Source organism: Camellia sinensis, unplaced genomic scaffold, assembly GCF_055761805.1.
Source record: "Camellia sinensis isolate YWXY unplaced genomic scaffold, ASM5576180v1 Unanchor4, whole genome shotgun sequence".
NCBI classification, from domain to species: Eukaryota; Viridiplantae; Streptophyta; class Magnoliopsida; order Ericales; family Theaceae; genus Camellia; species Camellia sinensis.
The window spans coordinates 15,720,577-15,792,665 of NW_028129277.1; the positions used below are offsets into that span (position 1 = coordinate 15,720,577).

The 72,089-nt window shown below is 41.2% G+C and overlaps 1 long non-coding RNA gene and 1 pseudogene across 2 annotated transcripts in view; both read right to left on the bottom strand.

Moving 5' to 3' along the window:
• Nucleotides 1–18,136: 18,136 nt before the first annotated feature.
• LOC145816729 (uncharacterized) lies at nt 18,137–45,703 on the bottom strand. The gene is made up of 4 exons (XR_014358813.1): nt 45,468–45,703; nt 45,318–45,360; nt 44,689–44,765; nt 18,137–18,816 (listed from the first exon to the last, which is right to left on the bottom strand). It is a non-coding gene; the product is annotated as an uncharacterized LOC145816729 (long non-coding RNA).
• A 24,166-nt stretch (nt 45,704–69,869) lies between these two features.
• Nucleotides 69,870–72,089, bottom strand: part of LOC145816705 (conserved oligomeric Golgi complex subunit 1-like) — a 7,997-nt pseudogene continuing 5,777 nt past the window's right edge. The window contains exon 8 of the transcript XR_014358796.1: nt 69,870–70,449. The product of XR_014358796.1 is annotated as a conserved oligomeric Golgi complex subunit 1-like (transcript). The remainder of the gene's footprint in view (nt 70,450–72,089) is intronic.

Below are 72,089 nucleotides of genomic sequence, written 5' to 3' on the forward strand. Positions count from 1 at the left end.
GGGTCAGGCGAATTTGGCGAGTCGGTGGATCTGCTGCGCAGCCCTAGTGAGGACTATTGATTGTGATAATCTAATATTTTAGTGTGTTGGCATCCTCCAAAAAATCTAAAAAGTCAAAAAGTCACTATCCTATTTAAGTCACATCATCTTATTTAAGTTACATCACCTCTCTAACACATCACTTCAAATCCAACCCAAATCCAACCCATATTTCATAAAAAGTCAAAAAGTACACTTATTTAGTCTTCCCAAACTTGGCCTATAATTGCAAGCATTTGTAAGGAATGTTAATTGTGGCAATCAAATATTTTAGTGATTGGTAGTAATGCTTAATTGCATTTTTGAAATTGCAATTTCAGTTAAAATTGTATTTTCAACTCTTTTTTTTTAACTATCAAGGCATTGCATTAAGACTCAAAGGAACTTACATTAGAAACAATTAAGGAACTAAAAGAAACATAAGGGTATACATTCCAAAGAGGAGGGGGAGACTTGGAGGCTAGGGACTTAGCAACCCAATGAGCCACCTTGTTGGTATCACGGCGAGTCTAAGAGAAGGAGAGCTGGAGTTGAGAGGCCAAACTTCTGACATCGCAAATCACAGCATTTAGCTCCCACGAAGGGACATTTTCAGAAACACTAAGCTAAATGACTTGTTGATTGTCGCTCTCAATGGCCATACACATGAGACTATGGGTTTGAGCAAAAAGGCAGGCCATACGGACTGCACAAGCCTCAGGAGGTTAACGATGCCACAATGGTCCTAGCAAGGCCGTCAATAAAATGGCCTGAAGAATTCCGAAAAATAGCAGTAATATCAACTTCAGCAGTCCTTGGGCAGTAAGCAGCATCACAATTGATTTTCAGAAGGTCATGGGGAGCTGGGGACCAACCCTCGATTACCGCCGACTTATGAGGGTTTGGAGATTGATTCGACAGTACAGAGGTTAAGCTTAAATTATTGTGATCCATCTAGAACTGGGATATTCGGTAAAGAGTAGCAGCAAGGTCAACAGGGCTGTGATTGAAAACTAAGTTGTTTCTGGACTTCCAAATAAACCAACCAACAATAACCACATACATCATGAAATTTTGAGCCTCAATCTTAGAATGATGTAGGAGAAATTGGTCACTTGTCTATTTGGTGACATTTGGGATAGAACCTGTATTAATTCGGAGATTTAAAGCGCTGCCAAACCAAACTGGTTGTGTCCATGGATATTGGGGGTGTTTGTTTCAGCTTTTCAGAGCCAACTTATGGCTTTTAGCTTTGAAAAAGTTATTTTAGACTGTTTGGTTAAACTTATTTCAAACAGCTTCTGATTCTAACAGCTTATTTTAACTCAAAAAAGCTAATTCTGAGAAGCTGCTCACCCCTTGCTTCTGATTATCAGCTTCTGCTGTGGACATGTTAATTTATGGTTATACTCTTAAATTTTTTTATTTTTTATTTTTTATTTTTTTAAAAATAGAAAAAGACTCAAATGGACTATAGATTATTATTATTATTTTTTATGAGAAATGTAGACAAACAAAAAATAAAAATTAATTGAAAAAACTATTTCACAGCTTATTTAACAAACACTACTCAGCAACTTAAATCTATAATCCAACAGTTATACCAAACAGATTAACAACTTCTGATTAAAATCATAATCTATAATCTGTTAAGGTATAATCAATAAGTTGTTTTAATAGCTACACCAAACGGGGCCATTCAAACATGAGCTGCTCCACTGTTTCTGCATCTGAAGGACAAATGGAACAAATAGGAGAAGACCCGCATTCTCTCTTGTAAAGGCTGTAACAACCCTCATACTGTTTACCGATTACTGACTGATTGATTACCGATAAACACCGATTACCGTTAAACTGAATTGATTATGACTGATAATTGGACTGATTAAAGTACTGAACTGACTGATTGAAATTGGAAACCGAATTGATTGAGTATATGTTAGTTAAATTGCATTTTATCTGTTTGACCGTATGATTATCTGTTCATGCTTATATGTTTAAACTGCTAATTGAAGGCCATATCGGCGGCCGAATTAGAAATTGATTGATGTTTTATGATCCACATAATTAATGTGATTTTATGGTATATTTATCTGAAAACTGATTAGGTATGATTAAATTAGATAAAATAAGCTAATTAAAGAGTTTGGTTTATTTACCATATTGCCACCCTTAGTGGCCCACTCAACATACATGTTTGAGCCTCATTACACCTTGTATCAAAACACATTTCCATCAGCCATTTCTCCTGAGCTTAGCTGACCATGAGAGGAGAGTTAGAGAGAGAGAGAATTGTTCTTGTTGATTTGGCTTGAATTGCTTGGAATTGAAGTGTAGATTGCTATATTGAACCTCTAGACTTGCATTCGAGGAACCTAGGTATGAATTTCATCTTTTGATTTTGTCTTTAAGTTGATTCATGCATGGTTCATGTTAATTTGTAGAGCTAAGTCATGATTTGGTTCATTAATGGTAGATTGAAGCTCATCTCTTGCATGCATGTTAGTATTGTTGCATTTTGAGGTTGATTACATGGACATTAGTACATGCATGCTCATATTGTTGTTACAGACCATGTTTTCATCTGGTTTTGAAAAGAAATGAGCTCATTTGAGCAAGCTTTAGAGCTTTAATTTGGTTTAAAACTCATCCATGCATGTTTGAATGTTGTTCTTGAAAATGGGTTTGATTATGGTTTTAATTGACTCACCTTGGGCTTTGATTTCTTAAAATTGAGCTTTGAAACATGATACTCTATGTGTTTATAAGAGTTTTCCAGAAAATGAACCCAAGGGGATCGGTTTTGAGTTGTTAACAACTTGGTTTTGAACTTGGAGGTGCAATCTGGGTTTTCCAGATTTTGCACTTCCGCTCGAGCGGAGGAAGTGCCGCTCGAGCGTAGAATTCGAGCATCCAGTGTCTCTGCACTGTTTTACCTTACGCTCGAGCGGAGGATTGGGCGCTCGAGCGGAGTCAGGTCTCACGCTCGAGCGGGCATCGAGCGGAGATTTCACCCATCCAGTACTTTTACAGTACGCTCGAGCGGGAAAGTTTACGCTCGAGCGTGTACCTTTGTTGCATGACCGCTCGAGCGGGGAAACGTGCGCTCGAGCGGGACTCTGTTTTTCTGAAAATGCTTTTAAATGTGCATCTTTGCATCCTCATCCCGTTCTAGGCATTCTTAGGCCTAGTTTAAGGCACCTTGTTGAGGATATAGATGTAGAACACACCGAGGCATTAGGGATTAAGTTATGAGTTTTCCCAACTGTGTAGCTTAGTGTGTTCAACCTGTTAACTGTGTAGGGTTGGCAACTGGGGAGACGCGCTCTAGCATACTGTAGCCCAGAACTCTGTGAGTAACAATTGTGTAAAGATATGTTCAACTGATTATCTTTTGAACACTGAACTGAACTGTTTACTGAACTGGTATTATTTACTGAATGAATGTATGTCCTCTATTTCTGAACTGTACTGTGGCATCCTTAGTACCTACTGTTTACTGTTACTGTTACTGCGACAGAATTCTCTGTCGGTTCCCTCGTGGAACCACTACTGTTTACTGACTGATGGCCATCATTACTGTTCGGTCTTTTAAGACCTACTGTTACTGTTATACTAATGGATGTACCACATATGACTGTTTACTGTACTGAACAACTGAAATACTGATTGAATTGAACTGTTTTCATTACTGTAAGGACATTCATCCTAAACCCCTTTACGCTTTATGTTATTCACTGGGCTTTAGCTCACTGCTCATATATATATGTAGGTGTACAGGCACCAGATCGGAGCTAGGAGCGTCAGGGTTAGACTCCAGTTTTGTCAAGCCAGCCTTTGTGCCTCACTGCGAGGTTCCGAGTTGCCATGCTATGGCTTGGGGGTGTTTTGTTTGTTTTCCCCCTTCTGTACTGTTTTACTGTTCTGTACAGACCGGGTGTTACTGTACTGTTACCAAGGGATTAGGTCCCTGTACTGTGTGACTGTAAATTTTGTACAGACGGAATGTTTTCTGTACTGTTATGTAGGGTTGAGTCCCTAGTTTGAATGGATGTAAGTATTGTACATACTGTTCTGTACTGTTTATGTATGAATGCATGGAAAAATCTTTTGCATACAGACTGTCACAGCTCATTGGACATTGTTTAATTACTGTATTGGCTTCCGCCAGGCCCTGTACTCTGTTTTACTGTATTACTGTATCTGCAGGCCTTCGGTAATCTCGGATTACTGGCCGGTTACGGTGCTAAACCCATAGGGCCGGGTTTGGGTCGTGACAGAGTGGTATCAGAGCGATACTTACCACGAGTTATACCGCACACACGTGTCCAAATGAGCTATAGGGTGTCCTAGAAAAGTTATTTGGGCATCTCATGAGCATGATAAGTGTGTGGTTATGTTATGACTGAATACATGCTAATGTGGTAAACTGTTAAACCAATGACTGCTTATGTTTAAAACTGTTATAACTGCTTATAGTGAAATGGACAATGCAAATGAACCTGAATCCTCGTCTACCGAGGCAAGAATGGAAAGAATGGAAAGAATGATAGAACTGATAACTGCTAGACTTGAACAACAGAACCAACCGCCCCCACCTCCTCCTCCTCCGGTACAGCCGGAACTTAATGCGAATGTGAATGATGGGGATATTATTGCTCTGACCCAGAAGTTCAGCAAAATGAAACCGCCATCCTTTCAGGGAGGATTGGAACCGCTAAAGGCTGAAGCTTGGGTGCTTGAGACAGAAAAATTATTTGAAGTGTTTCCGTGCTCGGAAGCGAATAAAGTATTGCTAGCTACCTTCACCCTACAAGAAGAAGCTAGAAGGTGGTGGATGTTAATCCGTAATACAAATACCGTTATGACTTGGGCTCAGTTCAAGGAGTCCTTCTTTGAAAAGTATTTCCCTCAATGTGTTAGGGATAGAAAAGTGACTGAATTTGAACAGCTGAAGCAGGGCACAATGTCCGTTGCAGAATATGAGGCGAAATTTACTGAACTTGCCCGATATGCACCGCATATGGTGGATACTGAATATAAGAAGGCCAGGAAATTTGAAGGTGGCCTTAATGTGGCAATACTTGACCGGATAAATGTTTTGAAATTACCGACCTTTGTGGGTGTTCTCGACCGGGCATTGATGGCCGAGTCGAACATTGCAGCAGTGAAACAATCTGAAACACCAACAACTGAATGGCATGGAAAAAGGCAAGGTTTCAAATTCAAGAAAGGCAAGCATAACCCAGCCAATAAGAAACAGAACACGGGATCAATGACTAGCCCCAGCCAAGGGAGTGGGTTCATTCCACCCTGCTCTGTATGTGGCAACAGGCACAAAGGGGTTTGTCACAAATTATCTGGAGCCTGTTACAGATGTGGCAAGGTGGGCCACATGGTTAAAGATTGCCCTTCTGCTCCTCAAGGCAATAGCAAAGCTGCAGCCAGCGGCGCAGCATCAAATGCTCCACCAAAACCGAACCCTAAAGCTACCGGAAAAGAGCCTATGAGGCAAGGCCGAGTGTTCGCACTAGTACCGGGAGATGTGCAGAATACCGAGACCGTTGTGTCAGGTATTCTCTCTATCTGTACTCAAAATGCATATGTACTGATTGATTCGGGGTCTACACATTCTTATGTATCGCATGCTTTCTCACGGAAATTGAATAGACCCTTAGAACCCATGAACTATCTGCTAGCCGTATCATCACCCGTAGGGGGATCCATGACATGTGCTTATATGTACCCCGCATGTGAAATTATTGTTGGGGATATGCATCTGTTTATTGATTTACTGCCATTGAACATTGATCATTTTGACGTAATATTGGGGATGGATTGGTTACAAAAATATCATGCCACTATTGACTGTGTGACCAAGCAAGTTGTTTTCCGTCCACCTGGTCTGCCTGAATTTGTGTTTAATGGGAGTGGAGTAGTACCTCCTCCGTATTTGATTTCGTCAGTGAAAGCTGTTAAATTAATTAGAAAGGGGTGTAAAGGATATCTGTGTTCTGTACTGACTGTGTTTACTGATGATAGCATTAAAACTGATGTGAATTGTATTCCTATAGTCAGAGAATTTCCAGATGTTTTTCCAGATAATCTTCCAGGAGATTTGACTGACAGGGAGATTGAATTTACCGTTGATGTGATTCCCGGAACACAACCAGTTTCTAAAGCTCCATACCGAATGGCTCCAACTGAACTGAAAGAATTGAAAGTACAACTGCAGGAACTGCTGGATAAGAAGTTTATCAGACCTAGCACTTCGCCATGGGGTGCTCCTGTTTTGTTCGTCAAGAAGAAAGATGGCTCACTGAGACTGTGCATTGACTACCGTGAACTGAATAAGGTAACTGTAAAGAACAAATACCCATTGCCACGTATTGATGACTTATTTGATCAGTTACAGGGTGCACAAGTGTTTTCCAAGATTGATCTCAGATCAGGATACCATCAACTGAAGGTTAAACCGGAAGACATTGATAAAACTGCTTTTAGAACAAGGTATGGACACTACGAATTTTTGGTTATGCCTTTTGGGGTCACGAATGCCCCTGCTGCCTTTATGGACCTTATGAACAGAATTTTTAAACCATACCTTGATGACTTTATTGTTGTATTTATTGATGACATATTGATTTACTCCAAGAGTATAGAAGAACATGAACATCATCTGAGACTTGCCTTGCAAACCTTAAGAGAACAGAAACTGTATGCTAAACTGTCTAAATGTGAATTTTGGCTTGACCATGTTATGTTTTTGGGGCATGTTGTTAGCAAAAATGGGATTTCTGTTGATCCGCAGAAAATTGAAGCGGTAGTGAACTGGCCTAGACCAACAAATGTGACGGAAGTCCGAAGCTTTTTGGGATTGGCTGGATATTACAGAAGATTTGTCAAAGATTTCTCCAAAATTGCCCTACCACTGACGCAGTTAACACAAAAGGGGACATCATTTGACTGGACTGACCAAAGGGAATCTGCCTTCCAGGAGTTGAAAACTCGATTAGTGACTGCACCGGTTCTTACCTTACCTTCAGGTACGGATGGTTACACTGTATTTAGTGATGCTTCTCATAAGGGTTTGGGATGTGTTTTAATGCAGAATGGGAAAGTTATTGCTTATGCTTCCCGTCAACTGAGACCACATGAAAAGAACTACCCGACCCATGACCTGGAACTTGCTGCAGTGGTGTTTGCACTGAAAATCTGGCGTCACTATCTGTATGGGGTGACATGTGAAGTTTACACCGACCACAAGAGTTTAAAGTATTTCTTCACACAGAAAGAACTGAATATGAGACAGCGGAGATGGCTGGAACTGATTAAAGACTATGACCTACAGATATTGTACCATCCGGGAAAAGCCAATACCGTTGCCGATGCATTGAGCCGGAAATCGATTGGAAATCTAGCATGTTTGCTCACCGGACAGAAAGAGTTGCTTTGTGACCTTGAAAAATCTGAAATTGAAATTGTTTTACGAGAACAAGGTGGAACCTTAGCTGCTATTTCTGTTCAACCGGCACTGATTGAAGAGATTAAAGAGAAACAGCAACTGGATGATTTCTTGAAGAAGATCATCGAGGAAAGAGAATCTAAACCGAGACCGGGATTCAAATTTGAGAATAATGTACTGAAATTTCAAGAAAGACTGTGTGTACCGAATGATACTGAACTGAAAAGAAGAGTTCTGCAAGAAGGCCACAATTCGAAATTGTCTATCCATCCGGGGAATACGAAAATGTACCAAGATCTGAAACAGAATTTCTGGTGGCCGGGAATGAAGAAAGAAATTGCTGATTTTGTATCCAAATGTCTTCATTGCCAACAGGTCAAAGCTGAACGTCAACGACCTGCCGGACTATTGCAACCCCTACCCATACCAGAGTGGAAATGGGAGCATATCACGATGGATTTTATCGTTGGATTACCTCGCTCCAGAAAAGGTATGGATTCAATTTGGGTTATTGTTGATAGACTAACCAAATCTGCTCACTTCTTACCTGTCAAGACAATCTATAATGCGGACAAATTGGCCGTTATCTATATTGATGGGATTGTAAGACTGCATGGAGTGCCTGTGTCTATTGTTTCTGACAGGGATTCGAAGTTTACATCGAGGTTTTGGCAAAGCCTACAAACTGCACTGGGTACTGAACTGAGACTGAGTAGTGCCTATCATCCTCAGACAGATGGCCAATCAGAAAGGACCATCCAAACTCTGGAGGATTTACTGAGAATGTGTGTCCTTGATTTTCAGGGAGACTGGGAAAGTCATCTGCCATTAGTTGAATTCGCCTACAACAATAGCTACCATTCGAGTATTGGTATGGCGCCTTTCGAGGCATTGTATGGCAGAAAATGTAGATCTCCAATTTGCTGGGCAGAAGTCGGAGATGGGCCTTTGCTTGGGCCCGAGATTGTGTATGAAACAACTGAAAAAGTGAAACTGATACAGCAAAGACTGAAAACTGCACAGAGTAGACAGAAAAGTTATGCAGATGTCAGAAGACGGGACAGAGAGTATGAAGTGGGTGATCACGTTTTTGTGAAAGTGACACCAATGAAAGGCCAGACTCGTTTTGGAGTCAAAGGCAAGTTAGCACCGAGATACGTCGGACCATATGAGATCATTGAGAAAATCAATCCGGTGGCGTATCAAGTTGCGCTTCCTCCTGAAATGGAGCACATGCATAACGTCTTTCACATTTCGATGTTAAGAGATTATCTCCGGGATCCCTTCCATATAATAGAGCCTACTCATGTAGTGCTGAGTGATGACTACACTTATGAGGAACGGCCTATACAGATTGTAAACCGACGGATCAAGAAACTGAGGAACAAAGAGATCCCGTTAGTGAAAGTTGACTGGCAAAACCACGGTGGCGTGTATGCCACTTGGGAAAGGGAAGATGACATGGCCAAACGATATCCTGAACTGTTTCCACTGAACCCTGTTTTCTTCCAGAATGAAGGTAACTCGAGTTTAGAGGACTAAACTCTTTATAAGGAGGGGAGACTGTAACAACCCTCATACTGTTTACCGATTACTGACTGATTGATTACCGATAAACACCGATTACCGTTAAACTGAATTGATTATGACTGATAATTGGACTGATTAAAGTACTGAACTGACTGATTGAAATTGGAAACCGAATTGATTGAGTATATGTTAGTTAAATTGCATTTTATCTGTTTGACCGTATGATTATCTGTTCATGCTTATATGTTTAAACTGCTAATTGAAGGCCATATCGACGGCCGAATTAGAAATTGATTGATGTTTTATGATCCACATAATTAATGTGATTTTATGGTATATTTATCTGAAAACTGATTAGGTATGATTAAATTAGATAAAATAAGCTAATTAAAGAGTTTGGTTTATTTACCATATTGCCACCCTTAGTGGCCCACTCAACATACATGTTTGAGCCTCATTACACCTTGTATCAAAACACATTTCCATCAGCCATTTCTCCTGAGCTTAGCCGACCATGAGAGGAGAGTTAGAGAGAGAGAGAATTGTTCTTGTTGATTTGGCTTGAATTGCTTGGAATTGAAGTGTAGATTGCTATATTGAACCTCTAGACTTGCATTCGAGGAACCTAGGTATGAATTTCATCTTTTGATTTTGTCTTTAAGTTGATTCATGCATGGTTCATGTTAATTTGTAGAGCTAAGTCATGATTTGGTTCATTAATGGTAGATTGAAGCTCATCTCTTGCATGCATGTTAGTATTGTTGCATTTTGAGGTTGATTACATGGACATTAGTACATGCATGCTCATATTGTTGTTACAGACCATGTTTTCATCTGGTTTTGAAAAGAAATGAGCTCATTTGAGCAAGCTTTAGAGCTTTAATTTGGTTTAAAACTCATCCATGCATGTTTGAATGTTGTTCTTGAAAATGGGTTTGATTATGGTTTTAATTGACTCACCTTGGGCTTTGATTTCTTAAAATTGAGCTTTGAAACATGATACTCTATGTGTTTATAAGAGTTTTCCAGAAAATGAACCCAAGGGGATCGGTTTTGAGTTGTTAACAACTTGGTTTTGAACTTGGAGGTGCAATCTGGGTTTTCCAGATTTTGCACTTCCGCTCGAGCGGAGGAAGTGCCGCTCGAGCGTAGAATTCGAGCATCCAGTGTCTCTGCACTGTTTTACCTTACGCTCGAGCGGAGGATTGGGCGCTCGAGCGGAGTCAGGTCTCACGCTCGAGCGGGCATCGAGCGGAGATTTCACCCATCCAGTACTTTTACAGTACGCTCGAGCGGGAAAGTTTACGCTCGAGCGTGTACCTTTGTTGCATGACCGCTCGAGCGGGGAAACGTGCGCTCGAGCGGGACTCTGTTTTTCTGAAAATGCTTTTAAATGTGCATCTTTGCATCCTCATCCCGTTCTAGGCATTCTTAGGCCTAGTTTAAGGCATCTTGTTGAGGATATAGATGTAGAACACACCGAGGCATTAGGGATTAAGTTATGAGTTTTCCCAACTGTGTAGCTTAGTGTGTTCAACCTGTTAACTGTGTAGGGTTGGCAACTGGGGAGACGCGCTCTAGCATACTGTAGCCCAGAACTCTGTGAGTAACAATTGTGTAAAGATATGTTCAACTGATTATCTTTTGAACACTGAACTGAACTGTTTACTGAACTGGTATTATTTACTGAATGAATGTATGTCCTCTATTTCTGAACTGTACTGTGGCATCCTTAGTACCTACTGTTTACTGTTACTGTTACTGCGACAGAATTCCCTGTCGGTTCCCTCGTGGAACCACTACTGTTTACTGACTGATGGCCATCATTACTGTTCGGTCTTTTAAGACCTACTGTTACTGTTATACTAATGGATGTACCACATATGACTGTTTACTGTACTGAACAACTGAAATACTGATTGAATTGAACTGTTTTCATTACTGTAAGGACATTCATCCTAAACCCCTTTACGCTTTATGTTATTCACTGGGCTTTAGCTCACTGCTCATATATATATGTAGGTGTACAGGCACCAGATCGGAGCTAGGAGCGTCAGGGTTAGACTCCAGTTTTGTCAAGCCAGCCTTTGTGCCTCACTGCGAGGTTCCGAGTTGCCATGCTATGGCTTGGGGGTGTTTTGTTTGTTTTCCCCCTTCTGTACTGTTTTACTGTTCTGTACAGACCGGGTGTTACTGTACTGTTACCAAGGGATTAGGTTCCTGTACTGTGTGACTGTAAATTTTGTACAGACGGAATGTTTTCTGTACTGTTATGTAGGGTTGAGTCCCTAGTTTGAATGGATGTAAGTATTGTACATACTGTTCTGTACTGTTTATGTATGAATGCATGGAAAAATCTTTTGCATACAGACTGTCACAGCTCATTGGACATTGTTTAATTACTGTATTGGCTTCCGCCAGGCCCTGTACTCTGTTTTACTGTATTACTGTATCTGCAGGCCTTCGGTAATCTCGGATTACTGGCCGGTTACGGTGCTAAACCCATAGGGCCGGGTTTGGGTCGTGACAAAGGCCCACCTTGGTTGCAAAGAGATGATGACACACTCTCCACAAAAAATGCCTGAGTTTTGAGGGAATGTTAAGCTTCCAAAGAGACTTCCACATATTCTCATCTAGTGTAGTAAAGGATGATGCCCTGACCGCAAATTCTTTCTCAAGAATAGATCTAGCAACCACATAACCAAATTTAACAGAGTAAAGGCCTGATTTGTTATGATGCCAAACTAAAAGGTCGCCACGCCGTTCTACTGCAATAAGTATCTTCAAAATAGCATTAACTTCTGTTTTTGTTAGGATTTGCTGAAGAGAGCCCAACTTCCACTTCCGTAAAGTAGGATGTCAGCCACCAAGCAAACAAGACTGTCAATGGGCTTGGAGGTTGTGAGTTGAAAACCTTTGAGAAATGGAATCCAACGATATTCCCAAATCTAAATTTGGTACCCAAACTGAACTTGCCACCTTAAGCCTGCTTGGAGAATGTCTATGCTTTTAAGTAAACTTGACCATGCCCAATAAGCATTTGAGCCCTTTGTCGCGTTTAAGAACGACGAATGAAGAAAGTATAGACCTCTAAGCATCCTAGCCCAATAAAAATGAGGATTGGCTAAAAGTCTCCATCCCTGTTTAGCTAGCAAAGCTTGATTGAAAACCTTGAGATCTCTAAAACCCATACCCCCACCAAATTTTGGAGATGTCATAGTATCCCAATTAGCCCAATTTATACCTCGACTTTCTGGGTCGCCTTTCCACTCGAAGTTCTTAATCATGGAGTTGAGCTTGTCACAAAAACCTTGGGGAAGTTCAAAACAAGACATCGCGTATGACGGAATGGATTGGACAATAGCCTTAATGAGAATTTCTTTACCAACTTAGGACAGTAACTTAGATTTCCACCCCTGCATTTTAGCTAAGGCCCTCTCAATTAGCAAATTGTAAGCTTCGCCTTTGGATTTACCCCAGGACGTAGGGAGACTAAGGTACTTGGCCTTAGGATCTGCTTGAGATACACCTAGAATGTTACAAACAGCCTAGCGGCAATAAGGAGGAGTGTTAGCCAAGAACAAAGCGCCGGATTTGTCAAAGTTAAGAATTTGGCCAGAAGCCATATTCTACACTTAAAAAAGCCTCAAAATACCTTGGCAGTCCGACCTTTTTTGCTGTGAAAAATAAAATAGCATCATCCTCAAAAAATAGATGTGACAACTAAGGACAAGTCCTTTTCATTTTCAACCCAAATATGGAGTTGTTGGTGATGTGTTGTGTGATGAGTTTAGAGAGAACATCCGTTACAATGAGGAAGAGGTAAGGCGAAAGAGGGTCGCCTTCTCAGAGTCAACAAGCTGGTGTAAACGATATACGTCGATCTCCATTAGCAAACACTGAAAAACTAACCGTCGATACACATTCCATGATCAAATGCACCCACCTAGCATGAAAGCCCATTTTTAACAAAAGAGCTTGCAAGAAGTCCCACTGGATTCGGTCATAAGCTTTATTGAAATCAAGTTTCAACGCAACATAACCTTTGCGTCCTTTTTTCTTGTGCTTAAGGAAATGAAAGGCCTAATAAGGATACTATCTTGAATGAGTCGGCCAGGCACAAATACAGCTTGCTGAGGAGAAATAAGCTTCTTAAGACACCCTTTTAATCTATTTGGCAATACCTTAGTGATAATATTCATAAAAAAAATTGCACAGGCTTATGGAACGATACTGACTAAACTGCTCAGGGGCTATTACTTTAGGGATGATAATAAGATTGGTGTGGTTCAAGTCTTTAAGAAAAACCCCACTGTTAAAAAAGCACTTCACGGCCTTACACATATCGGGGCCTACGACATCCCAATGTTTATGATAAAAGAGTCCAAGAAAGCCATCAGGCCCAGGGACCTTTAGAGATCCAAGCTGAAAGGTAGCTTTTTTAATTTTCCCATCCACTAGAGGCTGGAGGAGATCCTCATTCATCCGATCTATAATAGAAAGTGAACCACCGATAAAGCTTCTTCAAAATCCCTCGGGTCCCATGCTTTGAAAATGGTGGTGAAAAAAGATGCAAGATGGTTGTTAATGGTTGAATCTGAAACTAACCACCTTCCATCGTTCCCTTTAATCTTAACCAATTGGTTTCTTTGATGCCGCTATGTAACTGCAGCATGGAAAAAAGAGGTATTTTTGTCGCCACAATTAAGCCAATTAATTTGAGAGCGTTGGTGTTGATACATCTCCTCACGAAGAAGGACCATCTCAAACTCCTCCTTAAGGCTCCGTAGCTGAGAGTCAGTGGCCTCGGAGTAAGGAAGTTGCTAAAGAGTAATAATGACAGTTTTCAGTTAAGTTATTCTTCTCCTGTTATCACCAAATTCAATCTTGCTCCACTTAGACAACTCGTGTTTACAGCTTTGTAACTTCCGAGACACTTGAAGCATGGGAGAACCCACAAAGAGTTGGCTCCAATTTGTACGTATGATTTCAACACACATAGGGCTAGTAGTCTACATGGATTCAAACTTAAACTGGTGGGGTACCCTCTTAGGTGGGACATGACAATGCAGAAGGAGGGGACAATGGTCAGATCCTAAAAAAGCTTCATGATGCACCTGAGCATAATGAAAGAGTTGCCTCAAGGTGATGGTTGCCAAAGCTTTATCCAATCTCTCCCGAAGATGTTGGGGCTTCGTTGATTGTTGGTCCAAGTGTAGGGGCTACCTTTAAATTGCAGGTCCAAGAATTCACAGTCCGACAAAAGATGTTGAAATTGAGCCATTCAAGCGAGATTACAGGGAGTCGAACCTTGTTTTTCCCATGACATTCCCATCTTATTGAAATCCCCAATGCATAGCCATACGTAATGATTTCCATGTGCAATTTTCTGTAAACAAGATTAGAACAATCTCCTATCCACCCATCTTGGAGGTGCGTAAACAAAAGTAGCAAGTTAATTAGTCGGTTGAAAATTATCGGAAATATTAATGCACTGAAACAGATTTTGTGACTTGCATCTAACTTGCAAATTTACCTCATTTGTCCACCATAAGGCAAGACCACCCGAAAGACCCACTAGATCCACATAGCACTGATTTGAAAAGGACAAATGGCGTCTAAAACATTGAAGCTTAGACTGCTTATTTTTGGTCTCCATTAAGAAGATTATTATGGGGCGATGGGTTCTACATAACCCTTGGAGGATTTGGAATGTCAGGGGTTGCCCCATCCCCTGACAATTCTAGCTTAGAATTAACATGGTTGTGGTGGCTGAGTAAGGCCAGCCACCACCGCCACCTCAGACAAATAGGATTCAAAAATTGACATGGTTGATAGGGATAAATGACCATCTAACCCCGAAGAAATGGGACTAACAGCAACCAGAAGGGGATTTGAACAAACATTACCTTCTACCACCTCTTGAATTTTGATGTCTACCAACCTAGACTAACATCGAGACTTTGATGTTCTGCCACGAAAAGGAGTCTTAGCCAATCTCATGTTTTGATTACTGGCAGGAGCCCTCGAAATTGATATTTTGGAGAAAGATGGAGGAGAGGGAACACAATCCGATTTGTCATTTTAATGAGAGGTCACCCATTTTAGAAGCTTTGTAGGATGCATAGGGGGTGGACTCTCATCTGAGCCCTTGCGTTTTAGAGAAAGTGTGTTGATAGCTTTAGAGAGGCATAAGTCCAAGGTATTGGAGGGGCCAAATAGAGGGGAAAATGGGCCTGGGTTAAGGCCTATGCCTAAAGGTTGAGGGATTGTATTATCATTACGTGGGCTATCAGGGGGTTCAGTAACAAAATAGTTAGATCCAATAGAAGGTGAAGGAGGCTCAGAAGGCTGCCCAATATAATAAGTGGGCCTAAAACTCTTTTGGACAATCGCATCAGAGGAAACAACAGGGTTGGCAATCAAGTTAGGTGGAGATTGTTGAACTATCAAAAGGAAAAGAAGGTCTACCTCAATGTTACCCATTTGTGGCTGCGATAAAATAGTTTAGAGGGTAGTACTGCCACCTGCCTCTGAGGCCACAATGAAACGTATGCATGATTCACCACCGATAGCAGGGGAGCACTGATTTTGGACGTTGTCTTGAGGTTGGTGGCGGGTCCCATTCTCATGCGCCGCCATTATATTTGGTGCCAAGAATGGAGAATTCCCTCGGTGATTCAATGGAGGTTTGTTCTCAGTGTGGCCCTTCATCCGCGAACTGCGTTGGTTATAAAATTTGGACCCAAAGCTGCCCTGGTTCTCAACTCTGGGCCATAACCAGACACTTGCCCCTGTTCTCTAGTGACAAACTTGTAGACTTTATTGTCACGACCTAGCCTTCCACTGTCATAGCAGAAATCAGACAGCTTCTTGTATTTAAATGATATCCAGATCTCCTTACCTTTACTAGTTCGTTGAATCCAAAGTCCCCGAGGAAGGGGGGTTCTGGGTGTTTACCTCTACACGGATTCTCAGAAAACTCCGGTTAAGAAGAAGTCCCTCTTGGTAAGCTTCAACATGAAGTAGCAAGCTAATACGTTTGCCTAAAATCTCACCAGTTCGTTTAGTCATGTTGTTGAAAGGGAGCCATGAGCTTGCACCCAAAAAGGGCGCCATTGAAAGTCCACTTTGACAGTCGTTTGCCTTTGGGTAAGGGGATGAAGAACCAACAAAGAGCCTATGAGGGACCAAGGGCCGTCACAGAGGATTCGATTTTGATCATCTTCCTCCGAAAATTGAAAGAGAAAAACATTATTAGACCAATGGGAGATATTCAAAGTCCTGGGAACCTTCCAAGCTCCAGTAATAATGGAGGGGACAACATTCTTATTAAGGGTCTTAGGAGCTAAAACTTTCCTGATGAGGCTAGAAGGAAAGACAGCATCAAACCCGAGATCTTTATCCTCCAGTACGAATCCATTTTGCTCATCAAGCGACACACTAAATGAGGCCATACGTAGAAAGAGAAAACGGAGAGAGAGAAATAGAGGTGAAAGAGAGAGAGAGAAGGAGCAAAGAGGGTTAAGGGAAGATGAGTAGAGAAAAATATGTAAGATAGACACCAGGGTAAAACCTAGCATAGGTTGGGATAAACCTAGGGAAGACCGCACAGAGACGGTGATGCTCTTATTCTAGAGAAAGAAAACAAAAACGGAGACTAATGGGTAATTTGTTACCATATAATTCTGCGTCTACAACTTGTGATGTCTATAAAAGCTATATTTTGCCAAATAATTTTAAAGTGATGTATTTTTATAAAATATATTATTAAAAATACAACTTATTGGCTAAAACACTCTAGTAATGCTACTGCAAATAAGTGTTACAACTTGCAAACACATGTTGCTTCCTAGTGTTTTGCTTGATTTGGCTCATTTTGCACGTCTGAAGCTCATGCTTTTTTAGTGTCTTTTTCTACTCAATGATAAGATTAGGGATGCCAATGGGGTTTAATAGGGTATATATTAATTTTCCATCCCCATTCTCCTATAATTATTTTTCTCCATTCTCCATTTCCCATGGGTATTACCCATCCTATCTCCTAATGGGTTTGGATTTGGATTTTCTCCAACCCAACTTGACCATTTTTTCTTTTTTCTTTTATATATATATATATATTTTAAGATTTACAACCAAAGCTAAATATACATTCAAGCTTATTTTATTGGGTAAATTACAATTACACCCCTGAGATTTGATTAAAATACGAATCACTACCTGTAATTTTAGAAATTACATTCCACCCCCTGAGGTTTCTAATTTTAGAACAAATCGCCTCTTTTATTAATAAATCATCAAGTCAATTAATAGTTTTTAATTTTGTTATAAATATGTTTCAATTTATAATTTAGGTAATTTTATTATTGTATAGGAGAGTAATTATAAATTTTATTTTTTTAGTTAATTCTGTTAAATAAAAAATACTAATAAGGAGGTATTTATAATTTTTCAAATCATAGGGAGCAATTTGTACTTTAAGCAAATCTCAAAGGGTATATTTGTAATTTACCCAATTTTATGTTATTTGGCTAAACAACAAAATCAAATACGCATTAATTAACATTGTCACATTATTATTGTCAAATTTTATGTATACTTAGAATTTTTTAAATTTATTTAGAAAAATTATATTCCTACAAAAAAAAATCCATCTTCCTATTCAATTTTTTAATTTTATGTATCTCCTTCTTATCTCTATTAATTGATCTTCGATAATCTAGAGGTGAGTTGTTACTCTCGTTTCCATTTTCTTCTTTTTTTCAAAACAAATTTATTTGTATTTATAAAATGAATTTTCTTGTTTCAATATCTCCTGCATTTGTTTTATTGGATTTTTCTCTGATTTGATTGTAACCTTAGATTGAATTTCCCAATTTTCATCTTAACTAGCGATCGCCTTAATTGAAATTTTTTACATTTTTGTCTTCAATTTCTATGTTTTGATTATGATTAATTGCGTATTTTTTTTATCAATAATCACAATCTTGTCGCCGCTAGATTGTCACCATCGCAAATTGTTGTTGTTGTAGTGAGAGGATGAGAGAGAGTGAGAATTAGAACTCTAATTGTAAACAGAGTGGTAAAAACATAAAGAAAAATTATTTTCCGATGTACCTTAAAAAAACATTAAAAAAAATAATATGAGAAAATTAGTGAATACCCATCCGCGACCCATCATCGGTGGAGATTTAAAAAAATATCATTTATCCTACCCCGACAGACAAGAAAAAAGGAAAAAAACCCATTTATTTGGATTAGGTCTCCATAAATACTGGTAGAAATAAGATAGGTGTTACTCATCCCAGAAATATGTCTTCTACCAAACAATTACTACTAAAACATGCTCTGGTTTAATACCGCCGGTGGTAGGGGTAAGGATCCAACTCTTCGTCTTCAAAGCTGAAGTTCAATTCCTGCTGCAATCCTCTCTAGTGAATGATCTACGAGTCCATTGTAAGTCAGTAAACCTACGGCTTGCAGTGGACTAAGATAGCCTCCCCTCAAATAAATTCTCTAACCAAATATATATATATATATATATTATTCCTCATTTCATGATAGAGCCTGGTTATTTCCTGTCCTTCCTACTACCCAATCCGGCTGTTGATTTTGATTATAAAAAGTTGAGTTCACGCTCAAACAGAGTTTAAATCCGTCACAGCCAGAAAAAATCATCTGGCCCTATGTATTTGACCGAATGTCGACATGGCAGCCACTGACTTGTCTTTGAACCTCCCAACTTGCCCATTAGTTAGCATGGATCCCAACCTTAGTGTGCTCTCTCCAAATCTGCTACCCACCTGGCCATTGTACAAGGAGATCATTTCATCAAATGCTGAAAAGAAAAAACTAATGAAATCAAATAATAAATGCCTGCATCATAAAGCTGCCTTTCTCAAACTCCAGAGATGGAGAGGTGGAAATCCAGACCTTCTTCGTTATTTAGGGGAAATACGAGAATAGATAAAATAAGGGAATTTTGGAGAGAAAAAAACATATATATATATATATATTATAGATTGGCATATCCTGATAAATAATACCATATCCATCTTCCTAACCTTTTTTTTTTCTTTCTTTTGACATGTATTTCTCTTCCTAGTTATTTTCTTCAGGCAATTTGATCCATACTAGCATACAGATATTCCTTAAAAGAATCCCAATATTCTAAATTATGATCAAAATTAAAAATGTCACTGGAACCAAATTCAAAGTAGATTATTTAAAAATCAAAATTTATGGAAAGCGTCCACAATGTTTCTAAACCATGCTTCACATTAATAGCTTTAATCGATCTCCATGTTCTGCAATCCATCAAAGATGAAGATAGATACCCTTGTCCCATTCACAAGTTTCATAATTCATAAATAAAAACTAAACGCTCCACTAGGCCATTAGAAAACATGCAATGACTAAAGTTGCTTCAAAAGTCGCTCTCAATTTTCCCTTGTCAACATGATGATTGACTGAAACACCAGTCACAGCACCAAAGAAAATATTGTTGCATCATGCCAATTCAAAGATTATAAGCAACATATTAAATTATTGACATGTTTTGGTGAATTTTTGCTTTCTTACAAGCTTTCCCATGTGTTTTCCATCATAGGAATGTCTAGCTAATGTAGTTTACCATGTATTAAACAGAATTTTTCGTCTCATACATTTCTAAATAACGGACTAGAGGTCTATCAACAACTGCTTATTATTTGATCAAGTCATTACAAGAGAAAACAACAAAATAAATTAGAGCCATTTTCAGCTTTTTCTAAACCAGTGACTTATGATATGCAATAAAGTTTTGAGATGATAGTTTTCTGCAAGGAATCTGATGTAATATATTAGATTGTCTCAATTAGAGCCCTTATTCAAAGAATTACTACGCCAACAACACAACCGTTTCCTATTGTATGAGAGGATTCAAGAATACGGTCTAGAAAATTCGAAGATCTTTGAAGAGCCTTGAAGAAAACTCGAATTATCTAGAAAAGATAAGAGGCTTAAATTATTCAACAATCACAACTAAGAACACAATAGCAAAGAAATGATGGAGATAAGAAATTGGGTGAAGAAGAAGACAAAGTAGTTACAGAGAAAATAATGGCAAGGCTCTCCCATGGATCTCCCATTTTCACTCTCAAGGTAGATAATGGAGAAAGGAAATTAGTTCTTTCCCAAGAAATGTCTCTCCAAAATCCAACCCTTATAAAGCTATGGGTGGGTGCTATTTATAGGGGCACCTCATGATGTAGGATGGAACTCATGTGTAAGGCACATAGGGAATATTCTCTCTAACCACCTTATCCGAGGAGGTGACCTCTCTGAGGATGAGGAAAACCCTTGAAGAGGAGATCAATGTCACGATCCAAACCCGCCCCTAAGGGTTTAGCACTGTAACCGGTCAGTAATCCGTGATTACCGAAGGCCTGCTTAATAGTAATAACAGTAATACAGAGTATAGGGGCTGGCGGAAGCCAAAACAGTAAATGAAAGATGTCCAATGAGCTGTGATAGTCTGTATGCAAAAAGACTTTTTATAACCTATTCACATTTGAAACAAAAGCAGTATGTACATACATCAAATATAGGCATTTAGGTTAGGGACCAAATCCCTAACATAATAGTACAGTACAAGTCTATACAGTATTACAAAACAAAGACAGAATGGTGAACTGAGACACCCAAAAAAGCCTAAGCTTGATCACCCTTGGAACCTCGCAGTGAGGCACGTTGGTTGGCTTGACAAAAAGGGAGTTTAACCCAACGCTCCTAGCTCCGATCCGGTGCCTGGACACCTACATATATATATATATATATATATAAACAGTGAGCTAAAGCCCAGTGAATAACAGTTGTGTAAAGAGGTTAGGAATGAATGTCCTTTCAGTCAGTAAACAGTCATATAAACGGTCATATTGGTCATTTAGAAACCATAGCAGTTTAACGTGGTACATCCAATAGCAAAATAGTACAGTAGGTCTTGAAAGACCGAATAGTCAGTTGATAGCCATCATAACAGTAAACAATAATGGTTCCAAACATGGGAATCGACAGAGATCTCTGTGACAGTAGCAGTAATAGTAAACTAACAGTAAATTGCTATGGATACCACGGATACAGTTCATAATTAGGACAAACATTCATTCAGTAAGAAATATCATTTCAGAAAGCGGTACAGTAGTTCATTCAGAAAACATTTATGATTGAACATATCTTTACAACATTGTTACTCACAGAGTTCTGGGCTACAGATAGGCTAGTGCGCGTCCTCGGATGCCAACCCTACACAGTTACAGGATGAACACACACTAAGTTGCACGTTTGGGAAACAACTTAATCCCTAACTTGACTTGGCGTGGTTCTATAGCATTATCATCATTAAGATGTCTTAAACTAGGCCTAGGAATGCCTAGGATGGAATGAGGATGCAAAGATGCACTTTAAAACACTTTTCAAAATTTTCAGAAAACAGGGGTCTCGCTCGAGCGTGGATTTCTACGCTCGAGCGGACATGCAGACAAAGGAGCTCCGCTCGAGCGTGACTTTCCCTGCTCAAGCGGACTACAAAAGTACTGGATGCATGAAATTCACGCTCGATGGGTGCTCGTCCTCTGCTCGAGCGTGCATTCCCTCGCTCGATCGGACTGTAAGCACATGCAAAGTACTGGATGCACGCATTTCACGCTCGAGTGGTACTCTCCCCACTCGAGCGGACTGCATGACCTCTGAGTGTACGCTCGAGCGTGGGGTTCCCCGCTCGAGCGTGGATCCATAATGTGGAATTTCTAAATTTGTCTCCAAGCATGAAACTCAACAATTAAAGCATCGAATTCGATCCTTTTGGGCTAATTTTTTGGAAAACACTTTAAAACTCATAATATGACATGTTTCAAAGATCAATTTGAGCAATCAAAGCCCAAAGGTAGTTCAATTGAACACAAATTTCAAGGAGCTTTTATGAACAAGACTTAAATGTAACATGCATGAGCTTAAATGAATTTAAAGCTTCAAACACACGATCAAATGAGCCAATCCTTTCAAAAACATGCTAAATTCATGGACCAAAGCTAGAATATGGACATGCATGTGAGGATTTCCATGAAATCAACCTCAAAACTCAACAATGTGAACATGCATGCATGATTCATTACTCAATTCAACATATTAAGCTAATTCTTGACTCTACTCTTCAATATATCATGAACCATGCAAGAACTAACTTAAATACAAGTTCAAGAAGATGGTTCCTCTCCCTTATGCCTTGAATTCAAGATGTGGAAGCTCAATTATGCAAATTTCCTTCAACTCTCTTAATCTCCAAGCCAAAACAAGATGACATCAAGCTTTCCTCCTATCTCTCTCTCTCTCCAGTCTATTAGGCTCAAGAAATGGCTAAACAAAGTGCTAGAAATAAAGCTCAAATGTGTTTTATGAAGTGGGCCACTAAGTGGCAAAATGGTGATTAAGGCCAACTATTGTAACTTAGCTTATTTAATCCAATTTAGTCATTCCAAATCAAATTCCAATTAAATTTATCATAAAATCACATAAATTCCAATTAGCATAAAACACTAATCAATTTTAGATTCGGCCGCCGATAAGGCCTTCAATTTACAGTTCGAAACTTAAAACATGAACAAATAAATCAATGACAAACAGAGAGAAATGCATTTAAACTAATACACTCAATCAATCAGTTCAGAATGTCAGTCAAATCAGTTACTTAATCATGTTCAGTCACAGTTTAGCAGTAATCAGTGGTATTATCAGTAAACAGTGGTGAGGGTTGTCACAGTCTCCCCTTCTTACAAGGAGTTTAGTCCTCCAAACTCGAATTACCTTCATTTTGGAAGAACATTGGATCCAGAGGGAACAGTTCAGGATATCTCTTGATCATATCGTCTTTCTTTTCCCATGTGGCATACATGCCACCATGGTTTTGCCAATCAACTTTCACTAACCGAATTTCTTTGTTCCTTAACTTCTTGATCCGTCGGTTCACAATCTGAATAGGTCGTTCTTCATAAGTGTAGTCATCACTTAGCACTACACGGATAGGCTCAATAACATGGAAGGGATCCTGGAGGTAATCCCTTAACACAGAAATATAGAAGACGCTGTGCATATGCTCCATTTCAGGAGGAAGTGTTACTTGATACGCCACTGGATTAATCTTTTCAATAATCTCGTACGGTCTGACATATCTCGGCGCTAACTTGCCTTTAACCCCAAAACAGGTCTGCCCTTTTATCAGTGTCACTTTAACAAAAACATGATCACCTACTTCGTACTCTCTGTCTCGCCTTTGGACATCCGCATAACTTTTCTGTCGGCTTTGTGCGGTTTTCAGTCTCTGTTGAATCAGTTTCACTTTTCCAGTGGTTTCATGTACAATTTCGGGCCCAAGCAAAGGCCCATCTCCAACTTTTGCCCAGCAGATAGGAGATCGACATTTCTTGCCATATAAAGCCTCAAAAGGCGCCATACCAATGCTCGAGTGAAAGTTGTTGTTGTAGGCAAATTCAACTAGAGGTAAATGGCTTTCCCAATTTCCTTGGAAATCAAGGACACACATTCACAGTAAATCCTTCAGAGTCTGGATGGTTCTTTCTGACTGGCCATCTGTCTGAGGATGGTATGCACTACTCAGTCTCAGTTCAGTACCCAATGCTGTCTGTAGGCTTTGGCAAAATCTCGATGTAAACTTCGAGTCCCTATCAGAAACAATGGACACAGACACTCCATGCAATCTAACAATCTCATCAATATAAATTATAGCCAATTTGTCCGCATTGTAAATTGTTTTGACAGGTAAGAAACGAGCAGATTTAGTCAATCTATCAACAATAAGCCAAATTGAATCCATACCTTTACTGAAGCGAGGTAAACCGACAATGAAGTCCATAATGATATGTTTCCATTTCCACTCTGGTATGGATAAGGGTTGCAGTAAGCCCGCGGGTCATTGATGTTTAGCTTTAACTTGTTGGCAATGAAGACATTTCAACACAAAATCAGCAATTTCTTTCTTCATTCCCGGCCACCAGAAATTCAGTTTCAAGTCTTGGTACATTTTCGTATTTCCTGGGTAGATAGATAGTTTCGAATTGTGGCCCTCTTGCAAAATTCTTCTTTTCAATTCAGAATCATTTGGTACACATAATCTTCCCTGGAATTTCAACACATTCTTCTCAAATTTAAAGTCCGGCCTCGGTTTGGACTCCCGTTCATTAATGACTTTTCTCAGAAAGTCATCTTGTTGCTGTTTCTCTTTAATCTCCTCAATCAATGCCGGTTGAGCAGAAATAGCAGCCAATATTCCACCTTGTTCACGCAAAACAATCTCAACTTCAAATTTTTCAAGGTCACCTAGCAATTCTTTCTGTCCAGTGAGTAAACAGGCTAAATTTCCAATCGATTTCCGGCTGAGTGCATCCGCAACGGTGTTAGCTTTCCCGGGATGGTACAAGATTTGCAAGTCATAGTCTTTTATCAATTCTAACCATCTCCGTTGTCTCATATTCAGTTCTTTCTATGTGAATAATATTTCAAACTCTTGTGGTCTGTATACATCTCACATGTCGCCCCATAAAGGTAGTAACGCCAAATTTTCAGTGCAAACACTACTGCAGCAAGTTCCAAATCGTGGGTCGGATAGTTCTTTTCATGCGATCTCAGTTGTCGGGAAGCATATGCAATCACTTTACCATTCTGCATTAAAACACATCCCAAACCCTTATAAGAAGCATCACTAAATATTGTAAAACCATCCGTACCTGAGGGTAGGGTAAGAATCGGTGCAGTCACAAGTCGAGTCTTTAACTCTTGAAAAGCTGATTCTCTCTGATCAGTCCAGTCAAATGATATCCCCTTTTGAGTCAACTAAGTCAATGGTAAGGCAATCTTGGAGAAGTCTTTCACAAATCTCCTGTGATACCTGGCTAAGCCTAAGAAACTTCGAACTTCTATAACATTTGATGGTCTGGGCCAATTCACTACTGCTTCAATTTTCTGCGGGTCAACTATAATGTCGTCTTTACTAATCACATGTCCCAAAAACATTACATTATCAAGCCAAAATTCACATTTTGTCAGTTTAGCATACAATTTCTGTTCTCTTAGGGTCTGCAAGGCAATTCTCAAATGATGTTCATGTTCTTTCGTGCTTTTGGAATAAATCAAAATGTCATCTATGAAAACAACTACAAATTCATCTAGGAAGGGTTTGAAAATTCTGTTCATAAGATCCATAAATGCAGCAGGTGCATTAGTAACTTCGAAAGGCATATCTAAGAATTCATAATGTTCGTACCTCGTTCGAAAAGCAGTCTTTTCAATGTCCCTTGTCTTGACTTTCAATTGGTGGTATCCAGATCTAAGGTCAATTTTGGAGAACACTTGGGCACTCTGTAACTGGTCAAATAAATCATCAATACGAGGCAATGGATATTTATTTTTCACTGTTACCTTATTCAATTCACGGTAGTCAATGCAGAGTCTCAATGAGCCGTCTTTCTTTTTCACAAATAAGACCGGCGCGTCCCACGGTGAAGTACTGGGCCTGATGAACTTCTTATCTAACAGTTCTTGCAGCTGAACTTTCAACTCTTTCAATTCCGTAGGTGCCATTCTGCAAGGAGCTTTAGCTAATGGCTGTGTACCCAGAATCACATCAATGGTGAACTCAATCTCCCTATCAATCAAATCCCCTAGTAAATTATTTGGAAAAACATCTGGGAATTCTCTGACTATAGGAATACTGTTCACATTAGGTTTAGCATCAGTAGATACAGTCAATACAGAACATAGATACCTCTTACACCCCTTTCTAATCAGTTTAAAAGCTTTCATGGATAAAATCGGATATGGGGGAGGTACTACTCCAACTCCGTTAAACACAAATTCAGGCAGTCTAGATGGACGAAAAAGAACTTGTTTTGTTACACAGTCTATGGTAGCATGATATTTCGTTAACCAGTCCATTCCCAATATCACATCAAAGTGATCAATATTCAAAGGCAGTAAATCAATATACAAATGAACACCCCCAACAATAATTTCACATGTAGGGTACATATAAGCACAAGTCATAGACCCTCCAACAGGTGAAGATACAACTAGCAGATAGTTCATAGGTTCTAGTGGTCTATTTAATTTTCGCGAAAAGGCATGCGATACATATGAATGTGTAGACCCCGAATTAATCAAAACATAAGCATTTTGAGCACAAATTGAGTGTATACCTGACACAATGGTCTCGGTATTCTGTACATCTCCCAGTACGAGTGCAAACACTCGGCCTTGCCTCACATGCTCTTTTCCGATAGCTTTCAGATTTGGTTTCGGTGCAACAGTTGATGCTGCGATGCTAGCTGTAGCTTTACTATTGCCCTGAGAAGCAGAAGGGAAATCTTTGACCACGGGGCCCACCTTGCCACACTTGTAACAAGCACCTGAAATTTTATAACAAATCCCTTTTTGCCTCTTACCACATTCGGAACAGGGCGGTATGGAACTATTTCCCTGACTGGAACTGGTTGTTGAACCCGTATTTTGCTTTTTGTTCTATGGGTTGTTCCGGCCTTTCTAAAATTTAAAGCCCCGTCTCTTATCACGCCACTCAGTCGCTGGTGTTTCAGTTTGTTTCAATGCTTCGATGTTTGACTTAGCCATTATTGCTCGGTCAAGAACATCTACATATTTCAGTAGTTTCAGAACATTAATTCTGTCAAGTATTTCAACATTAAGGCCGCTTTCAAACTTCCTGGCCTTTTTGTAATCAATATCAACCATATATGGTGCATATCTGGCGAGTTCAGTGAATTTAGATTCATACTCTGCTACCGACATGGTGCCTTGTTTCAGTTGTTCAAACTCAGTTACTTTGCGGTCTCTAACACACTGTGGAAAGTATTTCTCAAAGAAGGCTCCCTTAAACTGAGCCCAATTCATGGCAGTATTGGTGTCGCGGACAAGCATCCACCACCTTCTGGCCTCTTCTTGCAAGGTAAAGGTGGCCAGTAGCACTTTGTGTGCTTCAGAACATGGAAACACTTCAAATAATTTTTTAGTTTCAAGAACCCATGCTTCGGCCTTTAATGGTTCAAGGCCTCCTTGGAATGATGGCGGTTTCATTTTACTAAACTTCTGTGTTAGAGCAATTATGTCATCATTCACATTCGGTTCCGGCTATACCGGAGAAGGTGGGGGCTGTTGGTTCTGTTGTTGCCTTAAGGCCTCAGTCAGCAGTTCAACTGTTCTTTCTAATCTTGCCATTCTGGTGTCAGATGATTTAGTTTCATCAGTAGTTCTTGCATTCTCCATTTCACTATAGGCAATTATGGCAATAATAAACATAGGCAGTTGCATACTTTAAACGTATTAACACATTAGCACATATATTCATGTCAAGGCCACACACACTTTTCATGCTCATGCAATGCCCTACTTACTTTTCTAGGACATCCTATAGCTCATTTGGACACGTGCGTGCAGTATAACTCGTGGTTTAATATTGCTTTGATACCACTTTGTCACGACCCAAACCCGCCCCTAAGGGTTTAGCACCGTAACCGGCCAATAATCCGTGATTACCGAAGGCCTGCTTAACAGTAATAACAGTAATAAAGTGTACATGGGCTGGCGGAAACCAAAACAGTAAATGAAAGTTGTCCAATGAGCTGTGACAGTCTGTATGCAAAAAGACTTTTTATCACATATTCACATTCGAAACAAAAGCAGTATGTACATACATCAAATATAGGCATTCAGGTTAGAGACCAAATTCCTAACATAACAGTACAGTACAAGTCTATACAGTATTACAAAACAGAGACAGAATGGTGAACTGAGACACCCCAAAAAGCCTAAGCTTGATCACCCTTGGAACCTCGCAGTGAGGCACGTTGGTTGGCTTGACAAAAATGGAGTTTAACCCAACCCTCCTAGCTCCGATCCGGTGCTTGGACACCTACATATATATATAAATAGTGAGCTAAAGCCCAGTGAATAACAGTTGTGTAAAGAGGTTAGGAATTGTGGAGAAGTGGTTTTGGAAATACTCTTCAGATCCTGGGAGACGCTAGTGATCCTCAGCTAGTCACCTAAAAAGAAACAAACACTATGGTCGAGGGTGCCGGAATTAGCACTCCGACGGACAAGTTAGTTCAGACACTCAGAATAGCTTGTCTACTAAGTTTTGTGAAGTAATTCTTACATACCTTTCTAAATCTGTGGTTCTTGTATTTATACTTGCTTTTTGGGCCTCGGGGCCTGAGCTTACTTTTATCCCATTCCCCTTTTATTCATTCGGAGCCACTAACCTCCATCTATTCGGCTTTCCTAACGTATTCGGCGTCCTAGTCACGCAACATGAAGCCGAACAGTATCTAATTTATGGGGTACGCATCTTCCGACTGTTCTACTTATTCGGCTCCCACAATTGCCCCCAAGCACTTCACCGACGACAGTTAGTTGGAGTGCTTGGTTTTGAATTTCGAAAAGTCGGAGCCAAAATTCGGCGGCTGACCTCATCCTCATGCGGATATCTAAGTGCACCCCTTTCGGTTGTCGTGTCGACCTCCCGCCTCCTCGTATGTGTCTATTTATTGCAATTTAAAATTTTGGCGTCCTTTCAAGTATGTATTTTATGACGCTCATCGCTGGATTGCCTTTTGAATCGTCCCTGAAACTCTCTTCTCCGATATCCTCTTCGTCCTTTGTAAGTTCTCTCATCCCTTGCTTCGAAGACTCTTTCTGGTTTATTCTTTCCTTGGCATATTCTCATAAACTGTAGGGTATGGCGAAACATTTAAAAGACCTCCTCTCGTCAGATCGAATTGCTGGCTTTAAACGTCATTTCTCCATTCCTGATGACGTCCGTCTGTCGCTTGTGGCAGACGGCACTCTTGATATGGAGAGGGAGGACAAAACCACGATTGTCTTTCCTCTTTTGTCAATTGCAGAGGGTGGAGTCTGTTTCCCCCTTCACCCATTTCTTAGGGCTGTGCTTCGCCATTGGGGTTTAATCCCTTCCCAACCTAATGTGAATTTCTTTAGAATCATAATGGGGGTTATAGCGCTCAACCGTTGCCTAAGAATTAACCTTGGCATTCCAGCCATCCGGCATTGTTATGCCTTGGCTAAGTCTTTTGGTCGGCACGGGCGTTTCTTCCTTAGGGCCAAGGATATCGACCATCAACTGATTACTATGCTTTCCAGTTCTGGAAAACGAGTTGATGATGTTATGGTCGTTGTCCAGGGTAACTGGGAATTTGGCAAAGGGGAGGATCACGTCGACCCCATTCCTAGACGGAGGGGCGAGCCAGGTGGCTGATTGCCTTCTCGCTTTTATTATTTATTCGTTTTCGTTGTAAAGCCTCTTCTTTGAAATGTTACGGCTTGGCTTGTGCAGGGAGCAATTTGAAGAAAGTTCTGTCTTCAACTGATGGCGCCATTCTTTCGGATATTGAAGTCACGCTCAAATATTTCAACCGTCGAAGTCTTCAGAAACAAGGCAGGGCGGCCCACATTCTGCTTCGTTACCAGCCGACATATACGACCTTCTCGGCGGCGGAAAATATCCCGATTCCGGAGGGTGAAGATTCTCTCATCGCTCTTATTTTTTCCGACTTCAAAAACTTGAGGCAAGTTGGTTTTGGAGGGTTCGATTCGGAGCGGGATGTAGCTAATGTTACTAAATCAGATCAGTCCAAAACCGAGTCTGACGCAGTATTGAATTTGGCCGATCCCCCATCCACTTCGAGTCGAGAGGATCTTTCACTTGACGGCATTTTTTACGGCTTAGAAGATATTCCTGCCGCAGACCCTGAAGACATGGCCGGGTTAAGCCTGGCAAAACTTGCCAGGAAGGGGAATGCAAAAAGGTTGGCCGCGCGGCGAAGAGCGGAGGCCCTTCCGTCTAAACTACCACCCGCCACCGAATCTCAATTCTCCCTGCCTGTTAGTGAATCAGAGTTCTTGCGCGTTGAGGTGGAGACGGCGGAAAATCGGGATGCCGAATCTACGTTGATCGTGCAGGCCGACCAAGAAGTTGAGGCAGAAAAACGCCCTGCCGGGTTTGAGGTCGGCTCAGAAGAACACGGCGGCAAACGTCCTCGATTAGAGGGATCGGACGTGATCGTTCCTTTTGTCATTTAACTGATGATAAAAAACATGCTGGTTTCTTCTGATGCTTTGGCACTTAAAGATCCAGAAGTCGCATTCAGCTTGGCTACGTCCGTGTCGTTGCCGTCTGACAAGGAGGCTTTCCGGGTGGAAACGGATCTGAATGCGACAGCACTAGCCGCCCAATCGGGACTTTTGGTACATATTTGAACTTGGCTTCATTTAATCCAAATACTGTTGAAGTTATGGTTTTGAATTCTTGTTTTGCAGACCGTCGAATGGATAGCCGATATGGGCCGTCGCCATGGCGACGCCGTCAAACAGATTGGTCATTTACGCAAGGAAGTTGAAGGCCAGAGGAGAAGGGCCGAGGTCAAAGCTTTGAGGGCAAACAAGGAAGCCTCAAGGGCCGACGCCAAGATGGAGAGGGCTCGTTGCGCGGATCAATTGAGATCGGATGCCAAGAAGAAGGCGGACGCGAGCGAAGATGCGCTCAAATTGGCCCAGAAGGCGATCTCCAAACTGGAGGCTGAGTTGGCTGAAATGAAGGCGGTGAAGGAAGCAGCCGACTCGGAGTCTTCCAAAGTATTCGAGGCCTGGAAAAATGCTGGATTCGCCGAGTACGTGGACCAAGTCCCCAAGTTTGAAAATCGGGGATTCAAACATGGCTAGCACAAAGCCCTCGCTGCTACTAACGCTTCATTGATTATGCCAATACCATATGAGCAAGTGGATGTTGAGCCATTGGAGTCTGATTTCGATGGCTGATCCAATTGACTGACATAGTTTTTAGGATGTCGAATGTATTTTTACAGTTTTTAATTTAGTATTTTTCATCTGCTGCTACAGTCATAGTTTTTTGCTAGGCATTTTTATGCGGGCTTATAGCTTTTTGTTTGGTAACTTGAGTATATAAAATTTTACGAGTTGTGCTCAATCGGCTAAGGAAAATGTTGATGAATGATATTGCTTTCGGTTATGCTTAGATCGGCTGCTTAGCTTAGGTATTTGGCCGATCAAATTAGTAAATCTGCCCTTGCCTTAGCCAGGGCGCGAGCTTGGGAAGCCAAGTGGGCGTAACTCGTGGGCTGGCTGAGGCACAGATGGATCGGCGCTTGCGCTTGAAAACATGGCCGAGCAGATTAGTAAATCTGCCCTTGCCTTAGCCAGGGCGCGAGCTTGGGAAGCCGAATGGGCGTAACTCGTGGGCTGGCTGAGGCACAGATAGATCGACGCTTGCGCTTGAAAACATAGCCGACCAGATTAGTAAATCTGCCTTTGCCTTAGCCATGGCGCGAGCTTGGGAAGCCGAATGGGCGTAACTCGTGGGCTGGCTGAGGCACACATGGATCGGCGCTAGCGCTTGAAAACATGGCCGACCAGATCAGTAAATCTGCCCTTGCCTTAGCCAGGGCGCGAGCTTGGGAAGCCGAATGGGCAGCACAGATGGATCGGCACTTGCGCTTGAAAACACGGCCGACCAGATTAGTAAATCTGCCCTTGCCTTAGCTAGGGCGCGAGCTTGGGAAGCCAAATGGGCGTAACTCGTGGGCTGGCTGAGACACACATAGATCGGCACTTGCGCTTGAAAACATGGCCGACTAAATTAGTAAATCTGCCCTTGCCTTGGCCAGGGCGCGAGCTTGGGAAGCCAAATGGGCAGCACAGATGGATCGGCACTTGCGCTTGAAAACATGGCCGACCAGATTAGTAAATCTGCCCTTGCCTTAGCCAGCGTGCGAGCTTGGGAAGCCGAATGGCATAACTCGTGAGCTGGCTGAGGCACAGATGGATCGGCGCTTGCGCTTGAAAACATGGCCGACCAGATTAGTAAGGCAAATCTGTCCTTGCCTTAGCCAGGGCGTGAGCTGGCCCAGCTCGTGGACTGGACAATTGTCATCCGACTGTTGACGTTTGGGATTACTGACGTTGCCTCGGGAGAGCTACAAACATTTGAAGGATAAATGGGGTGGGTACACGCCAGAGGCCCTACTTATTTCCGTTCAGGCAACTTGGGTGGAACAAAGATTGACTGAATCAGACGCCATAATGAGTCGCAGTAGCGAGCCAACGAGCACGGGAAGAAGAACGCCCAAGGATCGGGAAACACAGTAGCCCCTTAGTCATCGAAGCAGATCACCCCGAAAGGACAAGGAACAATGGGGAAATTCTTTGCGCCCGCGACCGAAAATTGAGCCTGATGCGATGCCACGACCGTTGAGTTTTCTGATTTTTGTGAGGAATAGACCAATGACGGAGGCGGATTCTATCATTAAAGACCCAGATGTGGCAGTCGAGTTCACTCGACAGATATTCCCGCCGGAAGTCCAACAATTGATGGTCGGACGTCGAGATTTCAAAGTATTTCGAGACGGCATACATGGGGCCGTAAAAGGACTATATATTGCTTATGAAGTCGGCATGCGTCTGCGGGAAGCGCGTTGTGAGAGTGAGAAAAAGAACGAAAGGAATCGCAGTTTGGAGATTCGCGTGGAAAGGCTGAGCGTGAGCTTTGGGAGTTGAAGAATGTTCAAACGAGCATGTCGGTGGCGGCCGGTCAATCTAAATTGGTTGTTGCAGAGGGAGTGACCAAACGGACCTCAGGTTATGAAAAGGGGTTTCAGGACGGCCTGAAGGTCGGGATAGAGAAGACCAAACAGGACCTTGCTGAGGAGGTCTGCCGATGTGAAAATCGTGGATTCAAGCACGGCTGGATCAAGGTCCCTTCAAACCGAGGAAGCTCTCAAAGCTATGGGCATTGATTCGGCCTCGCCCCTGTATCATCGCCACTACTTTCCTTATTCCGATTTCGACATTGGGAAGAGTGACGATGAGGGTGCCAAATGAATAGACTTCGCGCTCAATGTTTGTATTTGGTCTTGAAATGTCATGTGTTTAATTAATCGTATTATTTCAACTTACTGGCAAGTTTTGTGTTGTGTGGCGTAAATGTTTAAACATGCATTGACCGGCTTGAATTAAGAACGATTCAGTGAATATTTATTCGGCCAATGAAGTGGTCTGAATACATCTCTCAAAAAGGCCAATCTGGATTCGGAGCCTTAATCGGCCCTAAGGTGTCGTGCACCAAAAGGGGCTCCGAATCCGGAGGCTTTATTTTGGCCAATCGTGATATCCACGAAGGGCGCTCCGAATTCGGAGTCTTAATTGGCACTAAGGTGTCGTGCACCAAAAGGGGCTCCGAATCCGGAGACTTAGTGTGGCCAACCATGATATCTACAAAGGGCGCTCCGAATCCGAAGGCTTAATCGGCCCTGAGGTGACATGCACCAAAGGGGGCTCCGAATCCGGAGACTTAGTTGGCCCTAAGGTGACATGCACCAAAGAGGGCTTCGAATTCGGAGGCTTTATTTTGGCCGATCGTGATATCCACAAAGGGCGCTCCGAATTCGGAGTCTTAATCGGCACTAAGGTGTCGTGCAACAAAAGGGGCTCCGAATCCGAAGACTTAGTGTGGCCAATCGTGATATCTACAAAGGACGCTCCGAATCCGGAGGCTTAATCGGCCCTGAGGTGACATGCACCAAAGGGGGCTCTGAATTCGGAGGCTTTATTTTGGCCAATCGTGATATCCACGAAGGGCGCTCCGAATTCGGAGTCTTAATTGGCCCTAAGGTGTCGTGCACCAAAGGGGGCTCCGAATCCGGAGAATTAATTGGCCCTGAGGTGATGTGCACCAAAGGGGGCTCCGAATTCGGAGACTTTATTTTGGCCAATCGTGATATCCACGAAGGGCACTCCAAATTCGGAGACTTAATCGGCCCTAAGGTGACATGCACCAAAAGGGGCTCTGAATCTGGAGACTTAATTGGCCCTAAGGTGACATGCACCAAAGGGGGCTCCGAATCCGGAGACTTTATTTTGACCAATCGTGATATCCACGAAGGACACTCCGAATTCGGAGATTTAATCGGCCCTAAGGTGACATGCACCAAAAAGGGCTCCGAATCCGGAGACTTAATCGGCCCGGAGGTGGCATGCACCAAAAGGGGCTCCGAATCCGGAGACTTAATCGGCCCTGAGGTGACTTGCACCAAAGGAGGCTCCCAATCCTAAGGCTTTATTTTGGCCAATCGTGATATCCACGAAGGGCGCTCTGAATTGGGAGGCTTATTTTGGCCTTAGAAGGCTTAATCGGCCCTTAAAGGCTTGGGGGCGAGCTTGAGAAAACGAGAAGCTTTGTATTGCAACGGTGGAATATGTACAAGTATCAAGCCCACAAGTCGGGTCAATGATAGAATTTACGTAAATGTGTTGAATTCCAAGGCCGTGGCAGGCTTCTTCCTGACATGTCTGAGAGTCGATATGCCCTTGTTCCTGCGATGGATTCTATCTGATAGGGACCGTCCCAGTTTGGACCCAATTTTCCATCGGCCGGTCTCTGGTCGGCTGGAAGTACCTTCTTCAGGACAAGCTCCCCTGGCATGTATCGGCGCAACTGAACTCGCTGATTATATGATTTGGCGAGCTGCTGCTGATACCGTGCCATGGATGCCAGGGCGCGGTCTCTTCGCTCTTCGATCAGAATCAGATCTAGGAGAAACATCATGTCGTTTCGGCCCATATCAAAAACTTGCGATTTTAGAGTTGGGAGCCGATTTCCAGGGGTAAGATTGCCTGGGTTCCAAAGCATAGAGCAAACGGCGTTTCTCTAGTGGATCTCCTCAGTGTAGTACGATGAGCCCACAATACACTCGGCAATTCTTAGACCCATTTGCCTTTAGCCTTTTCCAGTCTCTTTTTGATGCCGTCCAAGATGGATTTGTTAGAGGCTTCGGCTTGACCATTGCTTTGGGGGTAGGCCGGTGTCGAGAAGTAAGGCCGAATGCCATATTTGCTGCATAACTCTCGATATACGCCATAATCGAACTGGGTGCCATTGTTTGAGATGAGAGCTCTCGGAATGCCGAATCGTGTTATGATGTTTCTCCATACAAAGCGTTTAATGTCGGCATCTCGTATATGTGTTAAAGCCTCTGTTTCGACCCATTTTGTGAAGTAGTCTGTCGCGATGATTAAGAATTGCTTGTTCCCTGGGGCCCTGGGCAACAGTCCTACGATATCAAGTCTCCACTGAGCAAACGGCCAGGGGCTGGTGATAGAGTTCAACTCTTCAGCAGGCAGATGGGTTAATGGGGAGAACTTTTGGCACTGTTCGCATTTTTTTACATAACTCTCCGCATCAGCTCTCATTGTCGGCCAATAGTATCCCTGCGTTATAGTTCGATGGGCCAGGGAGCGTCCGCCAGAATGGGCACCACAACTGCCCTCATGTATCTCTGTCAGAAGCTCCTCCGCTTTGTCGGGGTGCACGCATTCCAAATATGGACTAGAGAGGGACTTTTTGTAAAGCCCTCCTTGCAGATCCAAATAGTATCGCAGGCTTTATTTCGCAGCTTGTGTGCTTCTTTTTTGTCCTCTGGGAGTTGTTCAGAAGAGAGGAATGCAGCAATGGGGTCCATCTAGCTTGGTGCGGATTCTATAATGTTGACGTGGATTTCCTCCGAAGGGCCAATATTTGGCTCCGGGACGAAACCTACTTCGATGGTCCGTTTGATCTCAGAATTGATGGCGGAGGCTAGGCACGCCAAGGCATCCGCGCGTGTGTTCTGGTCGCGTGTTATTTGGTTCAGTTCGTGATGGTCAAATTTTGCCAGCAAGGAATTGGCCGTTTTCATGTAGGCCACCATACAGTCGTTTCTTGCCGCGTATTTCCCCTTTAGCTGATTGATTACCAATTTTGAATCACAAAACACAAGTAGACACCGAGCGCCGAGAAGGTGCGCATTCCGCAGACCGGCTAGAAGGGCTTCGTATTCGGCTTCGTTATTTGATGCTTCGAAGCCAAGCTTGATGGCCTGCTCAATTACTGCGCCGTTTGGAGACATGATTACAACTCCGGTGCCACTGCCCCTTTGGTTAGATGATCCATCATAGTATAATTGCCAAATATCCCCGACATAAATTCTCCAGTTCGACTTTGGTAGAACTTCAGCCTTTGGTCGAACTTCATCAGGTTTGAGGCTGGCAAGCTCGCAGGTGAATTCGGCAACAAAGTCGGCCAGCACCTGCCCCTTGATTGCTGTTTTAGGTAAAAATTGAATGTCGTATTGGCCGAGTTCAAGAGCCCATTTTGAAACACGTCCTGATGCTTCTGCACTCCGTAGAACTGATCGGAGGGGATAATCTATTAGCACCCTAATGCTATGTCCCTGGAAGTAATGCATCAGTTTTCTTGCCGCCATGACTAGGGCTAAGATGAGTCTTTCCAGCTGAAGGTAGCGTGTTTCGACGTCAACCATTTCCTTGCTTACATAATACACTAGCCGTTGCTCCCCCTCCTCTTCTTTTAACAGTACGGCGCTGACGGCCCTATCGGAAACTGCCAGATATAGGATGAGCGGGTCACCAGCGGCGGGTGTTTTCAAGAGAGGTACTAAGCGGAGGTAGGTCTTGAGTCCGTTGAAGGCTGATTCGCATTCGGCGGACCATTCAAAAGCCTTACCCTGCCGTAGTGTCTGAAAGAATTGTCGGCAGTGATCTGTAGACCAGTTGATGAACCTAATGAGTGCTGCGGCCATCCTCAACAACTTTTGGACTTCTTTTACTGAATGCGGGGAGCTGAGTTCCAAGATTGCTGTGACTTGCCTCGGGTTGGCTTCGATTCCTCGATGATTGACGATGTAACCAAGGAATTTGCCAGAGCCGATTCCGAACGCACACTTGGAAGCGTTCAGTTTCATTCTGTATTTGCGTAAGATGCTGAATGTCTTTTCTAGATCGGCTATATGACTCTGTTCTTCTTTGGACTTGACCACCATATTGTCGATGTATACTTCCATAGTGTGGCCGAGTTGCTCTTTGAACATGGCGATGACCAATCTTTGGTAGGTTGCCCCTGCATTCTTCAGCCCAAAGGGCATAACTTTGTAGCAATAGGTTCCTCTTGGGGTGAGGAAGGCAGTTTTGTCCTGGTCATCTGGATGCATGGCGATTTGATGGTAGCCTCTGTAAGCATCGATGAAGCTCATGCGTTGATGACGTGCCGTCGCATCGACGAGTTGGTCGATTCTAGGTAGAGGAAAACAGTCTTTGGGGCAAGCTTTGTTCAGATCCGTGAAGTCGACGCACACTCGCCAAGTCCCATTTTTCTTCTTCACCACCACTGTATTGAAGAGCCATATAGGGTAAGTGACTTCTCTAATTGCCCCGGCGTCAAGCAGTCTGTCTACCTCCCCAACAACGGCGGCAGTGTGCTCCGCGGCTTACCGTCGGCCTTTCTGAATGATTGGCTTACATTTCGAATCGACATTCAGATGGTGCTGTGAAACTGACGGGTCTATTCCCGACATTTCGTACGGAGTCCACGCAAAGACGTCAAGGTTGTTGAGCAAGAAAGAGATCAGCTGCTGCCTGTCGGCCTGATTTAGAGAGGCGCCGATCATGAAGAACTTTTCTGGGCTGCCATCAATGTCAACTCGGTCTAAATCTTCCGTGGCCTTCTCATTTGGATACTGCCCAACATCGTCCAGGATCTCCCGATTCGGCACCTCAATGGAGTTTACTTGCAGTTCCTTTGGCGTTCTGGCGGCAAGGAGATAACATGCTTGTGCCGATTTCTAGGATCCACGGATTTGCTCAATGCCGTGTTCTGTTGGGAAACGTAGCAGTTGATGATAGGTGCTTGGGACGGCCTGTAAGGTATGCAACCACGATCGCCCCATGATGAGATTGTACGGCGATGGCAGCCTGACGACCAAGAATTCCACGTCCATCGTTCTGGAACCTGCTCGAACGGGTAAGCTGATCTTTTCCAATGGGTACTCTGGAGTGGCATTGAAGCCGAAAAGTGGATAAGGAGACAGAGTCAGGTCTGACTCGCTGAATCCGAGTTTGGTGAAGGTTTTATAATACATAACCTCCGAGGTACTGCCCTGGTCGATAAGAACGCGTTCGACGGTGAACTGGTTTACGCGCAGCTCAACAACCAACGAATCGATGTGAGGGAGTGTTACACCGATCAAATCAGAATCCTCAAAGGTGATACTTGGCATTTCTCGGGGCCGCTTTTCTGGCGTGAGTTGCTGTTGGGGGCTTGGATGTGATTGGATCACATAGCCGGGGCTGCTGGCAGGATGCATATCATATGGACGGTGTCAAGCAGAAATGCATCTTTCGGACGAGCAGGTGTTTCGACCACACTCCTCCGCACGCATTGGTGGAGACGTTCGTCCTTTGCCAACTCCTCAAGATGATCTGTTGAATCATGGCGACCGTCAGTTTCTTGCTGTCGGGTCCAAGATCGTCGATCATCTGCCCTTGGGGGTCGCTCAGAAGCCTGGCGCGCCGTTTGTTTGGATTTTGCTATTTCCAAGGCTAGATCACGACGAAGGCGTTCGTTCTCAGCGATGATGTTGTCCAACCTCTGTTTGGTTTGCCTAGCTTGTGCCATGGTCGTTTGTATTGTCTTTTACGTTGAGTTTGGAGATGAGCAGAGGTCCGACGCAAGTCTTGCTGCGATGGTTCTTGGTCTAAGCGAGTTTGTTGGAATGAGGTCACCTCTCTGTGCGGTCTCGTCAGTGGCTATCGGAGGATCTTTAGTCACGCCTGCCATGGATGTATTTGAGTATTCCCACAGACGGTGCCAGTTGTAGAGAAGTGGTTTTGGAAATACTCTTCAGATCCTGGGAGACGCTAGTGAACCTCAGCTAGTCACCTGAAAAGACACAAACACTCCGGTCGGGGGTGCCGGAATTAGCACTCCGACGGACAAGTTAGTTCAGACACTTAGAATAGCTTGTCTACTAAGTTTTGTGAAGTGATTCTTACTTACCTTTCTAAATCTGTGGTTCTTGTATTTATACTTGCTTTTTGGGCCTCGGGGCCTGAGCCTACTTTTATCTCATTCCCTTTTTATTCATTCAGAGCCACTGACCTCCGTCTATTCGGCTTTCCTAACGTATTCAACATCCTAGTCACGCAACATGAAGCCGAACAGTATCTAATTTCTGGGGTACGCATCTTCCGACTGTTCTACTTATTCGGCTCCCACAGGAATGAATGTCCTTTCAGTCAGTAAACAGTCATATAAACGGTCATATTGGTCATTTAGAAACCATAGCAGTTTAACGTGGTACATCCAATAGCAAAATAGTACAGTAGGTCTTGAAAGACCGAACAGTCAGTTGATAGCCATCATAACAGTAAACAGTAATGGTTCCAAACATGGGAACCGACAGAGATCTCTGTGACAGTAGCAGTAATAGTAAAGTAATAGTAAATTGCTATGGATACCACGGATACAGTTCATAATTAGGACAAACGTTCATTTAGTAAGAAATATCATTTCAGAAAGCGGTACAGTAGTTCATTTAGAAAACATTCATGATTGAATATATCTTTACGACATTGTTACTCACAGAGTTCTGGGCTACAGATAGGCTAGTGCGCGTCCTCGGATGCCAACCCTACACAGTTACAGGATGAACACACACTAAGTTGCACGTTTGGGAAACAACTTAATCCCTAACTTGACTCGGCGTGGTTCTATAGCATTATGCTCATTAAGATGCCTTAAACTAGGCCTAGGAATGCCTAGGATGGAATGAGGATGCAAAGATGCACTTTAAAACACTTTTCAAAATTTTCAGAAAACAGGGGTCTCGCTCGAGCGTGGATTTCTACGCTCGAGAGGACATGCAAACAAAGGAGCTCCGCTCGAGCGTGACTTTCCCTGCTCGAGCGGACTGCAAAAGTACTGGATGCATGAAATTCACACTCGATGGGCGCTCGTCCTCCTCTCGAGCGTGCATTCCCTCGCTCGAGCGGACTGTAAGCACATGCAAAGTACTGGATACACGCTCGAGCGGTACTTTCCCCGCTCGAGTGGACTGCATGAACTCTGAGTGTACGCTCGAGCGTGGGGTTTCCCACTCGAGCATGGATCCAAAATCTGGAATTTCCAAATTTGTCTCCAAGCATGAAACTCAACAATTAAAGCATCGAATTCAATCCTTTTGGGCTAATTTTCTGGAAAACACTTTAAAACTCATAATATGACATGTTTCAAAGATCAATTTGAGAAATCAAAGCCCAAAGGTAGTTCAATTGAACACAAATTTCAAGGAGCTTTTATGAACAAGACTCAAATGTGACATGCATGAGCTTAAATGAATTTAAAGCTTCAAACACAAGACCAAATGAGCCAATCCATTCAAAAACAAACTGAATTCATGGACCATAGCTAGAATATGGACATGCATGTGAGGATTTCCATGAAATCAACCTCAAAACTCAACAATGTGAACATGCATGCATGATTTACTACTCAATTCAACATATTAAGCTAATTCTTGACTCTACTCTTCAATATATCATGAACCATGCAAGAACTAACTTAAATACAAGTTCAAGAAGATGGTTCCTCTCCCTTATGCCTTGAATTCAAGATGTGGAAGCTCAATTATGCAAATTTCCTTCAACTCTCTTAATCTCCAAGCCAAAACAAGATGACATCAAGCTTTCCTCCTATCTCTCTCTCTCCAGTCTATTAGGCTCAAGAAATGGCTAAACAAAGTGCTAGAAATAAAGCTCAAATGTGTTTTATGAAGTGGGCCACTAAGTGGCAAAATGGTGATTAAGGCAAACTATTGTAACTTAGCTTATTTAATCCAATTTAGTCATTCCAAATCAAATTTCAATTAAATTTATCATAAAATCACATAAATTCCAATTAGCATAAAACACTAATCAATTTCAAATTCGGCCGCCGATAAGGCCTTCAATTTACAGATTGAAACTTAAACATGAACAGATAAATCAATGACAAACAGAGAGAAATGCATTTAAACTAATACACTCAATCAATCAGTTCAGAATGTCAGTCAAATCAGTTACTTATTCATGTTTAGTCACAGTTTAGCAGTAATCAGTGGTATTATCAGTAAACAGTGGTGAAGGTTGTCGCAATCAACCTCTCGGCGAACCCTTCTTCTTAGCCATACCTAACCAATGATCCCCAATCATCCCAAGGGGTCAGGGGTAGTCCCAGAAGACAACCTGAACTACCCCTAACCCTTCTGCAGTAGGACGTCCTGAACAGTGGCTTTCTTATGGACTCATTCAACAGAATTCACTTGGGCCCATTTGGCAATAATTTCTCAGAGCTCACCAAAATTTGGGCTTCGATTGGGCCCAATTAATTAGTATGCTCAAGTTAATCCCTCTTACATTTTGCCCCTTGCATGTATGAGAAATTTTGAATTTCTCGAACATGCATAATTCCACTTCTTCCCCTATGTTTCGCATCACGCCCTCTGGAATATATTGTCTTCATGGCCTATGGATAAAGTTGACTCACCGTAATTTATGGATAAAATTGACGATTAATAAGGTGGAATTTTTTTTTTCTCGTGCCACTGATTTTTTTAGAACATGTGAAAATATTTTTTTTTACTCCAAACAAAAATAAGGCACTCATCGAAATACTTCTCCACTTCAAGAAAAAATAAAGCACCCATTATCCTTCATTTTTTATTCTTGAAAAGATAAGGCTCACATTGTTTTTTAGTCAAACTTGACTTTGCTTTTTTTTTAACTTACATAATTTATGTAGATTCTCCAGAATATTCGAAGGCATATTACATACATATATATATACATCCTTAGCACACCTAACGGGCCATCAGAATCAAACCTTCCCTTTTGCTCTTATTTATTTATTTTTTTATGATAAGGACAAAAACCCTAATCCTTCTCTTTTTGGCAAGACCCATTTCGGCCCTTTCTCTCTCTAAAACTAAGACCAACCCTGCTTTCTTGCAAACAAACAAATCTTAAAAATTGGGCCTCCTCATATCTATATATGTATATATATATTTTGCTTGAAGGCAACAATACAGAGACCCACTCAACGATTGAAGGCAGCAACGCACTCAAATCCAAATTTACGATTGAATGTGGCCATTCACATCCAAATTCAATAAAGCAAAAATGGAAAACAAGCAATGACTCACTCCACAATTGAAGGCAGCAACATAGAGACCAGTAGTGAGACCAAAAAGGTAGCCAACAAGCAACAAAGCCCATTTCGGCAAAGCACTATCGCCGAGTACGACATCTCTATCGTTATCTTTCCAATTCGAATGATTGATGTTGAGTCGGCGTCCCAAAAACCTTCGATCTAATCATTTCAACAGATCTTCAATTTGTCTATTACTCTTATGAGATCCTTGACTTTCCAAATCACTCTCCAAAGCCGAGAAATTCGATCCCAACAAAATGTTGTGATCTCTAAATTCGCCTCCTGACATTTCAATTTCTATCCGAACACCACTGTCGTCGCAACCCAAGCTTTGCACCAACACCAACCCAGCTTGCCATTGACCGACTCATCGTGGTCGTTGGTTTTCTCTCACACTTAGCCCATACGCGTGGCTTTCAACCTATGCTGCATGCTCCGTTACTCGCAGTCTTGCACCAATCCAGCACCTTGCCACTACGCCATTTCAACGCGAGCTACCTGCTCCGTCTTGGGCTTATTCTATTCTTGGCTTCTCTCTTTCTTAGAATCAGCGGCGACTAATGCCAAATCCAGACTTCACATTTTTGGTACTGCTCCGTGGTGGGACTGCCGTTGCTCGCTACAACTTGAGCCGCTGATCTGCTCAGTCCTGAACACAGTTGGCTCTTGCGTGCATTGTTCACGCCGTGGCTTGTTGCTTTTTTCTTTTTCTTTTTTGGCTGAAGAAATCTGGCTTTCGTTGCCCTGAAATTTATACTATTGAGCCTTGAAATTGTGTTCGATAAAATAGATTTGTAATATGTTTTCTTGGACTTGCAATAATTTAAAAATTTGTTGAATCTTGGTGGGCTTGTTGAAGGCCATTGCAATTTGTTGTTGAACACCATTGTTGAAAATTTGAATGTTGAAAGCCATTGCAATTTGTTGTTGAACACCATTGTTGAAAATTTGAAGAGAATAGAACAAATGTGTAGTTGTTGATGTTGCCCCATTCCGATAATGCCTGAATCATGATCTAAAATTGATATTGTTTGCCGGCTCTAGTATTTCAGGCAAATAAATTCTTGTGCGAAGTCCATGACCCAAAGACCTTCAGAACCCACACTAATGAGAGCAAGGGTTGTCCCTCGGAAGTCTGAACGGAAGCAAAACTGTCCCTCAGGAGTCCGAAAGTAGCATACACCCTACTTGGCAAGAAAGATCCCTTTGGAAGGCAACCGGGTCTACCAAGCTTGCACCAACAGAAGCAAAGATTGACTCTCGGAAGTTCGAATGGAAGCAAGGTTGTCCCTCAGAAGTCTAAGGTTGTCTCTTACGAGTCCGAATAGTAGCACACACCCTACTTCGGCAAGAACGATCCCTTTGAAAGGTAATCGAGTCTACCAAGCTTGTATCAACAAAAGTAAAGATTGTTTCTCGAAAGTTCAAGCAGAAATAAGGCTGTCCCTCAGAAGTCCGAGCAGAAGCAAGGCTGTCCCTCGGCAGTCTGAGTGGATGCACACTTCTACTTCGGCAGCTAATGGAAGCAAAGGCCACGACTTCGGGGCCCCAAGAACACGCACTAATGAGAGTAAGGGCTATCCCTCGGAAGTCCGAACAGAAGTAAGGCTGTCCCTCAAGAGTCTGAATAGTGGCACATACCATACTTCGGCAAGAAAGATCCCTTCTAATAGGTAACCGAGTCTCGAGGGCTGTTCTTCGGAAGTCCAAGTGGGAACACATACTCTACTACAATAAGAAAGATCCTCGAAGCTCACACTGATGGAAGTGAGGTCTGTCCTTCGAAAGTTTGAGTGGGAGCACACACTCTACTTCAACAAGACAGATCCTCGAAGCTCGTACTGATGGAAACAAGGGTTGTCCCTCAGAAGTCCAAATGGAAGCAAGGGCTGTCCTTCAGAAGTCCAGGTGGAAGAACACTTCTTTCTTTAGCAAGAAAGATCCTTTTCAGCTGGCAACCAAGTCTATTACTCCTCATTCTTCTTCAAGAGCTCGTACTGATGGAAGTAAAGATTGCTCTCTAGAAGTCCAAGAGCAGGCAAAGCTATCCCTTGGAAGCCCAAGTGGATGTACACTCTTTTGTTTGACAATCAATGGAAGCAAAGGCTATCCCACGGAAGTCCGAGTGAGAGTACACTTCTACTGTGACAAGAAAGGTCCATTCAGGTTGGTAATCGAGTCTACTATTCCTCTTTCAATAAGCAATATTTTTATTTTTTATTTTTTATTTATTTTTTTTGAACAGCAAATACACAACAATGCATATCCTCTTTGGTTGACAAGAAAAATAAAACAACAGAACAGGAAACATGAAATCAAACAATAAAATGGACACTAAAATGAAATAAATATTACCTAGTTTTGCAAAAACCTCAAATCAATGGGAGAAAAATTATATATGAAATTTGAAAAGGAAAAAAAAAAGATTTAAAAAAAGATTACATCATTCGCAGATTTAAAGAACATAGAAGAGAAGAGAAGAAGAGAGGAGAAGAGAAGACCATACCGTCGTTGTTGCCGTCCTGCAGAGCTGCCGATTGTCGCTAGATCGTCGTCGTTGTACGGTCGCCACGGCCAATCGAGCTGATGGAGAGAGACAAAAGACAAGAAAGGTAGGGTTTGGTTGTTTCTCTCTCCAGAATAGAAAAGAGAACTGCACTACCAAAATAATAATAATAATCATAATAATAAAAGGTATATGGGCGGGTCGGGCATGCACGGTTTAGGCGCGGGGATTTGGATCAGGTTCATGCCAAATATGCCTGTGTGTTTCTTTGGGCTAGATTTCTAATATTCATATAACTACTCTGTCATCCTTCTGAGTTTATGCCAAGTACACTAGCATTGTAGATAAATAATCAAAAAAATAAATAATTAATTAAATAAAACAAATACATAGCAAATAAATAATCAAATTTTATTTGTGTCGTCCCAATGAAAACCAAACATAAAAAGATTATAACATAAATAATTAAATCCGCAATATTTTTTTATTTTATTTTTTATTTATTTATTTTTTGAACAGCAAATACACAACAGTGTGTATCCTCTTTGGTTAACAAGAAAAATGAAACAAAAGAATAGGAAATAGGAAATCAAACAATAAAATGGACACTAAAATGAAATAAATATTACCTTGTTTTGCAAAAACCTTAAATCAATGGGAGAAGAATTATATCTGAAATTTGAAAAGGAAAAAAAAAGATTTAAAAAAAGATTGCATCATTCGCAGATTTAAAGAACATAGAAGAGAAGAGAAGAAGAGAGGAGAAGAGAAGACTGTACCATCGTTGCTGCCGCGCTGCAGAGCTGCCGATTGTCGCTGGATCGTCGCCGTTGTACGGTCGCCACTGCCAAACGAGCTGATGGAGAGAGAAAAAAGACGAGAAAGGTAGGGTTTGGTTGTCTCTCTCTCCAGAATAGAAGAGAAAACTGCACTACTAAAATAACAATAATCATAAACATAATAATGAAAGGTATATGGGCAGGTCGGGCATGCACGGATTAGGAGTGGGGGTCTGGATCAGGTTCATGCCAAATATGCCTGTGTGTTTCTTTGGGCTAGATTTCTAATATTCATATAAGTGCTCTATGATCCTTCTGAGTTCATGCCAAGTACACTAGCATTGTAGATAAACAATCAACAAATAAATAATTAATTAAATAAAACAAATACACAGCAAATAAATAATTAAATTTTATCTATGTCATCCCAGTGAAAACCAAACATAAAAGGATTATAACATAAATATTTAAATACGCAATATTATTTTATTTTATTTTTTATTTATTTTTTTGAACAACAAATACACAACAGTGCATATCCTCTTTGGTTGACAAGAAAAATGAAACAAAAGAACAGGAAATACAAAATCAAACAATAAAATAGACACTAAAATGAAATAAATATTACCTTGTTTTGCAAAAACCTCAAACCAGTGGGAGAAGAATTATATCTGAAATTTGAAAAGGAAAAAAAAAAGATTTAGAAAAAGATTACATCATTTGCAGATTTAAAGAACATAGAAGAGAAGAGAAGAAGAGAGGAGAAGAAAAGACCGTACCGTCATTGCTGTCGCGCTGCAGAGCTGCCGATTGTCATTGGATCGTCGCCGTTGTACGGTCGCCACCGCCAATCGAGCTGATGGAGAGAGACAAAAGACGAGAAAGGTAGGGTTTGGTTGTTTCTCTCTCCAGAATAGAAGAGAGAACTGCACTACTAAAATAATAATAGTCATAATAATAAAAGGTATATGGACGGGTCGGGCATGCATGGTTTAGGGGCGGGGGTTTGGATCAGGTTCATGCCAAATATGCCTGTGTGTTTCTTTGGGCTCGATTTCAAATATTCATATAACTACTCTGTCATCCGTCTGAGTTCATGCCAAGTACACTAGCATTGTAGATAACTAATCAAAAAAATAATAATTAATTAAATAAAACAAATACACAGCAAATAAATAATCAAATTTTATATGTGTCGTCCCAGTGAAAACCAAACATAAAAGGATTATAACATAAATATTTAAATACACAATATTTTTTTATTTTATTTTTTATTTATTTTTTTTGAATAGCAAATACACAATAGTGCATATCCTCTTTGGTTGACAAGAAAAAAATGAAACAAAAGGGCATGAAATACGAAATCAAACAACGAAATAGGCACTAAAATGAAATAAATATTACCTTGTTTTGAAAAAACCTCCAATCAATGGGAGAAGAATTATATCTGAAATTTGAGAAGGAAAAAAAAATTTAGAAAAAGATTACATCATTCGCAGATTTAAAGAACATAGAAGAGAAGAGAATAAGAGAGGAGAAGAGAAGACCGTACCGTCGTTGCTGCCGCACTGCAGAGCTGCCGATTGTCATTAGATTGTTGCCGTTGTACGGTTGCCACCGCCAATCGTGACGATGGAGAGAGACAAAAGACGAGAAATGTAGGTTTTGATTGTTTCTCTCTCCAGAATAGAAGAGAGAACTGCACTACCAAAATAACAATAATCATAATAATAAAAGGTATATGGGCGGGTCGGGCATGCACGGTTTAGGGGCGGGGGTTTGGATCAGGTTCATGCCAAATATGCCTGTGTGTTTCTTTGGGCTAGATTTCTAATATTCATATAATTGCTCTGTCATCCGTCTGAGTTCATGCCAAGTACACTAGCATTGTAGATAAATAATCAAAAAATAATTAATTAATTAAATAAAACAAATACATAGCAAATAAATAATCAAATTTTATCTGTGTCGTCCCAGTGAAAACCAAACATAAAAGGATAATAACATAAATATTTAAATACGCAATGTGGGGAATGAGGTTTGGAAATACTCTTCTGATCCTGTGAGACGCTAGTGATCCTCAGCCAGTCACCTGAAAGGATACAAATACTCCGGTCGGGGGCGCCGGAATTAGCACTCCGACGGACAAGTCAGTTCAGATCCTCAGGATAGCTTGTTTACTAAGTTAAGTGAAGTGATTCTTACATACATTTCTCAATCCATTGTTCCTGTATTTATACCTGCTCCTTTTGATCCTCGGGGCCAGGGCCTACTTTTTAATCATTGTCCTTTCTCTTATGCGGCTGTAAGGATCTACACTTATTTGGCACATGTATTGTATTCAGCTTCCGATTCTCATAGGATACAGCCGATTAATATCAGTCTTCTAAGGTATGCACCTTCTGATTTTGCCATTATTCGGCTCCCACAATTGCCCCCGAACTCCCCATTGACGGCAGTTAATCGGCGTGTTTGGTCTTGAATTGGAAAAGTCAAAATAGGTCAGACGGCTTCACGTGCCCCAATACAGATGTCAGAACGCGCACATCTTTTGGTCATCATTACATTTCCTGCCTCATTCGTGCGTCTCGCATTTATTGTGATTTGAAATTTCAGTCCTTTCGAGTATTCGAGACTCTTGGACAACCCTTCTCTGACTCATGTTTTCTGCAATTCTTCTCCGTCTATCCTTGCCCCGTCTACTCGTAAGTATTTTTCTCTCTTCTTTGTAACCCTATTTTCTGTTTGTCATTTTGATTTCAGCGGAACCTTGAATCCCCGCGAAAATGGCTAAACACTTGAAAGACCTCATTTCTGTGGGTTGTATTTCCGGATTTCGGCGACACTTTTCCATTCCCGACGATGTCCACTTATCTCTTGTAATGGACAGTACTCTTGATATGGAGAGGGAGGATCAAAATACGATCGTCTTCCCTCTCTTATCCATAGCGGAGGGCGGAGTTCTTTTTCCCCTACATCCATTGCTTAGGACCATCATTCAGTATTGGAGTCTGATTCCTTCTCAACCCAATGTAAATTTTTTTTGAATCATCATGGGGGTGATAGAATTGAACCGACGCCTTAGGATCAACCTTGGCATTCCGGCGATTCGGCACGGCTACGCTTTGGCCAAATCTTCCGGTTGGTTGGGGTGATACTTTCTCAGGGCCAAGGACACTGACCATCACTTGATAACCATGCTTGCTAGTTCTGGTAAGAGAGTTGACGACGTAATGGTCAATGTCCGAGGTAATTGGGAGTTCGGTGAAGGCGAAGACCGCCTAGACCCTATTCCCAGACGGAAGGATGATCCAGGTTGCCATGTAACACCTCGTGTTTGTTGATCTGCCTTTTATTCGACTTTTTTCCTTCAATCACCCCTTGTTCTTTGCAGGTAACAGATTGAAGAAGATTCTTCCCTCAACCGACGATGCAGTCCTTGAGGAAATTATGTCTGCACTCAGATACTTCGACCGTCCAAACGTACAAAAGCAAGGGAGAGCTACTCACATACTCCTCCGATACGAACCTACTTATACTACATTCTCAGCCGCGGACGGCATTCCAATTCCATCCAGCGATCAACACCTTTTGGCTCTTCTCTTTCCTAGCTTCAAGAGCCTTAGGCAAATTGGCCTCGAAGATTCGGATTCGGGGGAAGACGCGGAGCCGGTGGTAGAGGTAGTTGCCAAACCAACCAAAGAGGTCGCTAAGGAGGCCGAAGAGCTCGACGAGGCGATATGCTCGGCGTTCGAGGCTGCCGGACTTAACCAGCCTTCACCGTCCACTTAGGGTCGGGCAGAGTTTTCTTCTAGAGATATTTTTGTGAATTTGGGAGACCTACCTGACGATTTTTCCGAAGGTATGGCTGGGCAAAGCCTTACACAGATGGTGCGAAAGAAAAATACCGAGCGAATGGCTGCTCGAAAGAAGGCCGAGGCCGCCCGCTCTGAGCCCACCTTGATTGAAACTTTCGTACCCGTTATTGAAGAGATGGCTCAGGTTGCTGCGGCCCAAGCGGGGAAAGAGGTTGAACAGGTCATTGACGAACGGCTGACTCCGGAGGAGCGGGGCAAAAAGCGTAGTGGCGAGGGAGAGGCTAGGTCGGAGATTAGCCCTGCTTCCAAACGACCTCGTTTAGAAGAGTCGGACATGGTTGCTCCTTTTATTGTTCGACCAAAGATCAAAGATACGCCGATCTCTTCTGACGCTTCAGCCATTGAGGATCCAGTCGTGGTGTTGAGCCTGGCGGCTTCAATTTCCTTGCCGGCTGACACCACAGCCTTTCGCGCCGTGCCGGATGTTACGGCCGTAGCCCTATCTGCGCAGTCAGTGCTCCTGGTAAGTGATCATCTCAAATTCTCTTGAATTTGTTTTCATTAAGGTATCTGACGATCCCAACTTGTTTTGCAGACGGTTGGCAGGATCGCGGACCTAGGCCGCCGCCTGCATGATGCCCTTGGCAGGATTGATCATTTGCGAACGGAGGCGGATGGTCAAAAGAGTAGGGCCGAGTTCGAAGTAATAAGAGCCGCAATGGAGAGTGTGCGAGCTGAAGCAGAGGAGGAGAGGGCTCGCTCAGCTGAACAGTTCCGCTCTAACGCCGAGAGTAGGGCAAATGCGAGCGAAGAATCGTTCAAGTTAGCTAAGGAGGCGCTTGCCGAGGTGAAGGTTCAGTTAGAGGAGCTCAAGGCGGCCAAGGAAAAAATCGATTCTGAGGCCTCTGCGGCATTTGAGGCAGGAAAAAGCACTGCCTACACGAAATATGTAGATGAAGTCCCCAAATTCGAGAATCGGGGGTTCAAAGATGGGTGGCTCAAAGCCCTTGCTGCCGCTGGAGTTACATTGGCCTTGCCAATTCCCTACGAGCAAGTGGACGTTAAGCCATTCGAATCTGACCCCGTGGATTGATCTAGGAGACATTTCAATTTTATTAAGTATTTTTAATTCTGATGTAAGTTTTTGTTCGGTAAACTTAGACTTTTGTTGGTTCAGGGTAGTTTTCATGTATAAATTGGTTACTATTTGCACTCAATTTATTAATGAAAATTTCCTGGTTATTTCACCACCACTTGTACACAGTTTGTGAAGTTATGTTAATGAAGAATGTTTTGCCTTTAACTACTTTGGATAAAATCATTGATGCGTTTGAGCTTTCAGAGATTGAATATCTTATGACAATATTGATTTATCATTCATATGCCGAGTATTGTGGGCATTCAAGCCGAATATATTGATGAATCTTAAGTATTTTGAATAATCAATTCATGAGCCGTTTGGGGCACTTGAGCCGAATAGATTGATGAATCTGCCCTTGCCCCGGGAGGTGCATGATCATTCGGGAGCTGAATAAGACGGCCTTAAGAATTTTGAAGTCGATTCATGAGTCGACTAGGGCACTTGAGCCGAATAGATTGATGAATCTGCCTTTGCCCCAGGCAGTGCATGATCATTCGGGAGCCGGATGAGACGACCTTAAGAATTTTGAAGTCGATTCATGAGCCGGCTAGGGTACGTGAGCCGAATAGATTGATGAATCTGCCCTTGCCCCAGGCGGTGCATGATCATTCGGGAGTCGGATGAGACGACCTTGAGAATTTTGCAGTCAATTCATGAGCCGGTTGGGGCACTTGAGCTGAATAGATTGATGAATCTGCCCTTGCCCTAGGCGGTGCATGATTATTCGGGAGCCGGATGAGACGACCTTAAGAATTTTGAAGAGTCGATTCATGAGCTGGCTGGGGTACTTGAGCCGAATAGATTGATGAATCTGCCCTTGCCCCAGGCAGTGCATGATCATTTGAGAGCCGGATGAGACGACCTTGAGAATTTTGAAGAGTCGATTCATGAGCCGTCTGGAGTACTTGAGCCGAATATATTGATGAATCTGCCCTTGTCCCAGGCGATGCGTGATCATTCTGGCGCCGGACGATTGAGGTTTTTGCAATTAATGAGATTGCCTCGAGGGCGCTGCCTCTGTAAAGGATAAATGAACAAAGGTATAACCTTTATGAGCTTAGTAAACAGCTGACTCCAGCTCTTGGGGGAAGATTCATCGTGTGAATGTCGAACAGACTCTTCTTTAACAGTAGAGGGGAAACGACGACGCTAGTTGAGCTGGGCGGAGACATGAATCGAGGTGGTGAACCTTTGCACACACGAAGTATGATTTCTAGGGATCGAGAGAGGCGTCAGTCTCCTCGACGTCGAAGCAGGTCACCCAGGCGGGACAAGCAGTCGTAGGGCAGATCTCCGCAACTCTGAGTCGAGAGGGGATCTAACGCGAATCCGTGCCCATTAAGCTTTGCAGTATTTATAGGGAATAGACCCATGACTGAGGCGGACTCGATCGTTCGAAACCCAAATGTAGCGGTCCAGTTTGCTTGACAAATTTTTCCTCCTGAGGTGCAGCAGTCAATGGTAGGTCGCCAGGACTATGACATATTTCGCGAAGGCATTCATGGGGCGGTGAAGGGGCTTTACATTGCCTATGAAATTGGCATACGGCTGCGTGCTGCCTGTCGAGAATTGGAGAAGAAGAAGGAACGTATTCGAAGTTTGGAGGCTCGTGCGGAGGCAGCCGAGCGTGAGTTAAGAAAGACCAGGGCGGCTCAGGCACAACCCGTCGGGTAGGGAAACCCAATTGTGGAGGAAAGGGTTACTAGTCGGCTCATCAGTGCCGCGCTCGTCAATCGTGAGACGGTGAGTATGTTTGCAATGGAGTCTGTGAAGGGGAGGGCCTATGAAAAAGGTTTTCATGAAGGCCGAAAAGTTGGAATCGAAAAGACCAAGGAGAAGCTTGCCGAAGAGGTTTGTCGATGTGAGAATCGTGGATTTAGGCACGGTTGGATCAAGGCATCTCAAGCCGCAGAAGCTATTCGAGCGTCGGGCATTGATTCGGCATCGCCACTCTACCACAGCAAACATTTTCCGTTTTCCGCTTTTGAAGTCGAGAAAAGTGAGGATGAGGGTGACGCCGTATAAGAATACGCATTGTAAGGTTGAATCGTAATAAAAACTATGTAATTTATTTTTGGATTGAATAAAAACGTTCTATTATAAATATTTCGTCGTAGTTCGTATTCGGTATATACGTGTTTTGTTTTATTACATGAATGTTTGAATGAATGTACAAACATTGATCGTATAGTGATACGCCGGATTATAGGCGGGGTCAGCCCAATCATGATGGCCGTTTATTCTTGAATGTGGCCACTGTAATTTCAAGAGGCCAAAAGCTAGTTCGTGGAGTGGCTGTGGCAAATTCCAGTCGGGGTGGGGTCTAAATGCTTGGCCGGTTGGATTGATAGCGTTGCCCCTGTCCCAGTCAGTGCATGTGTTCCAAAAAGCCGTTCGGGTACCTAGGCCATGGTGAATGTCAACCGACGTTCGTCTCTTGGGGTTTTGGCATCAATGAAATTTCCTCGGGGTCACTGCCAGCATTTAAAAATAAATGGAATGGACTCTTCGTGCCAGTAACCTTATTAATATAGCGTCATTTGTTGCGTGGGGTTATATAATATTGTGGATGTAAAACAGAGTTTCTTTAGTCAGCCAAACTCGAACTTTGGCCGAGCTTGATGTCGCAATGGATCGCAGCGGAGAATTCTCTGGTGTGGGAGGTAGGTCGTTAAAAAAGAAACGGGAGGCGCGTCAGCCTCCAATTCGTCGAAGCAAATCGCCCCGAAAGGAGACACAATGACCGTTGCCCTTAACCTTCCTTGTCCTGGATCTTGGCCTAGACATTGTCGATGGTGTCAGAGGGAGGTCCAGAGATACGCTAATTCGGGCACGGTTGGATCAAGGCATTTTGAGCCGCGGAGGCCTTCCAAACGACGTGCATTGATTCGGGGCCTCCGCTGTATCAACGTGATTAATTCCCTTTCCGCCTTAGAAGTTAAAGATAGATATTATAATGTTCGAACACGGATTGCGTCTATGTAACAACTATTTGATCAAATAAAAGGTTTTATTTCAAACATTTGCGTCTTACTCTGGATATATATATATATATATATTTTTTTTATGCTTAGTTAAGCACCTTATTTCGAATGTTGGCCTGTTTTGTTTCGTTTTGTTCGTGCCGAAGGGTGCTCCGAATTCGGAGGTACGATCTACCCTAGGGTGTTACGCGTCAGAGGCGCTGCAAATTCGGAATCTTAATCGGCCCAAAGACATCTTGCACCGATGGGGCTCCGTAACCGATGTTTCGATGCGGAGACTTTAATCGGCCTTAAATGCACCAAAAGGGGGCTCCGAATCCGGAGACTTAGTTTGGCCAATCGTGATATCCACAAAGGGCGCTTCGAATCCGGAGTCTTAGTCGGCCCTAAGGTGTCATACACTAAAGGGGGCTCCGAATCCGGAGACTTTAATCGGCCCTAAGCTGTCATACACCAAATGGGGCTCCGAATCAGGAGACTTAGTTTGGCCAATCGTGTTATCTACGAAGGGCACTTCGAATCCGGAGTCTTAGTCAGTCCTAAGGTGTCATACACCAAAAGGGGCTCCGAATTCGAAGACTTAGTTTGGCCAATCGTGATATCCACGAAGGGCGCTCCAAATCCGGAGTCTTAGTCGGCCCTAAGGTGTCATGCACCAAAGGGGGCTCCGAATCTGGAGACTTTAATCGGCCCTAAGGTGTCATACACCAAAGGGGGCTTTGAATCCAGAGACTTAGTTTGGCCAATCGTGATATCTACGAAGGGCGCTCCGAATCCGGAGTCTTAATCGGCCCTAAGGTGTCATGCACCAAAGGGGGCTCCGAATCCAGAGACTTTAATCGGCCCTAAGGTGTCATACACCAAAGGGGCCTTCGAATCCGGAGACTTAGTTTGGCCAATCGTGATATCCACGAAGGGTACTCTGAATCCGGAGTCTTAGTCGGCCCTAAGGTATCATGCACCAAAGGGGGCTCCGAATCCAGAGTCTTTAATCGGCCCTAAGGTGTCATACACCAAAGAGGGCTCTGAATCCGGAGACTTAGTTTGGCCAATCGTGATATCCACGAAGGGCGCTCCGAATCCGAAGACTTAGTTTGGCCAATCGTGATATCCACGAAGGGCGCTCTGAATCCGGAGTCTTAGTCGGCCCTAAGGTGTCATGCACCAAAGGGGGCTCTGAATCCGGAGACTTTAATCGGCCCTAAGGTGTCATACACCAAAGGGGGCTCCGAATCCGGAGACTTAGTTTGGCCAATCGTGATATCCACGAAGGACGCTCCGAATCCGGAGTTTTAGTCGGCTCTAAGGTGTCATACACCAAAGGGGACTCCGACTCCGGAGACTTAGTTTGGCCAATCGTGATATCCATGAAGGGTGCCCCGAATCCGGAGTCTTAGTCGGCCCTAAGGTGTCATGCACCAAAGGGGGCTCCGAATCCGGAGACTTAGTTTGGCCAATCGTGATATCCATGAAGGGCGCTCCGAATCCGGAGTCATAGTCGGCCCTAAGGTATCATACATCAAAGGGGGCTCCGAATGCACAGACTTTAATCGGCCCTAAGGTGTCATACACCAAAGGGGGCTCTGAATCTGGAGACTTAGTTTGGCCAATCGTGATATCCACGAAGGGCGCTCCAAATCCAGAGTCTTAGTCGGCCCTAAGGTGTTATACACCAAAGGGGGCTCTGAATCTGGAGACTTAGTTGGCCAATCGTGATATCCACGGAGGGCGCTCCGAATCCGGAGTCTTAGTCGGCCCTAAGGTGTTATGCTCCAAAAGTGGCTCCGAATTCGAAGACTTTAATCGGCCCTAAGGTGTCATACACCAAAGGGGGCTCCGAATCCGGAGACTTAGTTTGGCCAATCGTGATATCCACGAAGGGCGCTCCGAATCCGAAGTCTTAATCGGCCCTAAGGTGTCATGCACCAAAGGAGGCTCCGAATCCGGAGACTTTAATCGGCCCTAAGGTGTCATGCACCAAAGTGGGCTTCGAGAAATGAATTGAGCGACGAAGAAAAAATGGTTTGCATTGCAGAAGTGATATATATACAAGTATCAAAGCCCACAGGTCGGGTCAGTGATAGGGTTTTCATAAAATCTCTGCTTGTGCCGATTGCAGGGAACCACGGATTTCTGCAATGCCATGGGCTGTCGGGAAGCGCACAAGCTGATGATAAGTGCTTGGAACGGCCTTCATAATATGTAGCCAGGTTCGCCCCATGACGACATTATACGGCGAGGGGAGCTTTACGACCAGGAATTCTACTTTGATCGTTCTGGAGCCCACTCGAATAGGTAGTGTGATCTTCCCTAACGGGTACTCAGGATTCGTATTAAAGCCGAACAATGGGTGAGGCGCCGGAGACAGATCTGACTCGTTAAAGCCGAGTTTGATGAAAGTTTTGTAATACATAACCTCTGAAGTACTCCTTGGGTCTATGAGAATACGTTCAATGGTGAACCGTTTTACGCGTAATTTGATGACCAACAGATCGATGTGGGAGGCTGTTATGCCGCTAAGATCGGAGTCATTGAAAGTAATTGTCGGAGCTTCTCTAGGCCATTCAGTCGGAATACGTTGCTTTTGGGGGATTGGATGCGATTGAATTGTGTGCACGATTGGGGACACAGGCAGACTGTAGATTATATGGATCACACCAAGTGGAGGTGAGTCCTGCCTCAAGGCTAATGCCTGGATTGGCTTTCCCTTTCTCACGTACTGTTGCAGTCGGCCGTCTTGCACCAGTTCTTCCAGGTGATCCTTTAATGCGTAGCAGCTCTCGGTTTCATGGCCGTAATCTTTGTGATACTCGCACCGCTTATCCCTTCTTCGCGTGTCGGGTGGCCCCACCATCTTTGACGGCAATTTGAAGAATGGAAGGTGTTGGACTTTGGTCATTATTGCAGTGATTGGTTCTGACAAGTCTGTGTACTTCTTGTCGGCACGCCTCGAGCGCCTACTGTCGACTTGCAGTTGTTCATTCGTCCGGTGGGAGCATTGATCGCTTGATCAGCGAGAATTCCGCCTTTTGTCTCGTTTAGTGCGTTGCCGTGGCTCAGGGCTCGGAGGTGGCACCGAACTTATTGGTTGAGCAATTTCAAGGGGGGCTGTTTTGTTAGACATTTGTCCGGCTTTTATTCTCAAGGCATCATTTTCCACTTTGCAATACTCTTCAACTTTCTTCATTAACGCCCAGACTGTTTTGGGGGGTCTTCTGGTCAAGGAACTGTGAAGAGCACTGTCGGGATGTAGTCCCATTTTGAAGGCGGTGATGGCCATGGAGTCGTTGCAAGCATCGTCAATGAGGTTGAAGCACTCCCAATAGCACGCCGAATACGCTCTGAGCGTTTCTTCTGACTGGATCTGCATAGCCCAGAGAGAGTCGGCCTGTTTCAGCTGTACCTCGTTAGTGATGAACCTGGCCCTGAAGGATTTCTGTAATTGATGGAAGCTTTTGATCGAAGCTGGCTCCAACTTGTAATACCACCTAACAGCTAATGGCCCCAGGCTGCTGGGGAATATTCGGCATATGAGGGCTTCATTGTCTGCATGCAATGTCATGGCCTGCTTGTAGTGACAGATATGATCAGTGGGGTCTGATTTTCCGTCGTAAAGAGTGAATGACGGAGCTTTGAACTTCTTGGGCAGGGCCGCCCTTGAGATCCGTCGGACAAAAGGATCGTGCTGGTCTTCTTCATCTGAACTGCTTCTTCTACCATTGTTCCTTGTATGTAGACTCTTTTCGGAGAAGCTGGACGTTTCGGATCGTCCCTTCTTGTTGAGCTCCGTGGGTGATGAGTTGGAGTCGCTATCGGTCTCCTTTTGTCGAGCTCGAGGTCATTGTCCACCTGCCCTCGGAGGTCGTTCGGGATCTTGGCGCACGACTTCTCTGGATTTTGCTACTTCCAGGGCCAAATCTTGATGGAGGCGTTCATTTTCAGCGATCATGTTCTCCAGCCTTTGTTCATTCTGCTTTGCTTGTTCCATGATCGCTCGCATTGTCTCTTGCGCTGAAGTCGTTGGTGAGTCAAAGTTCAAGGCACGTCTTGCAGCGATGGTTTCCTTTCCGAGCATATTTGCTAGAGTGAGGTCATCTCCCTGTGCGGTCTCGTCAGTGGCTATCGAAGGATCTTCAGTCACGCCTACCATGGATGTATTTGAATATTCCCACAGACGGCGCCAGTTGTGGGGAATGAGGTTTGGAAATACTCTTCAGATCCTAGGAGCCGCTAGTGAACCTCAGCTAGTCACCTGAAAGCATACAAATACTCCGGTCGGGGGTGCCGGAATTAGCACTCTGATGGACAAGTCAGTTCAGATCCTCAGGATAGCTTGTTTCTAAGTTAAGTGAAGTGATTCTTACATAACTTTCTCAATCCATTGTTTCGGTATTTATACCTGTTCCTTTGATCCTCAGGGCGAGGGCCTACTTTTTAATCATTGTCCTTTCTCTTATTCGGCTCTAGGGATCTACACTTATTCGGTACATGTATTGTATTCGCCTTCCCATTCTCGTAGGATACAACCAATTAATATTAGTCCTCTAAGGTACACACCTTCTGATTTTGCCATTATTTGGCTCCCACAAGCAATATTCTTTTTTTTATTTATTTACTTTTTTTTTAACAGCAAATACACAATAGTGCATATCCTCTTTGGTTGACAAGAAAAATGAAACAAAAGAACTGGAAATACGAAATCAAACAATAAAGTGGACACTAAAATGAAAGAAATATTACCTTGTTTTGCAAAAACCTCGAATCAATGGGAGAAGAATTATATCTGCAATTTGAAAAGGAAAAAAAAAATTAGAAAAAGATTACATCATTCGCAGATTTAAAGAACATAGAAGAGAAGAGAAGAAGCGAGGAGAAGAGAAGACCGTACCGTCGTTGCTGCCGTGCTGCAGAGCTGTTGATTGTCGTTGAATCATCACTGTTGTACGGTTGCCACCGCCAATCTAGCTGATGGAGAGAGAAAAAAGACGAGAAATGTAGGGTTTGGTTGTTTCTCTCTCCAGAATAGAAGAGAGAACTGCGCTACTAAAATAATAATAATCATAATAATAAAAGGTATATCGGTGGGTCGGGCATGCACGGTTTAGGGGCGGGGGTTTTGATCAGGTTCATGCCAAATACGCCTGTGTGTTTCTTTGGGCTAGATTTCTAATATTCATATAACTGCTCTATGATCCTTTTGAGTTCATGCCAAGTATACTAGCATTGTAGATAAATAATAAAAAAATAATTAATTAATTAAATAAAACAAATACACAGCAAATAAATAATCAAATTTTATCTGTGTCGTCCTAGTGAAAACCAAACATAAAAAGATTATAACATAAATATTTAAATACGCAATATTTTTTTTTTTTGAACAGCAAATACACAACAGTGCATAGCCTCTTTGGTTGACAAGAAAAATGAAACAAAAGAACAGGAAATAGGAAATCAAACAATAAAATGGACACTAAAATGAAATAAATATTACCTTGTTTTGCAAAAACCACAAATCAATGGGAGAAGAATTATATCTGAAAGTTGAAAAGAAAAAAAAAAGATTACATCATTCGTAGATTTAAAGAACATAGAAGAGAAGAGAAGAAGAGAGGAGAAGAGAAGACCGTACCGTCGTCGTTGCCGCGCTGAAGAGCTGCCGATTGTTGCTGGATCGTTGCCGTTGTACGGTGGCCACCGCCAAACGAGCTGATGGAGGGAGACAAAAGACGCGAAAGGTAGGGTTTGGTTGTTTCCCTCTCCAGAATAGAAGAGAAAATTGCACTACTAAAATAATAATAATCATAATCATAAAAGGTATATCGGCTGGTCGGGCATCTACGGTTTAGGGGTGGGGGTTTGGATCAGGTTCATGCCAAATATGCCTATGAGTTTCTTTGGGCTAGATTTCTAATATTCATATAACTGCTCTATCATCTGTCTGAATTCATGCCAAGTACACTAGCATTGTAGATAAATAAACAAAAAGTAAATAATTAGTTAAATAAAACAAATACACAGTAAATAAATAATCAAATTTTATCTGTGTCATCCCAGTGTAAACCAAACATAAAAGAATTATAACATAAATATTTAAATACGAAATATTTTTTTATTTTATTTTATTTTTTATTTATTTTTTTTTGAACAAGAAATGCACAACAGTGCATATCCTCTTTGGTGACAAGAAAAATGAAACAAAAGAACAGGAAATACGAAATCAAACAATAAAATAGACATTAAAATGAAATAAATATTACCTTGTTTTGCAAAACCTCAAATCAATGGGAGAAGAATTATATCTGAAATTTGAAAAGGAAAAAAAAAGATTTAGAAAAAGATTACATCATTCGCAGATTTAAAGAACATAGAAGAGAAGAGAAGACGAGAGGAGAAGAGAAGACCGTACCGTCGTTGCTGCCATGCTGCAAAGTTGCCGATTGTCGCGGATCGTCGCCGTTGTACGGTTGCCACCGCCAATCGAGCTGATGGAGAGGGACAAACGATGAGAAAGGTAGGGTTTGGTTGTTTCTCTCTCCAGAATAAAAGAGAGAACTACACTACTAAAATAATAATAATCCTAATTATAAAAGGTATATGGGCAGGTCGAGCATGCGCGGTTTAGGGCGGGGGCATTGATTAGGTTCATGCCAAATTTGCCTGTGTGTTTCTTTGGGTTAGATTTCTTATATTCATATAAATACTCGATCATCTGTCTGAGTTCATGCCAAGTACACTAGCATTGTATATAAATAATGTAAAAATAATTAATTAATTAAATAAAACAAATACACAACAAATAAATAATAAAATTTTATCTGTGTCATCCCAGTGAAAACTAAACATAAAAGGATTATAACATAAATATTTAAATACGCAATATTTCTTTATTTTTTATTTATTTATTTATTTATTTATTTATTGAACAGCAAATACACAACAATGCATATCCTCTTTGGTTGACAAGAAAAATGAAACAAAAGAACTGGAAATAAGAAATCAAACAATAAAATAGACACCAAAATGAAATAAATATTTCCTTGTTTTGCAAAAAAACACAAATCAATGGGAGAAGAATTATATCTGAAATTTGAAAAGGAAAAAAAAAAGATTTAGAAAAAGATTAGATCATTCGCAGATTTCAAGAACATAGAAGAGAAGAGAAGAGGAGAGGAGAACAGAAGACCACCTCGTCGTTGCTGCCGCGCTGCAGAGCTACCGATTGTCGTTGGATCTTCGCCATTGCACGATCGCCACTGCCAATCGAGCTGATGGAGAGAGACAAATAACGAGAAAGGTAGGGTTTGGTTGTTTCTCTCTCCAGAATAGAAGAGAGAACTGCACTACTAAAAAAATAATAATCATAATAATAAAAGGTATATGGGCGGGCAGGGCTTGCACGGTTTAGGGGCGGGGCTTCTGATCAAGTTCATGCCAAATATGCCTGTGAGTTTCTTTGGGCTTGATTTCTAATATACATATAACTGCTCTATCATGCTTCTGAGTTCATGCCAAGTACACTAGCATTGTATATTAATAATCAAAAAATAAATAATTAATAAAATAAAACAAATACACAGCAAATAAATAATCATATTTTATCTGTGTCGACCCAGTGAAAACCAAACATAAAAGCATTATAACATAAATATTTAAATACGCAATATTTTTTTATTTTTTATTTTTTTTTTGAACAACAAATACACAACAGTGCATATCCTCTTTGGTTGACAAGAAAAATGAAACAAAAAACAGGAAATACGAAATCATACAATAAAATAAACACTAAAATGAAATAAATATTACTTTGTTTTGAAAAAACCTCAAATCAATGGGAGAAGAATTATATCTGAAATTTGAAAAGGAAAAAAAAAGATTTAGAAAAAGATTACATCGTTCGCAGATTTAAAGAACATAGAAGAGAAGAGAAGAAGAGAGGAGGAGAGAAGACCGTACCGTCGTTGCTGCCGCGCTGCTGAGCTGCCGATTGTCGCTGGATCGTCGCCGTTGTACGGTCGCCACTGCCAATCGAGCTGATGGAGAGAGACAAAAGATGAGAAAGGTAGGGTTTGGTTGTTTCCCTCGCCAAAAAAGAAGAGAGAACTGCACTACCAAAATAATAATAATCATAATAATAAAAGGTATATGGGTGGGTCGGACATGCACGGTTTAGGGGCGGGGGTTTGGATTAGGTTCATGCCAAATATGCCTGCGTGTTTCTTTGGGCTGGATTTCTAATATTCATATAACTACTCTGTCATCCGTCTGAGTTCATGCCAAGTACACTAGCATTGTAGATAAATAATCAAAAAATAATTAATTAATTAAATAAATCAAATCCACAGCAAATAAATAATCAAATTTTATCTGTGTCGTCCAAGTAAAAACCAAACATAAAAGGATTCTAAAAGAAAAAAAAAAGATTACATCATTCGCAAATTTAAAGAACATAGAAGAGAAGAGAAGAAGAGAGGAGAAGAGAGGAACGTACCGTCGTTCCTTCCACGCTGCAAAGCTGGCGATTGTCGCTGGATCGTTGCCGTTGAACGGTCGCCGCCGCCAATCGAGCTGATGGAGAGAGACAAAAGACGAGAAAGGTAGGGTTTGGTCGTTTCTCTCTCCAGAATAGAAGAGAGAACTGCACTACCAAAATAATAATAATCATAATAATAAAAGGTATATGGGTGGGTCGGGTATGCACGGTTTAGGCGCGGGGGTTTGGATCAGGTTCATGCCAAATATGCCTGTGTGTTTCTTTGGGCTAGATTTCTAATATTCATATAACTACTCAGTCATCCGTCTGAGTTCATGCCAAGTACACTAGCATTGTAGATAAATAATCAAAAAATAAATAATTAATTACATAAAACAAATACACAGCAAATAAATAATCAAAATTCAAAGTGAAAACCAAACATAAAAGGATTCTAACATAAATATTTAAATACGCAATATATATATATATATATATATTTTATTTACTTTTTTTTTAACAGCAAATACACAACAGTGCATATCCTCTTTGGTTGACAAGAAAAATGAAACAAAAGAACTGGAAACACGAAATCAAACAATAAAATGGACACTAAAATGAAATAAATACTACCTTGTTTTGCAAAAGCCTCCAATCGATGGGGGAAGAATTATATCTGAAATTTGAAAATGGAAAAAAAAAATAGATTTAGAAAAAGATTACATGATTTGCAGATTTAAAGAACATAGAAGAGAAGAGAAGACCGTACCGTCATTGCTGCCGCGCTGCAGAGCTGCCAATTGTCGCTGGATCGTCGCCGTTGTACGGTCGCCACTGCCAATCGAGATGATGGAGAGAGACAAAAGACGAGAAATGTAGGGTTTGGTTGTCTCTCTCTCTAGAATAGAAGAGAGAACTGCACTACTAAAATAATAATAATCGTAATAATAAAAGGTATATGGGCGGGTCGGGCATGCACGGTTTAGGGGCGGGGGTTTGGATCAGGTTCATGCCAAATATGCCTGTGTGTTTCTTTGGGCGAGATTTCTAATATTCATATAACTGCTCTATCATGCTTCTGAGTTCATGCCAAGTACGCAAGCATTGTAGATAAATAATCAACAAATTAATAAATAATTAAATAAAACAAATACACAGCAAATAAATAATCAAATTTTATCTGTGTCGTCCCAGTGAAAACGAAACTTTAAAAGATTATAACATAAATGTTTAAATACGCAATATTTTTATTTTATTTTTTATTTATTTATTTTGAACAGCAAATACACAACAGTGCATATCCTCTTTGGTTGACAAGAAAAATGAAACAAAAGAACAGGAAATACGAAATCAAACCATATAATAGACACTAAAATGAAATAAATATTACCTTGTTTTGCAAACACCTCAAATCAATGGGAGAAGAATTATATCTGAAATTTGAAAAGGAAAAAAAAAAGATTTAGAAAAAGATTACATCATTCGCAGATTAAAGAACATTGAAGAGAAGAGAAGAAGAGAGGAGAAGAGAAGACCGTACCGTCGTTGCTGCCGCGCTGCAGAGCTGCCGATTGTCGCTGGATCATCGCCGTTGTACGGTTGCCACCGCCAATCGAGCAGATAGAGAGAGACAAAAGACGAGAAAGGTAGGGTTTGGTTGTTTCTCTCTCCAGAATAGAGGAGAGAACTCTCCTACCAAAATAATAATAATCCTAATAATAAAAGGTATATGGGCGGGGCGGGTCGGGCATGCATGGTTTACGGGTGTTTGGTTTGGATCAGGTTCATGCCAAATATACCTGTGTTTCTTTAGGCTAGATTTCTAATATTCATATAACTGCTCTATCATCCTTCTGAGTTCATGCCCAGTACACTAGCATTGTAGATAAATAATCAAATTTTATCTGTGTCGTCCCTATGAAAACCAAACATAAAAGGATTATAACATAAATATTTAAATACACAATATTTTTTTATTTTATTTTTTGTTTATTTTTTTTGAATAGCAAATACACAACAGTGCATATCCTCTTTGGTTGACAAGAAAAATGAAACAAAAGAACAAGAAATACGAAATCAAACAATAAAATGGACACTAAAATGAAATAAATATTACCTTGTTTTGCAAAACCTCAAATCAATGGGAGAAGAATTATATCTGAAATTTGAAAAGGAAAAGAAAAAAAAAAGATTTGGAAAAAGATTACATCATTCACAGATTTAAAGAACATAGAAGGGAAAAGAAGAAGAGAGGAGAAGAGAAGGCTGTACTGTCGTTGTTGCCGCGCGGCAGAGCTGCCGATTGTCGCTGGATCGTCGTCGTTGTACGGTCGCCACCGCCAATCGAGCTGATAGAGAGAGACAAAAGACGAGAAAGGTAGGGTTTGGTTGTTTCTCTCTCCAGAATAGAAGACAGAACTGCACTACTAAAATAATAATAATCATAATATTAAAAGGTATATGGGCGGGTCAAGCATGCACGGTTTCAGGGCAGGGGTTTGGATCAGGTTCATGCCCAATATGGCTGTGTGTTTCTTTGGGCTAGATTTCTAATATTCATATAACTGCTCTATCATCCGTCTAAGTTCATGCCCAGTACACTAGCATTGTAGATAAATAATGAAAAAATAATTAATTAATTAAATAAGACAAATACACAACAAAATAAATAATCAAATTTTATCTGTGTGGTCCCAGTGAAAACTAAACATAAAAAGATTATAACATAAATATTTAAATACGCAATATTTCTTTATTTTTTATTTATTTATTTATTTTTTGAACAACAAGTACACAACAGTGCATCTCCTCTTTGGTTGACAAGAAAAACGAAACAAAAGAATAGGAAATACAAAATCAAACAATAAAATAAGCACTAAAATGAAATAAATATTACCTTGTTTTGCAAAAACCTCAAATCAATGGGAGAAGAACTATATCTGAAATTTGAAAAGGAAAGAAAAAAACAGATTTAGAAAAAGATTACATCATTCGCAGATTTAAAGAACATAGAAGAGAAGAGAAGAAGAGAGGAGAGGAGAAGACGGTACCGTCGTTGCTGTTGCACTGCAGAGCTGCCGATTGTCGCTGGATCGTCGCCGTTGTACGGTCGCCACCGCCAATCGAGCTGATGGAGAGAGACAAAAGACGAGAAAGATAGGGTTTGATTGTTTCTCTCTCCAGAATAAAAGAGAGAATTACACTACCAAAATAATAATAATCATAATAATAAAAGGTATATGGGCGGGTCGGGCATGCATGGTTTAGGGACGAGGGTTTTGATCCGGTTCCTGCCAAATATGACTGTGTGTTTCTTTGGGCTTGATTTCTAATATACATATAACTGCTTTATCATCCTTCTGAGTTCATGCCAAGTACACTAGCTTTGTAGATAAATAATCAAAAAAAAAAAATTAATTAAATAAAACAAATACACAGTAAATAAATAATCAAATTTTATCTGTGTCGTCCTAGTGAAAACCAAACATAAAAGCATTATAACATAAATATTTAAATACGCAATATTTTTTTATTTTATTATTTATTTATTTTTTTTGAATAGCAAATACACAACAGTGCATATCCTCTTTGGTTGACAAGAAAAATGAAACAAAAAACAGGAAATACGAAATCAAACAATAAAATAGACACTAAAATGAAATAAATATTGCCTTGTTTTGCAAAAACCTCAAATCAATGGGAGAAGAATTATATCTGAAATTTGAAAAGGAAAAAAAAAAGATTTAGAAAAAGATTACATCATTCGCAGATTTAAAGAACATAGAAGAGAAGAGAAGAAGAGAGGAGAAGAGAAGACTGTACCGTCGTTGCTGCCGCGCTGCAGAGCTGCCGATTGTCCCTGGATCGTCACTGTTGTACGGTCACCGCCGCCAATCGAGCTGATGGAGAGAGACAAAAGACGAGAAAGGTAAGGTTTGGTTGTTTCTCTCTCCAGAATAGAAAACAGAACTGCACTACCAAAATAATAATAATAATCATAATAATAAAAGGTATATGGACGGGTCGGGCATGCACGGTTTAGGCGCGGGGGTTTGGATCAGGTTCATGCCAAATATGCATGTGTGTTTCTTTGGGCTAGATTTCTAATATTCATATAACTACTCTGTCATCCGTCTGAGTTCATGCCAAGTACACTAGCATTGTAGATAAATAATCAAAAAATAAATAATTAATTAAACAAAATAAATACACGGAAAATAAATAATCAAATTTTATCTATGTCGTCCTAGTGAAAACCAAACATAAAAGCATTACAACATAAATATTTAAATACGCAATATTCTTTTATTTTATTTTTTATTTTATTTTTTTTTGAGCAGCAAATACACAACAGTGCATATCCTCTTTGGTTGACAAGAAAAATGAAACAAAAAATAGGAAATTCGAAATCAAACAATAAAATAGACACTAAAATGAAATAAATATTGCCTTGTTTTGCAAAAACCTCAAATCCATGGGAGAAGAATTATATCTGAAATTTGAAAAGGAGAAAAAAAAGATTTAGAAAAATATTATATCATTCGCAGATTTAAAGAACATAGAAGAGAAGAGAAGAAGAGAGGAGAAGAGAAGACCGTACCGTCGTTGCTACCGCGCTGCAGAGTTGCCGATTGTCGCTGGATCGTCGCCGTTGTACGGTCGCCACCGCCAATCGAGCTGATGGAGAGAGACAAAAGACGAGAAAGGTAGGTTTTGGTTGTTTCTCTCTCCAGAATAAAAGAGAGAGCTGCACTACAAAAATAATAATAAAAGGTATATGGGCGGGTCGGGCATGCACGGTTTAGGCGCGGGGGTTTGGATCAGGTTCATGGCAAATATGCCTGTGTGTATCTTTCGGCTAGATTTCTAATATTCATATAACAACTCTGTCATCCGCCTGAGTTCATGCCAAGTACACTAGCATTGTAGATAAATAATCAAAAAAATAATAATAATTAATTAAATAAAACAAATACACAGCAAATAAATAATCAAATTTTATCTGTGACGTCCACGTGAAAACCAAACATAAAAGGATTCTAACATAAATATTTAATTACGCAATATTTTTTTATTATTTATTTATTTACTTTTTTTTTTAATAGCAAATACACAACAGCGCATATCTTCTTTGGTTGATAAGAAAAATGAAACAAAAGAACTGGAAATACGAAATCAAACAATAAAATGGACACTAAAATGAAATAAATATTACCTTGTTCTGCAAAAACCTCCAATCGATGGGAGAAGAATTATATCTGAAATTTGAAAATGAAAAAAAAAAAAAGATTTAGAAAAAGATTACATAATTCGCAGATTTAAACATAGAAGAGAAGAAAAGAAGAGAGGAGAAGAGAAAACCGTACCGTTGTTGCTGCCGCGTTGCAGAGCTGCCGATTGTCGTTGGATCGTCGCCGTTGTACGGTCGCCACCGCCAATCGAGATGATGGAGAGAGACAAAAGACGAGAAATGTAGGGTTTGGTTGTCTCTCTTTCCATAATAGAAGAGAGAACTGCACTACTAAAATAATAAAAATCGAAATAATAAAAGGTATATGGGCGGGTCGGGCATGCACGGTTTAGGGGCAGGGGTTTGGATCAGGTTCATGCCAAATATGCCTGTGTTTCTTTGGGCGAGATTTCTAATATTCACAAAACTGCTCTATCATCCTTCTGAGTTCATTCCAAGTATGCAAGCATTGTAGATAAATAATCAAAAAATAAATAAATAATTAAATAAAAAAAATACACAGCAAATAAATAATCAAATTTTATCTATGTCGTCCCAGTGAAAACGAAACATAAAAAGATTATAACATAAATATTTAAATACGCAATATTTTTATTTTATTTTTTATTTATTTATTTTGAACAGCAAATACACAATAGTGCATATCCTCTTTGGTTGACAAGAAAAATGAAACAAAAGAACAGGAAATACGAAATCAAACAATAAAATAGACACTAAAATGAAATAAATATTACCTTGTTTTGCATAAACCTCAAATCAATGGGAGAATAATTATATCTGAAATTTGAAAAGGAAAAAAAAAAGGTTTAGAAAAAGATTACATCATTCGCAGATTTAAAGAACATAAAAGAGAAAATATGAAGAGAGGAGAAGAGAAGACCGTACCGTCGTTGCTGCCGCGCTGCAGAGCTACCGATTATCGCTGCATCGTCGCCGTTATAGGGTTGCCACCGCCAATCGAGCTGATGGAGAGAGACAAAAGACGAGAAAGGTAGGGTTTGGTTGTTTCTCTCTCCAGAATAGAAGATAGAACTGCACTACTAAAATAATAATAATTATAATAAAAAGGTATATGGGCGGGTCAGGCATGCACGGTTTAGGGGCGGGGGTTTGGATCAGGTTCATGCCAAATATGCATGTGTGTTTCTTTGGGCTAGATTTCTAATATTCATATAACTGCTCTATCATCCTTCTGAGTTCATGCCAAGTACACTAGCATTGTAGATAAATAATCAAAAAATAATTAATTAATTAAATAAAACAAATACACAGCAAATAAATAATCAAATTTTATCTGTGTCGTCCCAGTGAAAACCAAACATGAAAGGATTATAACATAAATATTTAAATACGCAATATTTATTTATTTATTTATTTTTGAGCAGCAAATACACAACATTGCGTATCCTCTTTGGTTGACAACAAAAATGAAGCAAAAGAACAAGAAATAGGAAATCAAACAATAAAATGGACACTAAAATGAAATAAATATTACCTTGTTTTGCAAAAACCTCAAATCAATGGGAGAAGAATTCTATCTGAAATTTGAAAAGGAAAAAAAAAAGATTTAGAAAAAGATTATATCGTTCGCAGATTTAAAGAACATTGAAGAGAAGAGAAGAAGAGAGGAGGAGAGAAGACCGTACCGTCATTGCTGCCGCGCTGCAGAGCTGCCGATTATCGCTAGATCGTCGCCGTTGTACGGTCACCACCGCCAATCGAGCTGATGGAGAGAGACAAAAGACGAGAAAGGTAGGGTTTGGTTGTTTCTCTCTCCAGAATAGAAAAGAGAACTGCACTACTAAAATAATAATAATCATAATAATAAAAGGTATATGGGCGGGTTGGGCATGCACAATTTAGGGGCGGATTATCCGCCATCCGATCCAAGCATTCGCTCGCAGACTAGAGCGGGCGAATCTATCGGGTCAGCTAAATGTCTAATCACCCCTAATTCCTAGCATTTGTGAGGAATGTTGAATGTGATAATCAAATATTTCAGTGTGTTGTATCTATAGTTAGAAGCATTTGCAAGGAATGTTAATTGTGGTAATCAAATATTTTAGTGATTTGTAATAATGCTTAATTGCATTTTTGAAATTGCAATTTCAGTTAAAATTGTGTCTTCAGTTTATTATTAAAAAGCTCTATTTTGCCAAACAATTTTAAAGTGATGTATTTTTATCATATATATTATTAAAAATATAATTTATTTGCTAAAACACTCCAGTAATGCTGTTGCAGATAAGTGTTGCAACTTGCAAAACATGCTGCTTCCCAGTGCTTTGCTTGAGTTTTGCTCCTTTTGCACGTCTCCAGCTCTAAAACGTGCTCCTTTTTTAGAGGCCTTTTCCACTCAATGATAGTATAGGTATTACTCATCCCAGAAATATGTCTTCTATCAAACAATTACTACTGAAACATACTTGGTTTAATACCGCCAGTGGAAAGGGTACTCTTTGCGTGCAAAGCTTAAGTGCAATTCCCACTACAGTCCTCTCTGGTGGACGATCCATACATCCATTGTAAATCCTTACTGAGACCTACGGTTTGCAATGGACCAAGATAGTCAAACCTCACCTAAATTTTCTCTAATCAAATATATATATATATATATATATATATATCATTCCTCATTTCATGATAGCGCCCTGGTTATTTCCTGTACTACCCAATCCGGCTGGATTTTGATTATAAAAAGTTGAGTTCACCCTCAAACACAGTTTAAATCCGTCACAGCCAGAAAAATTCATCTGGTCCTATATATTTGAATTGGCCGTCCCCATAAAATATAGACTGGCAAACACAATCTCTTCTTACTTTGTCTCCATCAATTCCCTTCAATCTTTTTCCATTCTTTAATTTTACAGCAAATTTTGAAAAACAAAATAATATATATCCTACAACTGGAATTAATCTATTTGCAGACACCATCAACACCCAAAGTACTTTCGACTGCTCCAAATTCTCCCCTATTGTATAAAAAACAAATATATCTTGTCCCCTTGCTTTAAACAGGGTGCGTGATCCAATCAACAGTGTCTCCAGATTTGTAGGAATTTCTCCTAGCTTCATTTCACTGAACTACAAAGATGCACATCTCATTGAAGACAAAACTGAATGCAGGAGTCAGTGGGCGGGTAATCAAGAATCTGATCTGGAAGCTGTGAAGGACGAAAGGAGACCTGCAGCTTGGACAGGTAGAATGTCACCGAATGTCGACATGGCAGCCGTTGACTTGTCTTTGAACCTCCCAACTTGCCCATCTGTTAGCATGGATCCCAGCTTTAGTGTGCTCTCTCCAAATCTGCTACCCACCTGGCCATTTTACAAGGAGATCATTTCATCAAATGCTGAAAAGAAAAAACTAACAAAATCAAATAATAAATGCCTACACCATAAAGCTGCCTTTCTCAAACTCCAGAGAGGGAGAGGGGGAAATCCAGACCACCTTCATTATGGAAAATGTTTGAGACCCCCTTTTGGGGAGACCCAAACCACTCGCACAATGAAGTGGACCAATGATGTGTTTGTATTTTTTTTTTTTCCCTCTCTTTCTCACTTGGACCAATCACAAGTGAGTGGGGGTTGTGGAGATAATGTTTTGTGAGAGTGTGAATCATTACTGCTTCATTATTTAGAGGAACTACGAAAATAGATAAAATAAGGGAATTTTGGAGAGAAAAAAACATATACATTCAAGATTGGCATATCCTGATAAACATTTCCATATCCATCTTCCTAATCTTTTTTTTTTTTTCCTTTCTGTTAGCATAGAGATATTCCTTAAGAAGAATCCCAATATTCTGAATTATGGATCAAAATTAAAAATGTCGCTGGAACCAAATTCAAAGTAGATTATTTAAAAATTAAAATTTCTGGAGAGCTTCCACAATGTTTCTAAACCACGCTTCACATTAATAGCTTTAATCAATCTCCATGTTCTGCAATCCATCAAAGATGAAGATGGATACCCTTGTCCCATTCACACGTTTCATAATTCATAAATAAAAACTAAAAGCTACACCAGGCCATTAGAAAACATGCAATGAATAAAATTGCTTCAAAAGTCGCTCTCAATTTTCCCTTGTCGGCGTGATGATGGACTGAAACACCAGTCACAGCACCAAAGAAAATATTGTTGCATCATGCCAACTCAAAGATTATCAGCAACATATTAAATTATTGACATCTTTTGGTGAATTTTTGCTTTCTTACAAGCTTTCCCATGTATTTTCCATCATAGGAATGTCTAGCAAATGTAGTTTACCATGTATTGAACATAATTTTTCATCTCATACATTTCTAAATAACAGACTAGAGGTCTATCAACAGCTGTTTATCATTTGATCAAGTCATTACAAGAGAAAACAACAAAATAAATTTGGGCCACTTTCAGCTTTTTCTAAACCAGTGACTTATTATATGCACTAAAGTTCTGAGGTGATAGTTTTCTGCAAGGAATCTGACGTAATATGTTAGATTGTCACAATTAGAGCCCTTACTCAGAATTACTACGCCAACACAACCGTTTCCTATATTTGGAATCCAATCCTTTTTTCCATGTACATCCAAGACAACGGATACCCTATATAGAACCTCGAATAATTTTTGTGGCACAAGTTATTTTATCAATTGACTAATAGATGTTAGTGGATATATGCACGAAGGATATAACTCATAAATGTTATCTCTCACACCTCTCTCATCTTTTTAATATGGAAGAAACTATGAATACTTAATAACAATGTGTGTGATATTACACTAGATTAGATTCTCTCTGAAGTACTCAAACTAAGGATGCATTGTTTTGCCCCTAACGAATAAAACTCCCTGGCTTTGGCTTTTTTTTTTTTTAATTTCAGGTAACATTAGCTATACTCTAAACTGATAAAATCTACACATTCTACTGTAACTGTGAGACAAAAAAGCATCCTAGGGAACAAAAGTGTAAAAAA